Below are 72,089 nucleotides of genomic sequence, written 5' to 3' on the forward strand. Positions count from 1 at the left end.
CATTTGGTAAATTAAACTAAGGCATGTTCATTAAATTAAACTATTTGTGTGGCAAAGATGAATGATAATGCGGGGGGCCGAAATGTCGACTTATTTACTTCAGAACCTGATCTTTTTTTTTTTAAGTAACCCTTTTCTCCACCCATTTAAGCAACCCTTTTCGCTAAATGCAAAAACTGCCAGATTTTTCTTGCACTTTTTCTCCAGTTTTTGTTTTGCTATTTCCTAACCATTTTTATATTTTCAGAAACTATTGCACACAGTTTTGTCCGATGTACGCGTACGTGGTATCCCCAGTTTTCTCTATTGTTATATATATATGCTTAATCTTCAGCAATATGTGAATATGGTTGGTGTGCTTAATGTCACAACCTTAAAATTAAAGGTTTTCTCAATTTAAACCAAATATACCCAATTTTGTCGCAATTCGAATGATTAGACTGCATTTAAGCTATATATTTGCCCACTAGTTTAATCGACATTAACAGCAGTTTTGATTTAGACTAAATTGATTTATGACGTAACTTTATGGCGTCAACATATTTGTTTCCCTATAGAATAATCATGGATCCGCTCCTGGTTGACATTAATTCTATGTTGGTTCAGGTATATCCTAATTCAAATTTGTTTCCTCAGTTGTTGTAGTAATTAATTTTCGGCGATAGTTGTTAGAAATATTTTAAAACCAGCTCAAATTTACATACCAGCTATGGTTGATGCTGTACCAACAGTAAATGTGGTCGTTTCGGCTGTTGTAAAACCACTACCCTCCATTACGCTTCTTCAGATTGTTATTGGCCAAGTGTTCGTAGATGCCGGTGCCTGATGAGAGTACCTATCTTTGTTGTTATACGGAAAATTTGAATCCGACTAACTTCGATAAACAATGTTACCAACGTAGTGTTTTTTTATCCATGTCTTTAGAAAGAAATAGAAGTAGGGCTGACAATCTAACTTTTTATTAATTAAATTTAGTATCTAAAAAAACATAACGTTGTAGTAAAATATATAATTTATCAAAAGCAATTATTTTTTTAGTTCGTGCGCATTAATATTGTTTAGAGTTACAACCAAAGCGGTTGTCATTTTACAAGGTCTGACATTCTATAATTAACCTATGCATAGCCGACTTATCCGTATTTCTTTTCACGACTAGTTACTCTGGTAGAACACCTATTATTTTTTATCAACTGAATAACGAAAATTGATTAGTAGGCTATGTTATTTTAACCTCCGGCATTATCAACCAAGCTTGACTAAAATTTATTGGACTAATTTTACGAATCGAGCCAACAGGGATCGTGGCCATTTAAGAAATGCTTGCGGAAAAGTCCGCACAGTCTTTTTAGAATGTATTTATGTGGCATACCAACGTTTTTCGAGTAGTTTAGCTGTTTCATTAATGCTCGTCTTTATTGCATTGTGGGGGAATATTCTGTACTGCACATGCTACAAACGGATGTTGAACTACTCGTGTTGCTATATGTTTCAACTGATTGAATGCTGTGTTTGAATGCATAACAGAGGGAGACCACCTATACTATTTAAAAAAATAAACTCGCCTTATGCAAACGGTAACCACATTTTCGGCCTAAAATCAAACGCATCCTAACAGTCACTCGATTAAATATGTTTGAGGTTATTTAAATATGACGTCACAAAATACGTTAAAGTGTGATGACAGAAAACATATACTGGAAAGAGGCCCTTTTTACCAGTCAAATTCTCGCGCGAATTTGCAATTAAAAATATTAAAAATGTTTACAACCAATTAAGAAGTCAAATAAATCATTCGCGCGAAAAAAATTGACTTTATTAATTTTATTTTTTTGACAGAATGCTAAAACTGCCTTTATTTCGGTTATCTTCCTAAACACCACAAAAAAGAATACGCCCTTCTACTCGCTAGACCAGAGAGTTTTAAACTGTGTGTCGCGACGCCCTTCTGTTGCCTAATAGTTTTAATCTTTCAAGGGGGTCGTACAAAGTTCTTGTTGTAAATTTATTATCCTTTTGGTGGCAAATTGTTTCCAGAAAATCATAGTCCGTATTAGTAGCGTGTAAACAAAATAAATGCCTAACAATTTACCAAACCCAAAAGCCAAAATATGAAACCCGTACTAAACGTCACAAGTATAGGTCAGATACCATTATGCTCTTATTTATTATTATTTGGAATTGTCAATTCAAAAAAAACTAAACTGATTAGACTATGAGGGGGAATTACCATAAATGCGCAAAAGAAGCAAAAATTTTGTTAATCGCATATAAACTCACACTATCAGCCATTTTGTGATATCATAACTAGAGGAAAATTTTAAACACCCTCGTAAAAAACGAAAGTCGTGTTTATGGCTACACCTGTAATATGTTATTTGAATTTCGTGCGCTGATTTTTGTATGTGCAGTGACATTTTGTGTTTTTTGATCACATAGAAGTGAAGAAAAGTCATTCAAATTCTTAAGTCTGGGTGCGCCGCCAAATCAAAAACTTTTACAAGGAAGTCGCGAAAAGGTTTTACTGAACTGGACTACTATAAAAACATAGGTAAGACGCATAAAGTAACCATACCTGCAACGGATTTATCTAGTACTACAAGTAATAGAACTAATTTTAATTCCCATCGCCAGGGACGTAATACCTCCTATCTAGCATACAAATATTAAATTAGCTACTGTACTGGGCTAGCAATCAATATAGACTACCGCTGGACTATTTTTCACGCAAAAAGTGGCCTTAAAATTACCGTCACAATAAAAAAACGCACATCATGTAGAAATGTATCACTCTTCATCAAGTGGCCACAACAGGCCGACCACAACCGCGGCTAATATCGTGTAATTTATTGAAAATAACTAAAAAACAAGACATTTTATTTTACTTAACGGGACGTCGGGAAAAATCCCCCAAAATTAGGTCTGTCTCGCCTAAAACGGGACGTATGGTAAGCATACCTAGACGCTTATCAAAGCGTAAGAACAAAATGCATCAACACACACTATGAGAATCAAACAAACGTATGCTAGATAGCTCTCTTTGAAAAACCTGACCACAACTGAAAAGTGTCCAGAATATTGTCTAAAAGTACAAAGGATTACTTTACTGCAGTTCAGATTGTCTCATTGTTTGCCCACAACTATACTAATAAACTGTTAGCATATGCAGCTATACTTAACTAGTCTGTGTACCGCTCACGGAAATAAAATTAAATATTAACCGATGTGAACTAATGCAACTTTATGTTGCAACACTTTATTGAGTGAAGATATACTTCGAAAGGTCGCGGAAAAACATTTTAAAATTACAATTAAGAAATATTTTAACATCGGTGCTACAGTTCTTATATCGCTACTATAGTCCGATAAATACAGCGCGTCTATACTGCAACAGGCCGATACCCCATATTCCTGTCGAATTGGATTACTTTTTTTTCGTTTAAAACCGTAAGGTATTGGTATAAACCTGACATGGCAGTTTTATAAAAGCAAAATTGCGGTATCCAGTAGGCCTAATGGGCGTTTTTTTCTCGATTTTTCGTGGTTTATTTCGATACTGATAGCCAAGGTTTTGGACAATGTACAGTCGCAATAGGATGTAGAGTGGCGACGCCGATGTCCTTTACTGAACGTGTTTAATTACATATGCAGAGGCAGTAAAGTGTTGACGCAAAGCGAATGAAAAGTGTAATAAAAACTCGGGAACGCAATAACATTTAAAGTTAATCTAGCTCAGTGTTTGTTAACTGTTTCAAAGTCCGGGCGCACCTGGCGAGCGAAGCGATCGCGATTTGTTTGGTATACCGGTATTACTTAAATTTTTTGCAAATTTATTACATTTCCGAAAATAGAAAATGTTAAAAAATAGATATCCAATATGTTTTAACACTTTTTCCCGTTTTACGCTACGCAATTGGCAGCCTTCCACGGCGCAACGGTAAAGAATCGCTGATCTAGTTGATAAGGCAGCATCAAAACGTAAACAAACCGGACGTATAATGAATATTCATATTTTCGCAATAACGTTGTTAAAATAGTCAAAACGTATGTGAAATAGACTCCTGTCTAATTTGTCAAAGAGGGCCGTAGGGTTGCCAACCCCTGTTTTGGCACATCTCTCTTTGTTAGCGAATGTTTACTGCTTTTTTTAAATATGAACATAACAGCGATTTGCGCGAATATTTTTGTATTTAGAATGTTGTATTCTGAGTAACACCATTCGCATCAAGATTAACACACTATATGGATTCCTTGGCTTCAATTTTTTACTTGTTTAAAGCATCTTGCTACAACGGAAAAAGTTAAAAATTACTAGATCCGCCCTTGTGATTAAGTGTAAAATCGAACTGATATTCATGATTTAAGTGAAAAAACGTACTGATATTCAAGTTGTGGCTCTTTATTGTTAACCATAAGTAGGAAATGCAGCTCTTGTCCGATAGGTTGGCCATCATTACTAATTTACCGTTAGCATTCAGGTTACCACTATTTTGTGGGTCTGTAAACTATTATAGTTTTTATTTTTTTACTAATTCTCTCTTTTTATTTTTTTACTAATTCTCTGTGATGTGACTGTTATCTGTGGAAGATTAGAAAATAAAACTTCGTTGGACCAGATGATTTACACCCGTCTGGTGGTGCCCAAGAGTTGTGTTTTTGAGGTTGGACGGAAAATGTCCACCCTGAAACGTAGGACTAACTCTATACAACGACTATTGATTACACTTGTTTCACACAAGTTTATAGTTACAAACTGACGCCCTCTAAAGGCGTTAAAATTCGGTATAATGTATTAATCAATAAATTGGCAGATAAACACAAATGTTATTTCTTTTAGTACAATCTTTTTTAAATCAACATTTATTGGCGCGTTGTCTTGTTTTTTTCATTCACAACTTGCTGAATAAAATACAGAAAAACAGTTTTGTGCGAATCTACCTAGAGTCTCCTAGACCCTAATGCACAATTACGTTAAAAATATTGCTCGTACAAACTGAAAAAAATCAAATATTCGCCAATGAAAGTAATTTTTCTGTGTAGTAAGAAACACTTCCAGAAAATGAAACACTTTCCACTGTAATTCCATATAGTTACGAGTGCATCGGAAATTAATGATGCCTGCATTAAGAAAAGACGGAAATTTAGTTAACTTTTTTATTACACAAGTTAATTTAAAGCGATCGTGTATTAGGCATGACATGACTAAAACGTAAGTACAATGGAAAGGGCGTATTGTAAATCAAAGTAAACCACAGTGAAACATAACTCTAACGAACGTCATGAGAATTAAACAGGGCTTCATATGGCAAACAATGTTCGTTGTGAGTCTGACTGTCTATGTTTGCTCCTTTCAGCTATATTGTATTTGTTTTTGAGGCGTTGGTTTCTGTCTGAGCAAATAAGCTTTCAACAAAGGTAATAAGAAAGTTGTGTATTCTTCATCTTCGTCAAAAATCGAAACATTATAATACTGTTACAAACGAAACTTGTTATATTCATGTTTACCCTCGCTTAAAACTAATTAGTGGATGTAATTTCCAAAGAAGCATTAACTATACTTAGTTTTATTTCCGGCAGAAAAACAGGAAATTTTCTTATCCCCCCCAAACGCAGAGCAATTCATTCTTCGAATATAGTTTTAACCAAGGTGTCATTTTAATAATTCTAAGAGGAAGCCTGTTTATTTTGTTTATGATCATTGCTCTAACTAACAAACTAATAACCATGTTTTATGGTGTATCGTTAAATATTCACACAAAAAACTTTGTTAGAATTAAAAAAAAAGTAATTTGAATCATTTTTACAAATTACATATTGCCTATGTTTGTCCATTTTGTAGACTGAAAAGAAGGAACGAAAAGGTTGTGTATGTTTCTAGGTGTTTCAAGCAAGAACATAAGCCGCAAGATAGTAAATAAATATATTATATCGAGATGTTATCTCGACGTTTATGTAGGTCTGCGCTTTCCTATCTTTCAGCGACATCACATAAAAAATTCCTTTGCTTGGATGTCGCATTTTATATTTCATGTCGTACACTGCTTTGCGACGATGAACTATAACGACAATAAAATTTTTTTGTTACCAGTTTTGCAATACTGAACTACAGATACAGAAGATTGTTTGTTTCAATATCTTTATTATTTGTGCAAAAATGTACAGTATAAACCACTTAAAAATTATAATTTAAAGCCTTTAGGCTGCCAAATGATAGGTAATTTATGAAGTTACAAATACATCTATTTTATGTGCATCGTTTTTTAACCAAATGTAAAATAATATTAGGCTTCACATCCACAGCTATTCTGCTGTCTTGTGTAAATATTATAGACATACTATCAGCTATGATAGGAAGCCGGAACAATTCGCAACGGCATTCAGGTTCAAGAATTTCTTCGCCAACGGTGTTCCGGTGAACTAATTTTCTAATTACTTTGAACACTTATAAATTTTTGTTTTTTACCAGAAATTTCGCCTGGATATCTCCTTAAATGTATTTAAACTTGGTTTTCAGTTGCATATATGTGCATTACATCAAAGTATAACCCCACGTTTTTTTGTTTTAAACGCCCCGTTATGATGTAACTTTGTGACGTTATCTCTGGAAAGTTATATTCCTATCGGTTATAAAAAAAAAGTATCGTCTCGGTAAAAAAATATTATACTTTCACCCCTGGAAACTAAGTGTCAAGCATTATTGCACGAGCCTTCTTAAAGTTGTTGTTTACCTGCTAACTTTGTTGAGTTGATGTGATTCCTCTATGCGGCCTCTTGGTTGAATTACTGGACTTTCGTAGGCAACTTCCTGTGTTAGCATAATATTTTGTAAACTTTTTTTTTTTCGTTGCAGCACACAACAAAGCTAGCGTTATTTCTTACCCGATAATAGGCTGACATTGATTTTTGTTTTGCCAACGGGTAACCGGGTTCCTACAAATATAAAGGCTTGTATTAAGTTAAAGAAATCGTGCAGTGATACATGTTAACGAAATAATTTAAACCAGTGATTTTCAACCCGTGTGATCAAATAAGCTGGTGCGCCCACTTATGCGTTACAGTTACAGTAATAGAGTCTCTCAGTGGTTCATTGCAGCTTGATCTATCTATTTTATATTGGTCAAGGCTTATAGGTACACGGTTTTAATACACAAAACTGTTTATTCCAATTTCACAAATAAAACTAAAGGATGCGATCTTACTCTACTTGTTTCGTGCGGATGGAAATTTACTGAAATAAAAAAGTGCGGATGGAGATTTTAAAGGTTCAAAAGCACTGATTTAAGCGAAAAACTTTTCGAAATTGTTTGTTTTGTAATATATAGTAATAAATCGTGCAAAATATCAACTATATTTCAAACCCACCGTAGTAAACTTTCCTCTGTGCGTACGACGCCTTCTTATTAAACAGAAAAGCCCAACTAACAAAGCGAAGAACACCAGCCCCGATAAAACCACGATGAAAACAAACAGCCAAGCTGTGATATAAAATAAATAAGAAGCTTTATGACGTCATTAAGTCCGTTGAATGACAGCTTTTTAAGCTTTGCATTACATTTTCATGCGTGTTTCATTCGGGCACGCTACGATTCGCCCATACTATAAAAGTGTCATGGCACCAGTTGGTATCCCCAGATGAATATACCATACGTGGTACCTCTCTTTATTTACCGAAGTCATAGCGATCCCATAAAATCCCTTCTTTATTAATTTAATGAAATATATTCTTTAGTTTAATAGTATGTCTTACGATTGCCACAATTCTTTCCGTCAAACCCGACCATGCAGGAACATTGCCCGACGTAATTGCTGGCGTTTGCGTTGCACGATCCAAACGGCGGGTTACAATCGGCGTTAGAAGAACACACAAGAGGTACTGTAAAAAAAATTATGTAATACGACAGTTCACCAGGTTGGCTTAATTATTGATCGTTTATCACTTATCCTAGTTTATTAGAAAAACAAAGAGTTATGCGTACTGGTGCACATTCGGTCGTTGTCTTGTAGCTCCTCGTAACCCATGTTGCATGTACATTCCAATGCGCCGTTGCGTGCCAAACATTCTGTTGAGGTAGGGTCGCAAAATCCAAACATTTGCTCGCACACTACGTCGTTTGCACCTAATAAAGGTAACCTACATAACTTGTAGAATTCGAGAATTTCTAATAAAGTGATCTACTTACTTCCGGCACTTTCAACTGATGAATCGTAGTCAACTGTGACTCCATTAACGATACACACTTGTCCTGGTAAGCACTAAAGGTGGAACTAGTTTAAGCACACCGTTTAATAAGTATACAACAAGCTGTCGAAACGCAATGTTACCCCGGGATTTTCTTTGTTAAGATAGTCTGCGAACCACTCCCCAAGGTAAGTTTCATTGACGTCAACGCCTGTGTTGTAACGTAACGTGTAATCCCAAATGTTAGGGACGGAATCTTCTATAACGTCAACCTGAAGGAACCCACTAGAACCGGAATATGCCCCTCTGAGCTAGGTAATTAGAGTGGTGCAATGTAAATGCGAAAAAGAGAAAAGTAATAAAACTAATTGAATTTAAAACGAACCAAAATTTGAACTTCTTCAGTGGTGTCACGTTTTTTTCTTCTTGGTTGTGACGTGAAAAGTTTTCCGCCAAACGTTTTTCCTGGACGCCAAAAGGGCAATTTGGTTTAAATGTGATCAAGCAATTTTTAATGATAAAAATATATTTTATTTAAAACCGTTTTTTATATATTAATTCACCATGGCGATATCATCCAAAAATTAATTCTATTTTCAACAAGAGAATTGAAAACGGTTACCTGTTTGGCAAATTCCAGAAATATCTTTGTAAAAGTTCGGCAAACAAACACATTCGTATTGGGAATCAGCCAAACTTTTGCACCAAGTATCTGGAGAATTATTGCAAATATTAGGAGTAACTTCGCAAATATTGCTCATGCCGACTGTCGCAGATAAACTTGTGGTTCCCCCGTCGGAGGATGACGGCACAGTAGTGCTTTCGCCGGTGGTCGTTTCTGCTGTAGTGCTTTCGGCCGTGGTAGTTTCTGCTGTGGTGATTTCGGCCGTGGTCGTTTCTTCTGTTGTGCTTTCGCCAGTGGTAGATTCTGCTGTAGTACTTTCGCCAGTGGTCGTTTCTGCTGTAGTGATTTCGGCCGTGGTTGGTTGTGCTGTAGTGCTTCCACCAGTGGTCGATTTTGCTGTAGTGCTTTCGACCATGGTAGATACTGCTGTAGTGCTTTCGCCAGTGGACGTTTCTGCTGTAGTGCTTTCGGCCGTGGTCGATTCTACTGTAGTGCTTTCGCCAGTGGTCATTTCTGCCGCGGTGCTTTTGCCAGTGGTCGTTTGTGTTGTAGTGCTTTCGGCCATGGTCGATTCTGCTGTAGTGCTTTCGGCCATGGTCGATTCTGCTGTAGTGCTTTCGCCAGTGGTCGATTTTGCTGTAGTGCTTTCGGCCGTGGTAGATACTGCTGTAGTGCTTTCTCCAGTGGTCGTTTCTGCTGTAGTGCTTTTGGCGGTGGTCGATTCTGCTGTGGTGATTTCGGCCGTGGTCGATTCTGCTGTGGTTCTTTCGCCAATGGTCGTTTCTGCTGTGGTGCTTTCGCCAGTGGTCGTTTCTGCTGTGGTGATTTCGGCCGTGGTCGATTCTGCTGTGGTGCTTACGCCAGTGGTCGTTTGTGCTGGAGTGCTTTCGCCAGTGGTCGTTTCTGCTGTGGTGCTTACGCCAGTGGTCGTTTCTGCTGTGGTGCTTTCGACCATGGTAGATACTGCTGTAGTGCTTTCGCCAGTGGTCGATTCTGCTGTGGTGCTTACGCCAGTGGTCGTTTGTGCTGGAGTGCTTTCGCCAGTGGTCGTTTCTGCTGTGGTGCTTACGCCAGTGGTCGTTTCTGCTGTGGTGATTTCGGCCGAGGTCGATTCTGCTGTGGTGCTTACGCCAGTGGTCGTTTGTGCTGGAGTGCTTTCGCCAGTGGTCGTTTCTGCTGTGGTGCTTACGCCAGTGGTCGTTTCTGCTGTGGTGCTTTCGACCATGGTAGATACTGCTGTAGTGCTTTCGCCAGTGGTCGATTCTGCTGTGGTGCTTACGCCAGTGGTCGTTTGTGCTGGAGTGCTTTCGCCAGTGGTCGTTTCTGCTGTGGTGCTTACGCCAGTGGTCGTTTCTGCTGTGGTGATTTCGGCCGTGGTCGATTCTGCTGTGGTGCTTACGCCAGTGGTCGTTTGTGCTGGAGTGCTTTCGCCAGTGGTCGTTTCTGCTGTGGTGCTTACGCCAGTGGTCGTTTCTGCTGTGGTGATTTCGGCCGAGGTCGATTCTGCTGTGGTGCTTACGTCAGTGGTCGTTTGTGCTGTAGTGCTTTCGACCATGGTAGATACTGCTGTAGTGCTTTCGCCAGTGGTCGATTCTGCTGTGGTGCTTACGCCAGTGGTCGTTTCTGCTGTGGTGCTTTCGCCAGTTGTCGTTTCTGCTGTAGTGCTTTCGCCAGTGGTCGTTTCTGCTGTGGTGCTTTCGCCAGTGGTCGTTTCTGCTGGAGTGCTTTCGCCAGTGGTCGATTCTGCTGTGGTGCTTACGCCAGTGGTCGTTTCTGCTGTGGTGCTTTCGCCAGTTGTCGTTTCTGCTGGAGTGCTTTCGCCAGTGGTCGTTTCTGCTGGGGTGATTTCGGTCGTGGTAGATTCTGCTGTGGTGCTTACGCCAGTGGTCGTTTCTGCTGTATTGCTTTCGCCAGTGGTCGATTTTGCTGGAGTGCTTTCGCCAGTGGTCGTTTCTGCTGTGGTGATTTCGGCCGTGGTAGATTCTGCTGTAGTGCTTTCGCCAGTGGTCGTTTCTGCTGTGGTGATTTCGGCCGAGGTCGATTCTGCTGTGGTGCTTACGTCAGTGGTCGTTTGTGCTGTAGTGCTTTCGCCAGTGGTCGTTTCTGCTGGAGTGCTTTCGCCAGTGGTCGTTTCTGCTGTGGTGCTTTCGCCAGTGGTCGTTTCTGCTGGAGTGCTTTCGCCAGTGGTCGATTCTGCTGTGGTGCTTACGCCAGTGGTCGTTTCTGCTGTGGTGCTTTCGCCAGTTGTCGTTTCTGCTGGAGTGCTTTCGCCAGTGGTCGTTTCTGCTGGGGTGATTTCGGTCGTGGTAGATTCTGCTGTGGTGCTTACGCCAGTGGTCGTTTCTGCTGTATTGCTTTCGCCAGTGGTCGATTTTGCTGGAGTGCTTTCGCCAGTGGTCGTTTCTGCTGTGGTGATTTCGGCCGAGGTCGATTCTGCTGTGGTGCTTACGTCAGTGGTCGTTTGTGCTGGAGTGCTTTCGCCAGTGGTCGTTTCTGCTGTGGTGATTTCGGCCGTGGTCGATTCTGCTGTGGTGCTTACGTCAGTGGTCGTTTGTGCTGTAGTGCTTACGCCAGTGGTCGTTTCTGCTGTGGTGCTTTCGCCAGTGGTCGTTTCTCCTGTAGTGCTTTCGCCAGTGGTCGTTTCTGCTGTGGTGCTTACGTCAGTGGTCGTTTGTGCTGTAGTGCTTTCGCCAGTGGTCGTTTCTGCTGTAGTGCTTTCGGCCGTGGTCGTTTCTGCTGTAGTGCTTTCGCCAGTGGTCGTTTCTGCTGTGGTGCTTTCGCCAGTGCTCGTTTGTGCTGTAGTGCTTTCGCCAGTGGTTGTTTCTGCTGTGGTGATTTCGGCCGTGTTGAATTCTGCTGTGGTGCTTTCGCCAGTGGTCGTTTCTGCTGTGGTGATTTCGGCCGTGGTTGTTTCTGCTGTAATGCTTTCGGCCGTGGTCGATTCTGCTGTACTTTCACCAGTGGTCGTTTCTGTTGTAGTGCTTTCGCCAGTGGTCGTTTCTGCAGTGGTGCTTTCGGCCTTGGTAGATTCTGCAGTGGTGGTTTCGCCAGTGGTCGTTTCTAAAGTGGTGGTTTCGCCAGTGATCGTTTCTGCAGTTGTGCTTTCGGCCTTGGTAGATTCTGCAGTGGTGCTTTCGCCAGTAGTCGTTTCTGCAGTGGTGCTTTCGCCAGTGGTCGTTTCTGCAGTGGTGCTTTCGGCCGTGGTAGATTCTGCTTTAGTGCTTTCGGCCGTGGTAGATTCTGCTGTAGAACTTTCGGCCGTGGTAGATTCTGCTGTAGTGCTTTCGGCCTTGGTAGAGTCCGTGGTCGTCTCTGCTGTAGTGATTTCGGCTGTGGTAGATTCTGCTGTAGTTTTTTCGCCAGTGGTCGTTTCTGCTGTGGTGATTTCGGCCGTGGTAGATTCTGCTGTAGTGCTTTCGGCCGTGGTCGATTCTGCTGTAGTGCTTTCGGCCGTGGGAGATTCTGCAGTGTTGCTTTCGCCAGTGGTCGTTTCTGCAGTGGTGCTTTCGCCAGTGGTCGTTTCTGAAGTGGTGCTTTCGGCCGTGGTAGAATCTGCTGTGGTGGTTTCGGCCGTGGTAGATTCTGCTGTAGTGCTTTCCGCCGTGGTCGTCTCTGCTGTGGTGATTTGGGCCGTGGTAGATTCTGCTGTAGTGCTTTCGGCCGTGGTCGATTCTGCTGTAGTGCTTTCCGCCGTGGTAGATTCTACTGTAGTGCTTTCCGCCGTGGTCGTCTCTGCTGTGGTGATTTGGGCCGTGGTAGATTCTGCTGTAGTGCTTTCGGCCGTGGTCGATTCTGCTGTAGTGCTTTCGGCCGTGGGAGATTCTGCAGTGGTGCTTTCGCCAGTGGTCGTTTCTGCAGTGGTGCTTTCGCCAGTGGTCGTTTCTGCAGTGGTGCTTTCGGCCGTGGTAGATTCTGCTGTGGTGGTTTCGGCCGTGGTAGATTCTGCTGTAGTGGTTTCGGCCGTGATAGATTCTGCTGTAGTGCTTTCCGCCGTGGTAGATTCTACTGTAATGCTTTCCGCCGTGGTAGATTCTGCTGTAGTGCTTTCGGCCGTGGTAGAGTCCGTGGTCGTCTCAGCTATGGTGATTTGGGCCGTGATAGATTCTGCTGTAGTGCTTTCAGCCGTGGTAGATTCTGCTGTAGTGTTTTCAGCCGTGGTAGATTCTGCTGTAGTGCTTTCGCTAGTGGTCATTTCTGCTGTTGTGATTTCGGCCGTGGTCGATTCTGGTGTAGTGCTTTCGGCCGTGGTAGATTCTGCTGTAGTGCTTTCGCCAGTGGTCGTTTCTGCTGTGGTGCTTTCGGCCGTGTTCGATTCTGGTGTAGTGCTTTCGGCCGTGGTAGATTCTGCTGTAGTGCTTTCGCCAGTGGTCGTTTCTGCTGTAGTGCTTTCGCCAGTGGTCGATTCTGGTGTAGTGCTTTCGGCCGTGGTAGATTCTGCTGTAGTGCTTTCGCCAGTGGTCGTTTCTGCTGTAGTGCTTTCGCCAGTGGTCGTTTCTGCAGTGGTGCTTTCGGCCGTGGTAGTTTCTGCTGTAGTGCTTTCGCCAGTGGTCGTTTCTGCTGTAGTGCTTTCGGCCGTGGTAGATTCTGCTGTAGTTCTTTCGCCAGTGTTCGTTTCTGCTGTGGTGCTTTCGGCCGTGGTAGATTTTGCAGTCGAGGTTTCGCCAGTGGTCGTTTCTGCTGTAGTGCTTTCGGCCGTGTTAGATTCTGCTGTAGTTCTTTCGCCAGTGTTCGTTTCTGCTGTAGTGCTTTCGGCCGTGGTAGATTTTGCAGTGGAGGTTTCGCCAGTGGTCGTTTCTGCTGTAGTGCTTTCGGCCGTGGTAGATTCTGCTGTAGTTCTTTCGCCAGTGTTCGTTTCTGCTGTGTAGCTTTCGGCCGTGGTGGATTCTGCTGTAGTGCTTTGGGCCGTGGTAGATTCTGCTGTGGTGCTTTCGGCCGTGGTAGAGTCCGTGGTCGTCTCTGCTGTAGTGATTTGGGCCGTGGTAATTTCAACTGTAGTTCTTTCGGCCGTGGTAGATTCTGCTGTAGTGCTTTCGGCCGTGGTAGATTCTGCAGTGGTGCTTTCGCCAATGGTCGTTTCTGCTGTAGTGCTTTCGGCCGTGGTAGATTCTGCTGAAGTGCTTTCGGCCGTGGTAGATTCTGCTGTAGTGCTTTCGGCCGTGGTAGATTCTGCTCTAGTGCTTTCGCCCGTGGTCGTTTCTGCTGTGGTGATTTCAGCCGAGGTAGACTCTGCTGTGAACCTTTTGCCAGTAGACGTTTCTGCAGTGGTGATTTCTGCTGTAGTGCTTTCGGCCGTGGAAGATTCTGCTGTAGTGCTTTCGGCCATGGTAGATTCTGCTGTAGTGCTTTCGGCCGTGGTCGATTCTGCTGTAGTGCTTTCGCCGGTAGTCGTTTCTGCTATGGTGATTTCGGCCGTGGTATACTCTGCTGTAGTGCTTTTGCCAGTGGTCGTTTCTGCTGTAGTGCTTTCGCCAGTGGTCGTTTCTGCAATGGTGCTTTCGGACTTGGTAGATTCTGCAGTGGTGCTTTCGGCCGTGGTCGATTCTGCTGTAGTGCTTTCGGTCGTGGCAGATCCTGCTGTAGTGCTTTCTGCCGTGGTCGATTCTGCTGTACGGCTTTCGGCCGTGGTCGATTCTGCTGTAGTGCTTTCGCCAGTGGTCGTTTCTCCTGTAGTGCTTTTGCCAGTGGTCGTTTCTGCGGTGGTGATTTCTGCTGTTGTGCTTTCGGCCGTGGTCGATTCTGCTGTAGTGCTTTCGGCCGTGGTGGATTCTGCTGTAGTGCTTTCCCCAGGGGTCGTTTCTGCTGTGGTGATTTCGGCCGTGGTCGATTCTGCTGTTGTTCTTTCGCCAGTGATCGTTTCTGCTGTGGTGATTTGAGCCGTGGTAGACTCTGCTGTAGTGCTTTTGCCAGTGGTCGTTTCTGCGGTGGTGATTTTTGCTGTAGTGCTTTCGGCCGTGGCAGATTCTGCTATGGTGCTTTCGGCCGTGGTCGATTCTGCTGTAGTGCTTTTGGCCGTGGTAGATTCTGCTTTGGTGCTTTCGTCCGTGGTCGTTTCTGCTGTAGTTTCGACCGTGGTGATTTCACCGGTGGTCGCCTCTGCTGTAGTGCTTTCGCCAGTGGCCGTTTCTGCTGTTGTGCTTTCGGCCGTGGTAGATTCTGCTGTAGAGCTTTCGGCCGTGGTCGATTCTGCTGTAGTGCTTTCTCCAGTGGTCGTTTCTGGTGTGGTGATTTCAGTCGTGGTAGACTCTGCTGTAGTGCTTTTGCCAGTGGTCGTTTCTGCCGTGGTGATTTCTGCTGTAGTGCTTTGGTCAGTGGTAGATTCTGCTGTGGTGATTTCTGCTGTAGTTCTTTCGCCATTGGTCGTTTCTGCTGTGGTGAATTTTGCTGTAGTGCTTTTGCTAGTGCTCGCTTCTGCCGTGGTGACTTCTGCTGTAGTGCTTTCGCCGGTGGTAGATTCTGCTGTAGTGCTTTCGTCAGTGATCATTTCTGCTGTGGTGATTTCTGCTGTAGTAATTTCGTCCGTGGTACTTTCTGCAGTGGAGATTTCTGCCGTGGTCGCATCTGCTGTTGTGCTTTGTGCCGTGGTCGCCTTTGCTGTTGTACTTTCTGTCGTGGAAGCCTCTGATGTTGTACTTTCTGCCGTGGTCAGTGGAGCAGTAGTGATTTCTGCCGTGGTCATATCTGCCGTTGAACTTTCTGCCGTGGACAATGTAGCAGTAGTGTTTTCTGCCGTGGCCAATTGTACGTCGTTCGCCGCAAACCCCAGTATTAAATTTACCAGAAATATTACCTTCATTTTTAATTTCATTTTACTAATATACTTTGTTTCTTAAATAAGAAAAAACTTGTTTTTTCTGTGTTACTTCAATGATATTTGTTTTTATTACTTTTTTAATGCACTGTTTGCAGACGGTAGTAAGATTTCGCTGAATCGTGGTAAATTCATTTACCGTAAACACTGTTATAATGTTTTTTTAATTAGTTTGATAAAAAATGTTTTTTATGTGTCCAGATTTAAGGCATTTGTACTAGACTTTATTTATTTAATCCTACCAAATTCATTTTTTTATGGCTTGCGCCTTGCAAATTTGTGAACTGATTTTATTGTGTTGCAAATTCATTTTTTGTATTTTATGCCCAGCTAAGCTTTTAAAATAAAATAAAATTACCTTTATACTTATAAACGTTGATTGTTTAGTCGAATAGCAAACTTATTAACATTTAGCATACAATCAACTTTAATGCCATATTTCTCAAGAGTTGGACTGCACGCAGCGGTTAACAAGTTTCTTGTTTGTAATTAGACCAACTTGCCGGTTCATGTTTAATTTAAGACTTTTTTCTATTTAAATAGTACAGAATTAAACACCAAAAGAGGAATTGAGCAATAATAAAAAATTGTTGGTTTCCTGATAATATCGGATTTTTTACAAGTTTACCATAAAGGCTTCAATTAGTCCCCTTTATTTAGCTTTCATTTGAGTTAATAAACTTTATTTCCATTTTAAACAAATATGTCGCATACCACGTTTGGATATTTAAAATACTGTCTTAAATGGGTGGATTTACTATATTTTAAAATTATTTTTTCATTCGCAAAATGTATCCAAAAATTGGTCGGCGCTCGGCGTAAATTGAAGTCGTCACATTCGCGGCATTTTCCTAAATCGTGTCATTTTGGGCGTAACATTAAAATCTATATGAGCGCTTAAGCTACTACACTACTTGTGTATATACGTCCGTGCGGATGTCTTCACTCTAAACTAAGCATATTACAAATATAATTGATTGTGAAACTGTTTTGGTTTCTTGGGTACGTTAGTGCGGCCAGCTTCCCACTCAAATTATCTTATAAGGGCTTGAGTAAAACTTGATTTTGTAAACAAAGTATAGGAGTTTTAGTAAACAAAGAATAAGATACCGATTACCACGAATCCTGTAATAAAACCACTAAAATGATTTTGATTAAATATTGTAATTTCAAGGTATTATTGTTCTAGCTACAGTTTGAATTATCAACGCAAAAGTGTGCACAAAGCTCAAAAATCGTTTTAAATTAAGAAAACGTTAAGAATACCGCCTTACGGGTACGACAAAGCAAAGAAGCGGCGGATACATACTTAAGTGCTGGACAGATGCGAATTCAGGTTAGACGTGGCCATCCCCCTAAACTTTGATGCAAAAAAGTTTAGCGCTCTGCCCTAATCTCAGTTATATTCATAATGTGTCTAAGCTCATTTTTATAAAACCGGTTTAGCCCAAAACGTCGCACTGATCGCACCCTTGAAAATGAAAGTTCTGGCTATAAACGGAATAAAGGCGTTTTTTTTTGCTTTACGCGAATCTAAACTGTACGGTGTTTTTAATAATACCTATTTATAACTTTACGTTTTGAAACTTTGTGATCCCGAATCAGCGCCTGGTGCTGTACTGTTTCACAATTTGTTAAGTTAAATGATGTCATGCGTCTTACAACTTTTTCTCTTACAAGGCCTTCCTAAAAATTGTGTTTGGACGGAGCCATCAACGTGCCAAGCAAAATATTTACCCCTTTGCCTTTCTAAATTTATTCACCCCTTCAATCTGCGACCTGAAAGATAATTAATGTAATTAAGACTTCCTTTTGCTTCAAATCATAATATTTCTACTGAATTACTGAGTAAGTTATTATTAATTCAGCGCTGTTTGCCGATACACTACACATGCCTGAAATAAAACATGAGCTGCCAGCTTCCACTCTTTATACGTTATTGTTTTAGTTAATATTTGCCCAATGTGTTGCCTTGGTGCGCGACGCGTATTGTGTTTTTAACGTCCACATGCCGCAGAACATGTGGCGCGATCCACATTTACTATCTTCGGCACTCACTTTCTGTTGCATACCTCAAGGTTTAACAACATATTATATATAGGTGTACATACTCATTAAATATCATTTCTTTTGTGGTAAAAAATTGCGGCATTATTTGTTAAAAATATTTTGTCATTGACGCAGTGCCTCACTTTTCTGAAACACCTTAGCGTTTTAAGACTGTTTTAGAATTTTAAAAGACGGTAACATTTATATTTCTCTATGTTGAATTTCATCTGCGCGCGAAATCGTTCACAGTGAGATGATTATGACGTAATGTGACACATATTGACAAGATGAGCAGTGTAACATGATGGAGCATTTGTCAATAAGAAAAGACAAAATTGCTACAAAGAATAAAAAAAGAATAATAATAATAAAATTAATAATATCAAAAGAGTAAGAAAAACAAAAAATACTTGAAAACAAATTAAAAATAAATGCTATATGCTGACTAGATACGCGTGCGCAACAACACGATCAAGTGATAAAATAAAGATTTTAACAAGAGGTGTATTTACACTGCCTTTTTAATTGGTTACAACACATCACAGAAATAAACCACCACGTAAGGGAAAGGAGTTTCGGCGCATGTCGGTGACAGGCTCACTTAGTAAACATGCCGAGGTGAGCAGAATGGTAAAAGCATGAGAGTTGAATTGTGCATGGTCAAACATGCTGGCGGATTGTTATCGACCTGCGATCAGACGATAAAGTACGTTTTACTTATCGAATAAGGCACCTTTTTCAGTCGACGGTTCTAGCCGACGGAATATCTATTCTCTAAGACGAGGTTCGTTTTGTGGAACAGATCACCAACAATATCACATGTCAACACGAACGTAAACGCTTGCAAAAAACACCCTGTTTCAACCATAGATAACTTTGTCCTCGAGGTCAGAACAAGGAATGGCATGAATTAGTAATCGTGCTTTTTATAGTTAACCGTTCTCCTTGTCGTGAGCGTTGCTGCAATAAACGTCCGAAAAGGCGACCAACTGTCGGGTAAATTGACTTGTATAAAAAAATGGTGATTGACCTTTGTTCATGGGGAGCAGTTTTCCGCACAGGGCGTTGTTCTTGCGTATGTTGAACGGGTTCGGTGATGTTACGTCACAATTTCGTAAGCTTAAGTTTGTTCAGTGCGTAACTGTGCCCGGCACGACCACCGCCGATTAAACATACGCCGGGCCTCAACGCTCACCAACCCTGGGCGAAGTAAGGGTTCACCGTTTCGTCGGACAGGAATTCGGGTACACGCCCACTCTCTTCCACACGTCGGAGAATGACACAGGTTCTCCCTTCAAAGTCACGTCCTTGAGACAGCCGTTGAAGTTTTTGGTCGTTCGAAGCCCGCTTGACGGTGAACGGGCAGCATCACCGGTTGCTGCAATATGAAAACAGTCTTTAATGGTTCAATAATATTTATGATGTTTGTATACTGCCTTGCAAATATTGGCATTCCACATAGCCAATTTAACCAAGTTAAATTAAACATTTCTGAATAGGCCAAGCTGGTTACAAATCGAGTAATAAGTCAGCTTATTAATACAAATTAGTCCAAAAGCTTACATTGAAAACTATACAAACACAAGTCCGTAGTTAAGACAAAATAGGACTAATTACAGATACTTTACTAATTACAGATAAAAAAACGACTCCTTTTCCCGTCACTTCTATTGTAAAGTATAGAATAGACTTTGGTTTGCAAAAGAGGGTATTAGAGGAGACTTTCGTTTCCAAAAAAAGTCTGTAAGGAATAATTTCGTGTTTACACAGTTACTGTATTATTGCCACTATTGCTCACCAGGAAGCCCGCCAATGTAGAGCGGGTCGCGCGTATCGGCCGATGCCAAGGTGCCGGCAAAGGGAGTAACCCTGTGTCCCAAGTTGCCGTCCACTCTCAACGTGAGGTTGCACTTTCTTTTCTCGGCGAACACCGTGTGCCACTTGCCGTTGCACAGATTGAACTTGTTCCGAATTCGTCGGCTCGTCGGCGGCGTGTAGACCGACTCAAACATGCCCTCACCGTTGTTGGCGCTTAAATAAACCTACACATATAGGCTCGGCTTAATCGTCGACGTTATTAGAGCGCTGTGTAGTCAACGCGTAATATTTGTATCCCCGTGATTACTCGACACGTTACGATCTGCTTGAAAAATATACGACAGGCTCGTGCCTACAATTGGACTGAGTTAAACAAAGGTTTCCCAATTTATTTTACCAGCACTTTACCCCCACGACAGACTATAAAAACAAAATGTGCCTGTATATGTTGAAATTGGTAGTTTTGTAAAATTGTTGCACGAACATGCGAGGTTAGAAAGTACCGAAACAAAATTACCAAGCACTGCAGAAATAATTGATTTAAAGTCCTGAGAGCCTTATAGTGGCTTTGCACTCAATGTTCTATTGAAAGGCACTTTCTTAGAAACTTTCTTATCATCTACATTTTGGCGACCACAAAAATAATTAATTTGAGATCTTACCGATCCGTTTACCATGACCAGTGCAAAACCGTCAGACTGGTCGCTAAAAATGCTCAATAAAATTCCGTTTGATGCCCATGTGCGGAATTTTAATTCGATCACCATGTTCGTTCCAACACGATAGCTGTCATCTGTAGAATAAATAATTGATTTTAGTAAATTAAATGTCACAACTTAAGGAAAGCGTAAATACACCTACAAGAAATTAGTTAGTCAATGCGAGACATATTTGATTAAGTTCATGTTTGTAAAAATCATGTGTCATGAAAATCGAATGGTCGAAAACCATAAATTTAGCCGCACCATAAATAGCGTAACTGCTGCCAGAGAATGACGCTCCAACTTCAACGAACTTATTGCATCTGGTAACTTGGTACGCGTATGCGGGCATCGCCAGGTTTAGTTTAGTTTTCTTGTTTATCTTCAAATCTCTCATACAGGCGTCCATGCTAAAGTCGAGCTAAAAGGATGGTTATTCGGTTGTTATGCAAATCAATCGTTATCAGTAAAAAAGTGTGTAGGTAAAATGGCTCTTAATACACTATTAGATGCTGGTTGACATCGCGTATATTTCTTAGGCTACTTTGCACGAATGCATACTCAAAAGTGTATTAAAATATTTTTGTTGGTAAGACCGATCACGGTCATCAACTCAAATTAGATAATTGTCAGGTATATCCTCAATACCTTTCCCGAGCGACCGTTTTTATATACGGCAGGCAACCCTCCGACGTACAGAACGTTATTGATGTCCATTTGATTTGCTCCCGGTGGTGATTGAAATCTTATTTTCTTTCCGTCCACATACAACCAACCTTTACGACGGGATCGCTTTATACGAATCTTTGAAAAGAAAAGACAGTTACTTAAAGAAGACTGAAAACAAGAGCAAATGACGGTGTAAAATTCCCTACCTTATGCCACTTTCCGTCGTTTATTCTCTTTTTACTGACGCCTTCGCCAACTCCGTTTCCATTGTTAAATTGAAAAACGGGCTTTCCGTCTTTAACGAGCAGTGAGAAATAGTCTTTTTGTGATGAGTGACCAGCGTGCATCAACAAACCGCTGGTACCAAGGGTCTTTACTTTAAAGTCAAATCGGAACCTATAATATGGACATTTTAGAACAATGGTTCTTAAACTTTGGTAATCTGTCGAACCCCTATGCTATTCTACAGGCGTTCGTTGAACCCCAAATTTTCGCTCAGTATTCGTTTCTTCCTCCTAGCAGCTGAAACTGGGCATATTCAAAATATAAACTTGCATTTATATAGGTTAAATTGGCCAAATTTTCAATTAACAACGTTACATGACACCTTGGCACATAAAAAAAGATTCGAATTTAGCTTGAAATAACAGCATTTATGTTTCAGAGGACGTTCTCGCCGAACCCTAGAAAAAGCTGCGTCGAACCCTAAGGGTTCGATCGAACCCTGGTTTTAAGAACCATTGTTTTAGAATGTCAATCTCATTCCGTGTAATACTAAAATTGCATTTCACTCTATGCTGTGCAGGAACCGATATTTGAATACTTACTTTTTCGCAATCTTTTTTTTTAGAATGAATTGAACGTGGCTGTGTTTGTCCAGGCCAAAATGTGCTGATTGGTTTTTAAAGAGAGGCATACGTCCACTAGCGCCACATAGTGGATCTTTAATCTGAGCAAAAAAACACTGTGAGAATGGAAAAAATAATTTTGAGTTGGAAATGCAAAGTTTTTTAACGATTTTCGTGTCGCCTTTTGTATTGTTAATTTAAAAAATTTGATAATACTATCAGAAACAAATTATATTTTTATACAGTCATATAAAATAGGATTGGCTAAACTAAAAATCAGTTGATAACCATTTAAACCCAGTTTGATTGCCATAGTTAGTTTTTAATAGTTTCTTCTTTTTAATTTGCATAATAGGAAATAGTTTTACAAAAGATTCTTTCACTTTAAATGAAACAAAAACTTCTAATTTATTGCTATTCGGGATACTCACTTCGGTCATCAAAGTGGGGATTACTTTCGGAAAATCGTGCGGCAAAAGTGTGGATAGTTGTGCCGGGCGCGGCCTCGCTGTCTCTATTGTCGGTCCAATCGCAGTTAGTGGTGTGGATAGAACAGGGGCCGCGAAGTGAACGAAAGCGCATGTTCCGATGTACGAGTTCTTCGCCTCCACAGCACCATTAAAATTCACCATGCTGGACATAATAATGTCATTTAATAAATGAAACACCAAACAGATCGGTTACGGTTGGTCCGCTTGCAATACATCACGACTTAACATTGTTTCGATTTTTATATCGGTGTTTTATTTTGTTGGACGACAAGCAGCATAACCTATTTGCATTAAATAACCAGATGTGTTTAAAAGATAAAATTTTTGAAATTGGTACACTCGCAAAAATAGAGAAAGTTTGTACGTATCTACACGTTTTACAATGATTTATTTTTACGTATAGTGAACATACTTGACACCAGCAAGAACTTCGGTCACGCAGCCGTTCAACGATTTTACTGTTGGAACGAAGTGCTTGTCATGCAGCCCTGTCGGAATACCACCCACGTAAACTTCTTTCAACATAATTGTATTTGTAAAATTGACGGGAAATGGAATAGAAACCACGTCTCGAGTGTCGTCCATTTTTAGAGTTAACCTAAACAAATCAAGGGTATTTTAAAATGTTGACCTTTTAGCATTTGTGAGGAACACAGGTCGCAGTTTCTTTATTCTATTATAAAAAAAGTTGACACAGTTTATTTGTTCTATTTTTAATAAGTTACTTTAAATACTTACGAGGAAGCGTTTCGACGCAAGGTAAAAGTCTGTGGGCTGCCATTATTGTAAAAGGCGTTTTTGCTGGAAATGTTTAAAGTTCCGACACCGCGCAAATTGATGTCGCAATGCAGTTTTCCCGCCAATAGATAGAGAGCAATAAATTCCTGAAACAAATATGTTGTTTTTATGGGCGAATATAACAAATCGAGGAATAACGACTTTTTAGGCAACAAGTTTTACGTTAAATAAAGCTGATATATCTAACAAAATAGGTCGCCCCATAACTAAAATGTAAATCATTGAAAAGGAGCACTTACAAGTAGGCAATAAAGGAGGGAGCAGTTATATATATATACGTTAAGCAAACAGCTGAGATATAGGAGTTTTATATGTTGGAGACATGTTAAATAAAACCATGGTGCTTTCAAAACTAAATCATCAAAACATTGATTAAAACCAATCTTTGAAATTCTATTTTTACATCTTACTTTTTTGGCTTGTCGCCTTCTACGTCGTTTCTTACTGGCTGTATTTTTGCTTTCTGTTGATCCGACCAACAATATAGCATCAGGTTCCAATGTGCTGAAGCTCATGGAAACGGAGCCATCCTGTGGCAAGTGGAGACCAGGCACTTTAACGTAGCCATCCTTTGCGATTCCGATATTCCTCGTAATCTGTTGCATTTAAAGTGAATATATCATGTTTCCTTTCTGATATTAAAAATGCACGATTGGAAACTAAATCTCAAATAAGTTTCCTAGGCTATATGTATTTTAGACATTGTAATGACGTTCTTCTGATAGAATAGAAAGTCATTGATGTTAAAAAAAATTATTTATAATGCACAAACCTCGAAGCCAGCAAACATATTTGATGAGCTAAAACATATGCAAGGTACAGGGGAAATGAATATTGCTAAAAATATCCTTGTGATTGTCATTAGCTTAATTTTTTAAATACATTAGGCAATATACTTTTAAAATGTTCATATTATTCTTGGATTTATTTATATAGAAGGCGTGTCTAAATTTGGTTTCTTTACAACATAAAAAAGTTACCTTGTGAGGACAGGTCGCGCTGACTCCTGAATCTCGTACAACTTCGCCTGTACGTGATCGTTTTAACGAAATAATAGTGTTTGACACCATCAGTTGCTTGATACACCCCACGAAGGAAATGGATGTAACTCCTTCCCTATAATCACATCAGGTTAAACGATGGATCATAATATGTAAGTTAGAATACGTGATATTAGTCTGGGCATTGGGTTAAAGCTTTAGATGGATAAGCATGGGTGTGAATGGTGTAAATCCTTTAACACATTTAGCGTGTAAAAAAACCTAGTTAGATGTCAAACTCTAATACGTGCAGGATATCATATTGCAGTCTATGCATCATTGCACTCGGTGTAAATTTTAAAAGTTAGTGTTACGTTTCAAAACTCTACCACAAAGTAATTTCAAAAGTCAAACCAACATATTCATGCCAGAAAGCAATCCGTAGCTAAAACGTTTACCTTAAAGTGAAGCCGAACAGAAGTCTGAGAGATAAGTGGACGAGTTAAATTTACAGATTGACCTACTGATAACCTAATTTTTACACAAATATTTAGTATAATATTAGTTTATTTGTTAGTATTAACTGGAGATTATTCTTAATCTTACAAATTAGTTTTTGGTTGTTTGAAAGTGAAACTTACTTAAGTGTTCTTTCGGCAGGCACTCCACCAACGCAAAAGTAATCGCCATCCGAGACGTTAAGCAGTCCGTCCGAGTTTGAAATTGTTACCCACTCGTCTTCGCCTTGACCGTCACGCTTTGTTGTCAGTCGAGCTAAAAAAAATTCATTTTTCTATAGACTGGGTCCCTTTTCTTAAAAAAAATCATAAAAAGCTGACACACTAGCCGTTCAAAAAGGCTTACCTCTTTGGCCAATGCGGACCACACTGACAAACACCCATTCGCCTATATTGTAGCGCTTTGTAGTAGAAACGTTGTAAATACCAGATCCAAGATCAATTTTGAGGACAAGGTGTCCGTCACTTAGTTCCAAGGCGATTACATCTGGCTATTAACAAATTATTTAAATGGTAAAATGTTGCATTTAATCATATCGTTTTGTGTTTCACAGATATTTTACCAAAGTTTTAGATGCCGCGTAGACGATTAAGCCTTCAGAACTGAATGTTTTGAAAAACAGAGTGAATTCACTTTTTTGTAGGGTTTGGCGTTTCGGAATAGGAAGTAGGGTGTAGCTGTGACCAGTGTAACTGAACATGTTCGAGTGTTCTTCGTTTAACTCAATAATCGGACTGTAAAAGTAAAAAATATGTTTTATAAATTGTGTCAGTAGCTATATCTTGCCGACTAACCGGCTTTCAAATTTTTTATTAAAATGGTTTAAACGGAATTTACTCCGACTGTGCATTGGTTATAAAACATTCAAACACATTAATCAGGGTTTTTTGTACCATACCTTTCTTGGCATCCAGTACAATCGTCACCATTTTGAATGGTCTTAAAGTTCCACAAACCAACCGACTTTCCTTGAAGTGTGGCTTCGCCCATACACCCCGTAAACGAACGGGTCACAACACTGCTGTGCAACTGCAAAAAAATACGCGATTAGATCTTGCTGAAATCATAAGATATTGTGATTATTTGCTAAACCTACTTTTGTTGAGTTATTAATACCACCAACAAAGAGCAAATCTTCTCTGTCAATATCCAACATGGCGTAGGTACCACAAGAAACATTGTAAGCACTACGGATTGTGCCTTTCTTGTTTGAGCTTCTGTAAACCGTTAAGTTCGTGCCTTGATCTCGTCTGCAAACATGTAAGAACACTTGTTGTTTAGCCAAATGATAAAATCAATTTATTTTATCGTTGTTAATGAACCAAGAAAGGCGATATTGTCTTACCGAACTATTTCTATCCGATACCAGTCGTAATTTCCTGGTGTCAGCGTATTTGGTTGGCTGTTAACGACCACAGGATTTTCAACGAACCCGGCTCCTCCGCCCAAATCCCACGTGACTGACACTCGGCGGTTGATCATTTGGACAATGATGTAGTCTTTCTGTTGGACAAAAATATAGATAACTGCTACAGTATTTCCTACATTCGCGGAGTTTGGTACCGAAATTATTTTGTCCAATAAAGTGTGGTTGGGTAATTCGTTGACATTTAAAGTGCTTTTAGGTATAAGGAAATTGACATATTGGTATCCGGATGAACAAAAAATAGTCTTTACCATTGGTTTAGCAAGGTACAAGAGGGTGTTGTTTGGTGCGTTTGTGTTCACGTTAAGAACGATTTCCGTCGTCTTGCTGGGAGAAATCAGTGGTTTGTATGCCATCGAACATCTACCAGATGATCCAACTGAAGCATGTCGGATCTGATACAGCGTAGGAAATTAAGAATTTCAACTTTAGTTTACCAATTTCAAACTCATGCAACTTAAACTCACTGAGGCTGCTTTCATTTTAGTGTCCTCGATCAGTTTTCGAATGTAAGAGATGTTGGCCTTCATTCGTTCGCTCAGCACTTCGACTCTCTGAGAAATTTCATTGGCTTGACGTGATGTTGTGCGCGCCAGGCTTAGCCTTTCCGACAGCCTTGCCACTGCAAAGACGAACACAGGGGTTATTCAAAAACCTACGTTGTACGAACTATGTGCAATATCACGTAAGCAGCTCTAAAAGAGTGTAATACTTACACTTCTGGCGTGCTGAAGTGCAGAGAAGCAGTAAAAAAGGCAAGTGGAAGGTGAATAGTGCAGAAAGTGAGAGTGAGAAGGAAATAGCGAAAAAAGCGTATCAGTGAGAAGCTCTTTAATATATTTCAATATAATGGTATTTATGGCATATTAAAACTTACTGTTGTCGCTAATGCTCTTTCTTGTTTCTCCCCGATGCGAAACATCAATTTCGGTTTGACCCAACTTTTCGACCTTATCTTGTTCATATTTCAAATCTACCTCCAAAAGATCCAATGTCCGTTTGGCATTATTCACTGCATTAATGACGACATCTGCAGTCAGCGGTTTTCCTGATTAATTCAAAAAGGTAAAAAGCTTTTATAAAAATTCGATCGAACATTAAAAGTTAACTTGTGGTTTTCAGGTTAATAAATCTACAAAGCGATGTGCCTTAAAGTTACGTACGCTTTCTCGGGTTGGCCAAGCGCTTTTGAATGTCGTCGTACTGTGTAGTGAAGTTTCTGGTGCTTCGATGCGCAGAACGAAGTGCGTCGTCGAGATTTCGAAGCTGACTTCGATCACCTGTTATTATAATACGATAAGGTCAGAAACCCAAGTTGATAAGAGATCAAACAAAACAAAACGCACCTCCGACGGTTATTTGCAGTCCAGAGACAACTTCCTTGTTGTCTTTGATCCTTCGCAAGGAGTCGGCCGCTTGTTCACCGAAGTCAGTGGTGATAGCTTCGAATGCTAGCATCGACTCACGCAGCGCCTCTTCTGCTATGCGATTCGCCCGCTTAACAGTCTTGGCGATGTTGGTCCACCGCGTTGCGGCTTCGGTTTGGTTGTACGTGAAGTCGCTGATGTTTTTCTTGACCCTAAAACGGATATACGTGAGGTTGCAGGTTACCGATTTTTTTTTGTTTTTGCTTATTATTATAAGATGAAATCAACGTAACTAGCCTAAGTGACATATAGCCATAAAATGTATCATGTATTATACTTAAGTTTTCATAAAAAAATAACCTATTGGAGGTTTAAATTACCGCATAAATCCATTCACTTCTTTTTGTAGTTCTCGTGCCCTCGTTTTTGCCAGTTCGACTTTAGCAAAGGTTACTTCAATGCCCGGCATCAGCTTGTTGCTGGCTGCCGTCAGTTTTTGAAACACACCCTCCAGATTACTAGACGCCGATGGAAGATTCTGCACAAAGTGGAACAGTAGCCGTAAATTTTTTTTAACCAAATTGCCCATAAGCAGTAGAACTGAAATACGCACATCGAAAGTAGCTGTACCGTTCTCCAAGAGTAGGCTGGCATCGTAGACAGCACTCTCTGCTTGCTTTATTTTAACGTCGGTGATTATTACTTCGTTGTTCGCGTGCTGAATATCGCTCTGAGGTTTAAGATAGGTATAAATTCTGGTACACCTTTAACAGCACAGCGATTCAAAAAGCATTTTATACTTACAGCGGTTTGACGCATGGTTTGTCTTCTGAGGTTGTTGGACATCTTTGTTATAGCTATGTCTGTCGTTGTATTTTTTAGAATGGTTTTGGTATTACTTAACGCATCACGTAAATTAGTTACATTGGCGACAAGTTTAGCATGATCATCAAGAAGATCGTTGTACCTGCGGTTCGCAGGTTGGATCAAACCTTTTGTTGTTCGATTCCAAAGGCTTTCGGCCAATCTACACAAAAAATACAGTGGTCACGACCACTAACATGCGTAACACTTACTTCAGTACGATATACCAGTAAAATAATGTTGGGCAACGAAAATTCGTGGTTTACATGTATATTTTGACGAACACATCTCATGAATCTATCATATCTTCTCATTTAGAACTTTGACCTGTCGGGTCAGTTTTATTTCCTTGTAACAATAGAGACTCTATCAAATTTTTAAAATATATAGCTTTTATCACTTCAGATCTATGGATCCCGAGGAGTCATTGTATCGTACTTTGAGAATAGATAAACCAAAATACCTTGAGCTACTAAAACTTACCGTAACTCAACGTCTGCTATAGATTGATATTGGCTAAAGTTGGCCTGGCGCATTCCCACTACCCAGCCATTAAATTTTTCCAGCATGCTGGTAACCTCCTGAGTTGAACTATTTTGCAGCTGATGCAGGGACCGTAAACTACTTCGGGAAAATCCTGAGCATAAAAGTCGGCGTAAACTCATATGCTTATTGAAATCATTAAAGTTTTCGACAAGCAATACTACCTTCCACAACGAACGAAAGTGACTGGACAGTAGCTTTCGTCTTGTCAATATTAACCGCACTATCCCTGACGTCATTTGAAGTGATTCTTCCACTATGTGTACAAACATCAGCCTAATAAACACAAAGTGTGAAAGCTTTGGCGTACGGTTTTGCATTTGAAAGTGCTTGCTTGCATACCTCGGGTTGAAGAGAAGACACATTTTGATCCAATACAATGACCGTGGGGGCCAACGACAAAATTTTTGCGTAGTTCTTCATTAGACGAGAAGTTTCCTTGTCTAGATTTTTCTGAAAAACAGTGGACGTTTTGAAAGCCATCGACAATTAACACAGGCTCAAAATAGCATGCTCAAAACCGAAAATAAAATCATAAGCAAGCAGGTGTCCGAACATTGACCATGAGCAACAACGCCGCAAAACCGCTTTTTTACAAGACAGGGAAAGTCAAACATTAGTTAGCCAATCAGATTCGGGGGTTATTGCTAAACACAGCAGCACGCTATAGCACATGTTCCGTCAAGTAGCATCCAAAATGGGCTGTGTTAATCAAATGAGTTTTGGGCAACAGCAAATGGAGAAGCACGAAAGGATATCTGGGGAAAATGATACCTTTGCTGCTAATATCCGAAGAGTGAAGTAATTTAACTTTTTGTGTAGAAGAAGTTGAATGTACGGCTGCGTTAAGAGAAAAAGGAAAGTATATAGCAAAAGTGAAAATATTCTAGCGATGAAAAGAGTCAGGTATGCTTAGTTGTACATTTTTGTAGTAACACAAAACCTGTACTTACATTTTCTATTGAAAATACTATAAATTAATATTTATGTTTTGTTGCATGCTATGAAAAATATGACAGAATATAACATGAAAGCTATATTTGCATGTTTGAATTATTTATAAATTCAATTTAACCATACCGTGATTTAAAAACATGGAATGTGTGTGCGTTTAAAATAATATGTGATAAACACCTTATTGGAAGCAGAACTATTTCCCACAATCAATTGAAGCACATTCTGTAAATATGTAAACATTTACTATCAGAAACACGTTTTGCCTGATTGCGATACAATCATCTTATATTTGACTGTTTTAACTTTGTCGAAATAAAAGATGTAGTGCAGATTAGCATTGACAACACTTACCATCAGCTGCATAGTTAGGTTTTGTGCCGCAATTAGGCGGTTCCAGGGAGCTGGGAACATGGTGTGAATTTCCACGTTCGTCACACGCCCTGTCAATCCTTCAATCTCAAGCAAAAGTTCTCCAGAACACTCGTCCGAACATTCTACGAAACCAAAGAATTCAAATTGTAATTTGACCAGAGTTTACAATGTGTTATGCTCTAAGTAAATTACGAACTTGCCAGCTCTGTTCGCAGTGGGTAGAGAAACTTCGGTCAAACGGCAAAACAGCACAAATTTGTAAGACGGTGTTAGGCGAAACTTTTCGTCTATTAGGCTTTACACAGTACACACCTTCACACCCGAACTGCGATATGACGTGGCGAGGCATGCACTGGTCACAGATTCGGCCGGAAATTCCATCATCGCAAAGACATTGGCCGGTCGTCTTGTTGCAAGCGCCATCCAATGAGCCAGCAACGTTGCATCCGCACTTTGCACAAAAACCACCAGGAGTAGACGGATCGCCGAAGTAACCGTCTGCGCAACTAGAAAACCACATACAAATGTTTAAAATAACAATATACGATATATAAATTGGACTAACTGCTTAAAATCTCAAAGAAAAAAGAGTTAAATTAGTTTACCAAAATCTCAGCCGTTCAAACAACGTTCGTGAGATGGTCAAACTCGTTACTTGAAAGCCTTTTAGGTAGACTGATATCGGTTTTAGCGAGGTTCACACTTTATTATAATTTACAAGTGGAATTTACTTGCTGAAAACAGACTTACCGATCACAGTGCTTTCCAGTATATCCCATTTTGCACTGGTCGCATGTGTAACTCGATATACCATCAGCGCCATCGGCGTGACAAGTCGGGCTAAAGTTGTTCATTGGATTATCGATTGGACAAGCGCATTTGTGACACGCGTTGTTTGTCAAGTAGTAGCCGGGCAGACAGGCCTCGCAATTCTTTCCGGTAAACTTTTCATCACAATTCTGAAAATTACACTTAACTGTTAGATAACGATAAATTGCAAATAAAATATAACAGTCAAAAATTTAAGCGACAAATGAATCAAAAGTAACAAAAATCGCTAGAAGTTCATAGCCTGAAGTATAGAACTCACTGAGTCATATTGTTATGTGAACCTTTGTTGTTTAGCAGTACGATTTAAAACAAGTCCTGCTTGAAAAACATTTTATTTCTTACCAGGCATCTGCCGGTCCATATATCGCACGTATCGCTGCGGTTGTTGCAGTTACAAGGTTCGCATTTACCATAGCGGGGTCCCTGCTGCACTCGCATATATCCTCCGTCGCAGTTCTGTAATAAATATGTGTTACTCTTCTGTCACACACTGCAGGGACATAACACAATTGCCACAATGAAACTAACCTGGCAAGACAGGCCCTTGTATCCGGGTGGACAAAAACACTGTTCAATGGAATTAGCGCGAGGTAAATTGGTGGCCGCATCACCTCTTCCCACCACGCCGTATTCAGCCAAATCGAGAAACACATCGCTCAACCTAAAACAAGGATATGATCTTATCAAGAACGAACACGTTTAGACAAAGGCCTGAAAAACAGACCTTGACTGTCCCATGAGACGACCGTAGGAGGCTTTAATCAGAAAAAACTCGATGTTATTGAGTAAAGATGCAAACTCCGATCTGGTCACGTTCGCATTGGAATCAAGGTGTGTCCATCCATTCTAAACACATATTTAAACCCAAAGCGTAAGGAAGGTGGCTGAACAAATACATAGAATTATTAAACTAAAAATATGAAATGGTATTACCTCTTGCATTGGGACAACGTACGATCGACTTTGTCCTGTTTGCGGTTCGTCAGAAGTGTACTGAATAGCTATCTTAGTTGCGTTGCCACCGCGTAGCACTACACTGGGTGTCGGGGCATCACTGTACTGGGCAGGTATCGTCGAAACGTAGTAAATGGTGTAACGAAGCTTTCCTCCGTAAGACAGCGTCTAAACAGGATATCATTTAATCTGGTTCTCCACTATATCCCCAATTAGTTTCCCGTTGTATTTTGAAATCATATTCTGTATTGACATTAGCTACATTATTATGTTCGGGTGCATCCATTGGTAAACTACAATAAATATTATTTTAAAAACATAAAGATTTTGAGTATAAAATACGACGGTTGTTTACCTTATCTCCATTAAACTGGGGTGGCAATCGCCAGTAGTATGGCTCGCTGTGCAGACTTCTAGCAACTTGGTTACCATTTAGCTCTACTACACTTCGGCGGGACTCAAGTCCACGCGATCTCTTTGCCACGGTGGTCAGATTCAAGACTTCAACTGGAGCCGAGTTTAAAGATATCTGAGTTAAGACAAGACGCATTACTATATGTAGGTGAGAAAGTGGAACGTTTGCCCAATTATTTTTTTCCTGACACATAACATGTATCATGCAAAGCATCTCTATCACCACAAGCAGGAAAATATCCATTTATTGTCACTTTCACGTTGGCTAAACTGCTATTGTTCTTTAAACTAATTAACAGAAAGCCGTGACTTAACAGTGTACGGCCAGTGAAAATCGCAGAAAAATATTTGCGGGGTGTGTTCAAGATAACGTATTGAAAAGCAGTGCACAAGCTTATAACAGAGTGAAGTATAACAATAATTAAAGGGTTGCATTTTAGAATATAGGAGAAAAACGGTATTTGCCGTTCGCGAAGGAACCAGGTTGTTTCGATTGCAAAAGTCGTACCTTAGAAGTGCAAAGCTTCTATATTGTTAGTGTGGTAAGTATAAAATATTGCCTGCCATATACTATTTTAGGCTAAAGTCATTGCCATTCCGGGTGTTAGCGCTCGGCGTATAGGCCTATGCTTTTTTATACAGAACCTATCACACCGTAACCTCACCACAATCTCAAACGGGTCTTGTAAGACGATCTGTCGGCAAGCATAAAGGCAAAGTTTTTAGTCACGTTCTTATATAGTAAATGTATTTTAAACGACTGTAAAAAAGTATTGCCCACTTTGATTTCAGTTTAATTAATGAACAAGAAACTCTCTGATTTAGAGGTTAAACTTATCTGATCACAAAATGTGTCACGAACAATTTCTTTGTTTTATGGGCTATTTTGACACGATTTTATTGAATTTATACATTTTTTTTCAAATAAGCATGTCAAATATCAACGTGTGAACAAGTCTGTCTGTGTTTTACATACCGGCTGACCCCAGAAATACTGCGCTGCCACCGTACATGAGTCAGTTACGCCTGAACAGAAGCAAGATGAGCAGCCGTCAGAATTCTGGGTTGACAAACCAAAATATCCGGGTGCGCATTGGTCACAACGCTGTCCTATTACGTTTTTCTGATAACAAATTAGTATCGTTATTTGCTGGTTATTATGGTGTTATCAGCTGTAAACTCGTCTATTTTGTGGCCTACCTTGCAATGGCAATTTCCATTTCTTTTGCACTGACAAGTGTCCCCGGAACAATTGGTGCTTACCGTCCCAGCCTTGTTACAGCGACATGGCTGACAGTCCGGAAAGCCGTAAAAGCCGGGCCTGTTAAATTTTTAATTTGGATACTTATTATAATCCGTATTTATCTGCATTCTTCTGTTAGGTCTGTACTTACAAGCAACTTTCGCATTGTCTCCCGGCGTACTTCGCTTCACATTTGCATTGCCCGGTCACAGTATCGCAGCTCGCAGATTGCGATCCTTGTCGACTGCAGTTGCACAACTGTAAGATAAACATTCCAGTAAAGTATTTCGCTACATATAGATTTAAAATATAATTCACCGACCTTGCATCCATCAACGGCGTCCCAGTCGTAGGCATAATCGACGCATTGCATGCAATCACTACCACGTGTGTTCGGCGGACAGACACATTCCCCCGTTAAAACGTCGCAGTTGTCGTTTGTGTGTTCGCAGTTACATTCTAAACAACGGATAAACGAACATAAATACACTTTAAGCAAACCCGCATAATGTCAACGACGAAGACATTACCTACATGCTAGATTACCTATGCATCCAAGCTGACTGAAACCGAAGTAGCCTCGTGTACATGAGGTGCACCGTTGGCCTTCGACGCCCTTTCTACAGGCACAAGATCCGTCCGGATTGCATTGCTGGGACAGGCTGCCGGTGGCGTCGCATTGGCACGGCACGCACATGCGAGCTTCGACACTGAGGTAATGCGCGGTCTTAAAATAAAAGCGCAAACATTAGCACGCGTTGTATCACCGACAATTGTAACTTTCGCTGTGCCGTAACAATTACCTGACACGCGTCACACTTCCTCCCGTAAACACCGTTGAGACAGGGGCACTGACCCGTGACCAGATGACACTGTCTACTTTGAGATCCGACTGGATTGCACTGACATGGTCCGCAGTTTTTGCGTTCAATTGCGTCTCCGTAGTAAGCTGCAAAAACAAGAATGGAACATTTGTTTTAAGGTTGAGAAGCTGATTAAACATTTAGGGCTAATTGAAGGTTGTTATAAGGTGTTGAAGATACTTCAATCATGCTAAAATACAATGCGCTCCGAACAAATCATTTTAATATTTAACCGTTTTACCTGGTTCGCAAATCTCACAATGGTCGCCGGCGGTATGTCCTCTGCAGAATGAACACATCCCGGTTAGTTTATCACAAGTGTTTGAGTTTCCGTTGCAATTACAGGGGCGACAAGAACCGCCAGGCGACGTTGGGCTGCCAAAGTATCCAGTTGCGCAACTGCAAAAAAGTTCAACAACGTTTAGTCGTGGCGCTGACTTGAATGGCAATTATTAGGTTGCTGCTCTCACGATTCACAGCGCTTCCCCGTGTAACCTTCAGGGCATTGCAAGCAGATCATTTCAGCAGTTAGGCGATCCAATCGACATGTTGGACTAAAGTTGTTGCTCGGCGTGAAAAGGGGACAGGAGCATCTGCATACATCACAACCAGTCTGTTAAAATGCCTAATTTGCAATCGAGTTTTGGTAAGCTGTTAATTTTACCTTTGGCAATCACCGATGTTACCTTCGGTCGCATCACCGTAAAACCCAGGCTTGCATCGCTCGCAGTGCATTCCCATGGTGTTGTCACGGCAGGTCTATTGAAATACAAAGACTCGGTGACCATTGACCGAGTTTAACACGCACGGCAGACCTTATCACAGTTTTTTTATATAGTTTTATTAAATACGTACCTGACAAGCACCGTTTAATTTATCACACGAAGGAGAGTGTCCGTTGCACTGACAAGGAAGGCACATTGCACCGTGTCTGGGAAAAAGAGTTATGTTTTGTTAAATTCATCAAAACATTGACACTGTACTGATTTCGCAAGCTAATGAGGCCTGTCATTTTACCTGTAATAGCTATCCGCACAGGTCTCGCACGATAATCCTACAAAACCTTCAGGACAGCGACACTTTTCCACAGAACGTGCTTGTCCACCTTCGCCAGTTTTGGTTGCAGATTGCATGTATACATCACGGATCCTGCAGGTTTAAGAATATACGTTTCATTTTTATTTCTAAATCTATGGTAAAACCACTTTTCTTTATTAATTTAATCAGCATCACAATAACTTACCCTTGCAGTCCAACTTAATAAGTATAATAAAAACAATGTGATGTTCACCTGTAGATTGCACCAGAGTTTCCACTGTAAACAGCTCTAATGAGCAATCGAGTCACGTCCTCCAAGGTCTTCATCAGGTCTTCCTTAGTTGCCCTTTGAAATGTGTTGGCGACCACCCAACCTGTCGAGGCTCCGTTTGTGGTAGCTTCCAGCTTCAGAGAGATTTCTGTTTCCTCTTGCGGGAACACCACACTTCCCATGTAGTTGTACAGGAGAGTTCGTCCGTTGCCCTATGTTTATAAAATTAAATTATTCATCAACGATATCGGGGAAGTTCTATTAACAATTTTTTTTTTACATTTTGTACATCCAAGAAACAAAACATCTACTAATCTTTGTCTATAAAGGTGTATTGTGATCCCGAATAAGGATTGCAAAAATATCGGTTCGGAGCCGATACCTGATTCCAAGTAGTAGTATCGGTACTCGTCCTATACTAGGGTAGTGTCTATGCCGATCCTATACCAAATCATTATGAGTATTTCTGCCATGATTTGCGATTAAACGCAGCATATAACAAAAACAGTAGGATTACGACTAAAAGTAACTAAAATTTCTCAACTCTGAAGCAAATATTGGCTTTATAACGTAAAATTAACAACGTTTAAATTTCACCTATTTTGGGTGTTCAAGAATAGCAATGACGTCATGTGTTATCGCATCGCAATACCTTATGTATAAAATATCGGGTATCGGTATCAGAATAAAATATCCAGTATCGGACATCCCTAATACCGAAAATCAAGTTCGCCGTAATCATTTCTTGCAAGATGTCCTATCCAACGCATACTTAAACTTACTTCTAAAATTACGTCAGCGTCTTGAATAGGCAGGGCTTGCGTCCCTTGAAGGATGTCGTAGGATACGATATATCGCAGGGTCCCACCGTATGACGTCGTGTGCTTTCCTGAAATAATTAAGCGGCAGCATAAATTATCGTGCCAGGCAACAATGACGCTACCACATGCTAAAGGTGGCGACGTGCTCAGGTGGGCTGATACCTGCTCATCGAAATATTAATTACAGACCTCACCTAAATACTGATCGGGTGCTGCCCAGTAATACATAGCTGTTCCCAAAGCCCTCGCCGTGCTGCCATTCTCCACATACGGTTCGCGAAGCTCGTGATCGAAGTCCGGTATCACTTTCCTGTTACCTCTCTTATCTCTTACCTCCCAGTTGTGGTTAGTGTGGATCGTCGACCTGTAAGTCGATATCATTTGAAAACACAAATGTCAATGCAAATTCAATCAGCGCCGCTCAGAAATACAGTACACACCATTTCAGATCGGCTGACATGCATTGACGAGAGACGCCGCTGCAGTAGCAGACTTCGCAGCCTTTTGCGTTCTGTCGCTGCAGGTTGAAAAATCCCTGAGTGCATGTGCCACAAGAGTCGCCCTCGACATTTTCCTGTGGAACAAAAGCGAACCCGGTAACTCTCCTGTTTGGAACTGCTGTTGACAATGATTTGTTGAATTGCTTATACTATTATGTTTGCGGTTTGTTATCTACCGTTGTAAGTGTACACCGACGCTTTCTATGTTTGTTTTAATGATCAAGTCGATAAAACACACGAGTATTTCTGTGCTTTAAATTTTGAAAAAGTCGCTTCTACAGTTAGGTGGGCTGGCCTTTAGTCCAACCTGTCGCTTCTTGATAGGTACTATTTTTTATTCTCGTCTGTATGTATATTCTGTTATATAAGTGCTTTTAAAAAATATTTAAAAACAAATATTGAAACCCTCGATCTAAGCTTTATACAACTGTTGAAAAGGTTTTGTTTTTATTACCTTACAAACGCATCCACCCTCACAAGGATTGTTGTTTTCACTTCCGGCGACATTGCATGAACATGGATCACATCTTGGGTAATTCCGAAATCCGAAAGCACATCTACAACAACCAAGCACGTATAGATCTTTAATTTTTAATTATTATAAACTGTACTAAACCAAAACGTGTCGTTTCACGCCGTTTTATATAGCATTAAATTAACTGTTCAACAGTGCCATGAATCTCACATGTGTAAAATATATTACCGTTTATTATACGTGAACAAACCAGTACTTCTATAGTACCATATGTCTAAAAACGCTTGTTTGACTTAACCGTCGTAAAACATTGCGTATCGAGTGGTAAAAAGAGTCTACCTGTCACATCGACGCCCCATAAACCCTTCCTTGCAGTAGCACGATCCCGGATAAAGGTCGTTTTCGACGTCGACGAACGTGATATCTTTGACGCACATGAAGGACCCGGCGCTCTCAGCAACACGAGTGCCTCCATATGGGTCGCAATCGCACCTCACACACGGGTTTTTGTCTTCTGGTTCGGCATCGAATGGCCGGTAGTATCCGTCGACGCACCTTCATCACAACACACATTCTTCAAACTAGGTTAAAAGCGAATACTAGTTATAGCGTTTATGAACCATTTTTGTCTCCAAGAATTACGTGTCATTAAAGTTTGTAGGTGTATAATAAAAATGATTGGACTATTCAATTCACTGATTGACAAATGTTAATGTAATTCACCGTTGACTGACCGTAACTTAATATGTATTTTCAATGTTTCTTTGTACTGCACTATATAACAACAGCTTACGTTTGACAATTTACTCCATATGTATGATCTCTACATTCAACACAAACACCTCCTCCGATGTATTCACCCTCTAGGTTGATGCTCTCCTTACGATCGGCAATCGCCTGGTCGTAGTAGCACTCTTCCGCGTGACCATGGCAATTACAGGCTGCAAAAATAATTTAATATCTTAAGTCATTTCAAATACACGGCAGTGATAATAACTTGATAGAAAACAAAGTTACATAGCTGTTATTTATGGCAATTTACCTTTACACTGGAATCCGTTGTTTCCCGGCATCCACTTGAGCTGTTGATAGCCAGACCTACACTGTTGGCAGTTTGGCCCCATCGTGTTATGTTCGCATGCGCATTGGAAATGCTACAATTATAAGGAACTATTAAGATGTGAAATTATATTAAAACTAGTGCCTCTTATTTTTTTTGTCGAGCAAATATACATAAAATCCACTAAAGAAACGTCCATGGTTTGTAGGTCGTAGCCTATTTTCGTTGATAATTACAAGTACCACTAGCGCTCCCAATCAGTGTTACATGAAGACCCTATAGGATTGATGAGCACATGTGATTTCAATACATGTTACACTGCTTAGTATATATACGACATAACATGCTATTTAAATATAATCACCCCGGATTCAACATCGGTGGGGCAATTTCTTGCGTGTCCATAACAAATGCACATTCCTCCAATGCTGATATCTTTGATGGAGTAAAAGTACTGTAATAAAAACGTATTTGTTGTAATCTAAAGGTTTACTGCACAGTAAAGTTGTCCAATGCTTGGTATTTTATTCCGATGCCGATACCCGAAATCTTGAGCAAAAAATATCTGATACCAAATGACGTCATTGTTATGCTTAAACAAACAAAAATGATAATTGTAAGGGTCCTAGGCCTAAATTTCCTTGGCGTTAGAAAACATATTTACCGTCGTTTTAATATAATATTTTCTCAGAAATTCATCTTTGAAGATAGCAAACTCTGTGTTGAATTACAAACCATGGATAAAATCCTTGAAATAATTTGTTATCGAATCGAAACCGATAAAGATCTAAAATTATCGGACATCCCTGCCGCACAGCACAGACTTTAGGAATTTGTTTGTTTAAACGATATTAATGCGACTGACGTGGCATTACATAAAAGTCAATTTAACACCATGTGTTTTATTTATTTATTAGAGGTCCTTAAGATTAAGTTAGATTTCAACTGCAAAACGCAGAATCATTTACATTCAGACCATTCTTTATGTGGTCAGGTTAAGTGAATAATTGTGGCCAGACGACGTGTTTTGGTTGCGCCTGCCAATGCAAACGACACAAGGCATGAATTATAGAGGCGGGACAAGGGTCCATTTCCTATAGCTTTTGACTGCACAACACGAACTTTAACAACGGCACTCGTTTGAACGGTGTAAGGTTAATGATATCTTGAATGCGCACTTAACTAGGTGTTGCGCTGTTCTTAGTTCCATCACTTACTATTATACCGGAATCGGAGGCAATCGTGACCCAGGAGCAAAAGGCGAGCTGTTATGCTCGTCCGCACACAAACAAGTTTCGATGTTAATCGCGCGTAATGCGGAAAATCCGATCGCGAGCGTCAATATCCGATAAGACGTTTCTGTGGTCGGTGTATTCACCTGTTACGACGCTGCATGATCAAATGCCAGTCATCCATGTAAGAGTAAATGTGCGCGCACCGGCAATTACACGTGACGCATTGTCAAATAAATTAGATATAGTACACAAACACGCTGACGATAGGTGTCGCTTATCAACAAAGCTGTCCTTCGGACGCCGCCCGCCGGATACTTTCGCTTATATGGGCTACGTGATCTATGTACCTTAAATAGTCGTTGGCTTCGCGTTAAGGCGTTGTATTGTAAGTTTGGGATAGTCTGGTCTGTAGTGGCTTTATCCGATTATGACGCCGTCACAGCTAACCGCGAAATGCGGCACTTGTACCCCCGAAGGTTAAGTTGAAGAGGTTTAGGACACGATCGATAGAGATTGCACTCCCAATTACAATAAATTTGGGCTGTTTAACACAACTGGTTTCTCACAACGCAACGTGACGAAAGGAAAGTACGTTACTTAGGCAATTTTCCATTTTACAGAATATACCGGGAATGCTAATCGGTTCTCGACAGCCGACAATTATCGCGAAGTTTTAGCCAAAACATTTCCAAGGTCCGTGGGATTTTAAGCGATCACTCCCTTCGGTGAGTGCTTCAGCAGGCCGCGGTCGTAGCACGGTCTGCCACGGATAGAGCAACCGCCGAGCAACGCCTGCGTAATCACTTGGACAGCGTAAGATGCCACATCCACGTTTGCAAGTGGCGGCATCAACAAAAATCACGTTCGGCGAGCGCACAAGCCGCGGCGCGGGCGCGTACTTTTTAATTATTCACTTTTATGGCCCATTTAAAGGCTCGCAAACGCCGGACCACAAAACATTGAATGGAAAGTGCGGACGGGAAATCGGATCATTAAGCGTCGAACGATCGTTAACCCAGTGTTTAAACACTGTGCCGCCGGGTCCATTATGAAAGGTCGCCGCTTTTTGTCATGCTTGTGCCTGGATACCAAAAATCTTCTGTGTGGCGCAATCCAATACTCAGGTTTGGGAAATTCGTTTTGTTAAACAATTAATGAAATTGACCAGAAATTCCGATGTCGACGCAGACATAAAAATATTTGCAAACCTGCTGAAATTGTGCATTACTCCTGACGCCACAAGGACACAGATCCTGGGCGACTATGCGCATTTGCCGATGGGTTAGGTGACCTCGACGCCGAATAATGGCACTGCGGAGAAACAAGCGCTCGTTTTCCGCTGAATTTCTTGCTTTTCTTGCATGCGACAAGCGAAACAAACTGTCTGTCAATTTCTGTACATGTTCGGCTGTCAGGCTCACGGTCTCGTTCCACTTGTTTCGAATTTTCGATCGTCCTGTTAACGTTCTCTCGCTTCGAGCGCTGTGGTTGTTAAGTAGTGCAATGATGAACACGACGCAAAGTCGACTACTGCATAATGTCCACATCTTACATTACAGTTACATTAGCTGCCCGAAAATATCTTCAAATTTATTTTCTGTGTATTTTCACGGTGACGAATGTCGACAATATACTTCCACTTTATCAGAACAACAGAAGTACATCAATAGCAAACAAATAAACAAACGCATTTACTTATATATTATCCCTTTATACTTAAGAATACCCTGTTTAAGGACCAAGTACACTTTAATAAACAACACAAACAACACAACTTTTCGTTAACATTTCCTGTTTAGAACACTCCTTAACATGGCAAAACATTTGACCAAACGTATTACGTATGTTTGTATATATATACTACACATATATATACAGAACAAACCATAAATATTTCTAATTTTGCTAAGCTGCCTGTTTATCATTTGAACATCGCACATTGCGTCTCGCGTCTTAACTTCTTTCAAATGATAAGGTGTGATCCTTTCAATCCACTAAGTCACATTGCCTGCTACACCAGCCCTACCTTATCTGGTAATATAATTTCGTCGAGACTAAATATGCCATTCGAACCCATATAGTTCTTTTCGAAATAACGGTAACAGCAACGCGGTGGTGACGATTCTTCTCTTAAGTGGAAAACGCCAATTTTCGCTCGCCCCATTTAGTTTTATCGAAAAAGGGCGAAGGAAAATTGCGACTGCTGCCGCAAGAAGCCTGACTGTCGCAATGTTCGCCACGTTCTGTTATTATGCAATCCTTGAAAAGCAAACAAAATCCGATTTCCATTGTCATCGCTTATAACAATAACAAGACGATATAAGAAGAGCGGGCCGATCAGCGTGACCTTTCAAATCAGGATACATCGCAGTTTGCCATCAGGTTCGCAAGGAATTACTGGGCGTCGTCAAAATAGTCATATTAAATTAATGAATTCAGTAAAGGGTTTAAGGAAGATTAGAAAAGCGACCTACTTTTTCAACATTACCCCTTCGTCAATTACATACTTTACATTGGCCGATCCCGTTCATATTTAAAACTTATAAAATTGATCAGATTCTATAAATATACAACGCTTTGATCTCTTGCAAAAATACGTATCTTAGAGCAGTAGACACTTTGAAATTCTAGACCTGAAAAATCAAAACAAAATTCTAGAGGAAAAAGTCGCACTATCCTCTGACTCACTCGCCGCTTAAACTGGTGAAAAGAACGCGAAAAATCAGTGACAAACAGCAAGTTAGCCTCATTCAGGAGACAGCTGAAGCAAAGCGCGCGATTTACCCAACTCAAATAACCAACAGGGACACGGGGCACGGGCCCATAAAACCCAATCTTTAACGTAAACAAAGCCGCGTGCTCTCCTTAAATGAAATGCGCGTTTGAAAGGCGGCCAGACAAATTGTAACAAGTCACTTTCTACTCGCCGACCGAAACCCGCAGTTTTTCTCGTTGAATGGCGGACGATAAAAATAGTTAACACAAAACGGCGACCCCATTCTGCACACTGCTTTTTCCCTTTAGTTCGATGTCGATAAAATATTGCTCGAGACGCGCAGGCAAATATACTCGTACCGAAAACGACTTCAAAGCAACACAATAAAATATTTTAATACGGCTGTTTACTGTCAATATGTAATTAAACATGGATTTACATATAAGCACATGGTGTAAGTAACACTAAATATTAATCTCGTATTTATAAAATAAATTGTATAAATAAAAGCGCAATATAAGTCATATTAATGACAAATATACGATTTATAACAGTTTTAAAAATGGACATTATAACATTTAATATTTCCAGCAGCAGTAAATTTAAGTTTATTTGTTTTGTAGGGGGATTTATTAGTAAGCATAATGATCTAGTTTTTGAAAATTCACATTTAATGTCACTCTTGTTAATACGGTTTTCTTTCCTCCAATTAAAATAGAAAACCTTCAGTTGAGAAGAAAAAAATGTCTTTAGGGATACACATTACTTTATCATCATAAAACATAAAAGTTCTCGTACCCTTCTCGTGACGGAAGGATCCTGCTGGCTTGGTGCAAAGCCGGAGAGAGGCATAAGGTCGCCGTACAGTGTCCGAATCTTTTGTAGTCGCAAGCGAATATATCGAGCCGACGTAAATTCAACCAACTCTTCTGATGGACTTTCGGCGGTCGGTCGGCCGTTTATTAACGAGACGTGGATCTGCGAAAGACGTGGACTTATAAAACATTTGATAATCGCACGCGAAACTTGCCACCACATGAACCAGAAAGGTCATATCGGCCAACTTGGGATGTTCGGTTCTTAACCTTTTATTCCGATACCGATACCCGATATTTAGGACAAAAGTATCGCGATCCAAACCGATATCAAAAGACGCCATTACTGTAATGAAATTGTTTCCAGTATATTAGTCCAAAGTTTACTTTAGCGGTAAGAATGTCACTTAACTACAGTTGTTAACTTGTTATGTTATGATAAATTTTACTTTTAAGGAAGAATCACCGTGTAAGATCGTTTAACAAGGCTGAACTTTGTCTATTAATTTGGTATCGGTTTGGAACCGATGCCACTCTAATAACGGACAAGTCTTCATAATACAATTGGCATCGAGTATCGGCTTGAATTCGATATTATTAGCAATCAAACTTTTTTAAAACATTCAAAACTAAAAGTCAATCGATCATGCACTGTGGTGGATAGAACAATTTGCACTACAGTGCAGCAGTTTGACAAATATAGTAGTCCAATATTTATGCTGTAAAAACCGTTACACGTCTTCTAACAAAAATAAGTATACCATCATGTAATGTAAAATTTGCTACTGTCATATAATCCTTTGTAAGTGAAATAACTTTTCTACTCTGTGGGTGTACAGCTTACTTATTGCGTCGTTTAGGAACAGAAAATACCTCGCCATTTTGTAGTGGTATAAGCTCGGAGAAATGCGAAGTGCAGAGTACGTCACTGTCCGATCTGTACTTTGGAGCACCGCGACCAGTAGCCCGAATTCCGTACAAACGAGCGCATTCCCTGAAAATACATGTTATCTAAAAATTTTGCAAATGCTTTTTATTACGTACTCGTCAATGTGATTTCATTACGCTTTCAGGGGTGCATCACCGTTGCGCCTACGGATTTTTGACGAGATATATTAATTGTTTAAAAATCAATGTTTTACCTTAGATTCTTGAGTGTGTTCATTACTTCTAAGAGAACAACGTAGAACGGTACATATCATAGGCGAGCTCTAACATCCGAGATTTGTTGCGCAATGTGTGATCGAATACGTGCCCAAGATATTTTACCAGAAACCGAATCATACAGTGACCCACCTATCAGAGATGGCGAAGTACTGCCAAGGAAACCAGTTGACCCCGTCGATGGACTTCTCCAGAATCCAGTTTCCCGGTCGCGGCGCATTCGCCGCCTTTACGATGACGTAAGCCACCTGGAAAACCTTTGAAGTGGCAGAACAACAGCGTAAAGGTAGTGCGCATTGTACTTGGACTAGGCAAAAGAGGGCCAGTGGGCCGCATGCGCCGCCACGCACGCCTTGTCTTGGTAAAAGGGAAAGGCCTCGGCCGGCGTCCAGGTATTAGCGCCGCACAATCGATCTCAAAATGTCATCAGACAGTCACAGCTGCTGTCGCGAACGACGGTCACGTGAGCAAGCAGCTCCGCCAGGCGGCCTGCGCGGCGCCCTTCAAAGGGAAGGGGATCGCAAGATTAACGTCGATTTCGTCGCAGATCGTATCGGCCGCTGCAAAACGGATACTCCTCAGTCGCGCTTTGCCCTTGCGTCACGATAACTCGATAGTTGATGACGGCCGATTGCTTGTGCTTGGCGGTGTTTTCAAACGGGGTGGGGTATTTTTCCAAATTGCGACACGACGATTCGTGTTTTGACAGACTCATTAAATTACGTTTGGCCGTTAATATTATTAAAATATCCAGTTTCCCTTAAAAAAATAACTATTCGTATTTGTTACGAGATAGGAAGATTCTTCATGGTACTGCGCGTGGATTGTTAAACTTTTCATTAAGACTTAACTTCGACATATATTTCAAACCAATTTCAAACCTAAAACGCCTTACTGAGATAGGCTGAAGTATATCGAAGTGCGAAAATTTTTGCCTAAAATGCGACTTAAGCCAAGTCAAAATTGGATACACATTTTTGCGTAAATCTGGTTATCCGCAGCCGGGTTTCGTGAGTGGATATGACACCGCTTTTGGGATATAGCGTTTGCTGCGGCTTGGGTGAAACCGCAGGCTGCGTAAGGTTTCTCTCTGCGGGAAATCTACTTTGCTGCTCGACACGACGACTCTGTACCACGTGGCATTGTTTTGCCCGGTGACGGAGATTGCGTGCCAAGATTAGGCCGCTTCCAATTATTTCCAACGCCGACCATGCACCTTGTTACGATTTCGGTGGCCAGCTCACTAAACGCTTCCCATTCGCACGCCGAAATTCGCCTAAGCGAAACGTCAAAATATCATCGTCATTATTTCGAGGATTTCTGACTGCACTTGTCGGTTTGCCTTCGGCGGCAAGTCGACGCGCATTTTGCCCGCCAAGTTACACTAATTGCATTCGTTAAACAACCTCGCGTGCGGCAAGGTATATACCCGTCCGTGGAAGACTGCTTGAATGTAAGTTTTCGCGCAAATGTGGTGTTGACCGGGGTTTGACATGGCAATCATAAGAACCTTTCCAAGTGTAGAAGGTCAAAGAGTTTGACTTGCATATAGCTGACGTGGTTTCTAATTGAAAATCGAGTTTGTTCAGACATGGGCAGCCTCAGCTTTGCGTTGTGATGAGTAAAAGGTGTAACCCGATATTCTCTAATTGTGCTCTTCTAATATGACGACAAAGGTTAGGTAACCGGATGTCTTTAATAGGGTTGCGATGTGTTGCTTAATGCTCGCCTAAAAATTACAGGAACGTTGTTTAGGCACCGCTTTATAAGGAATTGATAAAATCTACTCATATCGAAATATTGTTATTATAATTCCGATTAACCTACAATCACAGGAGAATTACAAAGCAGGTTTAAAAGCATTTCTGCTCATTTGAAATCATTACGGTGCGCCACGAACTTGAGAGGAATCCGTTGAGTGGTTCAATCGCCAATTTCGTTTCATGGCTGTATGTCGAAACAATTTACGAATAATTTTAGTCAACCTCAATTGAAATTGCTGGGGAGGAATTGAGGTTACGCCCATCGAGCAATTTCAGAAAGCAATGCGTCTAATTCAATGATACGTTACTAAATATTTCTTTGAAGCTTATATCCATCACATTTTCTATCTTAATACTTTGAGATTGTGTTTTGAAATTAAGTAAATTGCAGCGCCTGAAAATGCTTTTGATGAAAGGTTTTACTTTAACGCTTTTTGTGACAAATCCAGTCCGGGCTGTTATCATATTATACAGCGTTAAAAAAATTGAGCAATTTTCCACTTTCGTCTAAACGAAATACGCTTTCTAAAATGATGTTCACAATTTTACTAATTTTTATTATAACAAAGACGATGCGAACTCGATCCAAATTCCCTGTTATTGGGTTTTCGCCAGTACGTCATTCACTACAAACTGGTGATGCATGGCGGACTCTTTTTGATGAAGTCGCGCGACCCCAAAACACTCGCGCTCTGTCTGCGAGGTAGCGGGTTGTTCGTTGCTAATAACTTTCTCTGTGCTCTCGTGCACATTACGTCATTTTCGGAGCGACGACCCACGCCTAGATTTTCCGTGTCAAGTTCGCGTTTTCCGCCAAGCATCAGTGAGGTGAACAAATCTATTTACGAGTTTTTATCTATATTATGGTCTTCGCTTGCCAACCGACCACAGCGAACTCGAAAAAGACAATTCAGTGTTCACTTTATGCTAATTTCAATAACAGCACGCCAAACCCTTCGAGGGGTGGTATTTTATCACTAGGTTTTGCTCCATGCAAACTCACCGAAACTTATGACCTATAACAGATCTACAAGTGACCGCTATACTGTTAGTTGCCATGAGTCAAGACTGTAAACCGTTAAGGCCTACGCCCTGGCCGTGATATTTACCTGAAAAAACGGTCGACTTCCCTATAACGGACAGTTCAAACGTTAGGGCCGGAGTACAAACATAGACACTTTCCCCCGATTGGATTACCCCTGTTCAAGTGCCCCACCTTCAAACAGCTCCACAGGCCCATTGTTAAATTCGCGACCCAGTTGCTTTTGAAAAGCTGGCATTTCCGACGTGATATTCAGTAGGTCTCTGGAGTCGCAAGGGCTTATTATGTACCAAACGTTTAGTTTTCCACGTTTAGGAGCTCTTGTGTCAACAAACCTACGGTATGATGATCGCATTCCTGAGTGACAGATTTGCGTTCTACAGAGAATTCACCTATAAAAACGATTGGTTAACTAACTTACTTGCTTGAGATCCAAGTTAATCGTGACATAATGATACTGATATCCCTGATCGATGGTAGGACTTTGCCACCAATGTCCTCCTTGCCCATCTATGGCGTATTGAATTGGGTGCCGTTTGAAAGGGTTGGAACTGTGGCTGTCGCATATCTGGTAACGTACGACATAAGTGTACTGAATAGATTATTTTAAAGCAATATTTTATGGAAACGTTGCACCTAAAATCGAATGTGGATAACCAACAATGAGAACGCTTTATTAAGTATTATTAACGTAAATAAATAACGTTTGTTGTTTTAATCGATTAAAATGTCAACTATTTCAAACCGTAATCTAAGGATAACCAAAACTGATTTTTTTTAACATTGAAATCAAGATTTATTGTTTAGCAGAATTCAAATATTAACAATAGAACGGAATAAATGACATGCAACTACCAGCATTACCGAGCACTGTTGGTTGCGGAACCTTCTCCTGTCCACGTGTTCCACCAGTCTGCAATACTTGACCGGACCATGGTTACCACATGTTGCATTAGCGGTGATGTGGGCTTGGCTGGCAAGATTTACAACGGATGGAAAGAGGCCTGCGATACACCAAACAAGAAGAATGGTTAGGATTGTAGGAACACGATGTTTTCTAAAACCAAGGCACAGTTGAACTCTAATCGCTTTTAGGGAAGTGACCGCAGTTTTAACATTGCATATTCGGTCGAAATTGATATAACATCGTCGTTTTTTTTATGTATGCAAACGGGATGTATAACACATTAAGCCTCTTTACATGAGCAAATTAAATGAGCAAAACAAACCGTTCAGAACTATAATGGATTTGCCCCCGACTTATCTCAAATTCCCGTAACGCTGGTTAGATTTGCTTTTTCTAATCGGGTCTTAAGCCACTACTCGCTGGTGGTTAGAAGTGCACGGTAATCGAGGTTTACAGCAAAGGGTGGAGTGTGTGTACTTGTTTACGATTACGAAGGCGAAACAAGGTCGGCAGGTCAAGTGCGTTGTGTTTATTTTTAGCCCATTAGTCCGACACGTTAAATGAATCGGGATGTGTAGTCAACGCGACAATCGACACTGACTTACGCTGATCATTATTTATGTTCGAAGGTGTTACAACAGGTTGGGCGAGCATCCCGTAATCGAGCATTTGCGGTGTGGTAAAGTGGGCGTATCGTCTCCTGTCCAGAGATGTGGCATATGTTCTGCTACCTTTAGTGGCTTCAACAAAGCAAGTTTGCCACAACGCCAGCAAGACGATTAGCACTAGTGTTTTGGTCAAGTAGGTGTGGGGGTAACAAGACTGTTGTATTTTTCGTTTCTTTAACGTTTCTTTCGGCTGCCTATCTTTAAAAGTGACGCACTTTAAAGATCGACAAAGGCCCGTATATTGAGATAGAAGATATGATTTGTACCAGGAACAGTGGAAACACTTCAGCCGAGATATGGTGGAAAACAATAAGTTGCAGTGATTTCGCCTTGCGGTTTTGCACGTTGAGCAATCGGTGATATCCTTCCTGCGCAAAACATTGCAAAGTGTCGTTGTATGCTGAAACTTGAAATTAACCCTTGACATCGCTCGATCTTTGAAAGTTCTTTCGTTCGATTGGTTTACAGCACATTCAGTGGTTCTCAAGAAGAAGCAAAACTCTGGCAAAGGCATGTTTGCCATATCAAACTGATTATGTGATTTTTGAAATGTACTTTTTCCAGTTTTGTTACTATTTGCCGCAGACTCTATTAATCCATTGTGGCCTTCAAGCGGCATGATGAAGTTTGTTTGGTGTCCTTCTACACATGCATTATCTTGTCACATTTGCAACACAGCATTTAAAGCCTTATCATTTGGTTTACGTTACCTTCAACAAAATTTGAAAAATAAGGGATGTTGTAGTGTATTTGATTTTGCATCACGACCAAACCCACTTGTTTTCTTTTTTAAACTATATACCGCATCATTCTTATACATGTAGCAATACGTTTTCACATGATGTAATATCACTTGGGGAGAAGGATACGCTTGCTATAACCCTAAAATCTACTTTAACTAGACCAATTTATGGGGTTTTGCACAACAAAGCAAACATGTCAACACCCGTCCGAAAACGGGATCGGGGTGAAAACAGGGTAGCTTGACAAGTTGTTTCATCCGTTTCGCTTCAAGAGATTAAAATATACAGCTAATTAAAACGCTTGTGTAATATCGAAACTCCAATAGAGTTACTTTAAACATAATCGAGCAACCAAGTATATAAAACTTACAGCGAATCTACAAGATCAACACTGCGAGCGTGGGTATAAAAGCTGGCTGCCAGACAACACGTCGCCGTCCCGGAAACAACCAACAATGGGTTCATTCCAAAAAAGAAAATGTTATTAGACATCACGGGTGTCTATCCACGTATCGGTAAAACGCTACTGGTAACAGTCTGCGGTGTAGGTGCCAATAGACTCCTATCGGTGGTTAATAATCCAGTTTGGCAGTAAAGCACTGACAAAGCGCGCTTAAATACGTCGCATAAAATGCCGTGAAATCCGAATGACTGAGGCTTGACCTCAAATATATTGCTCAACACTTTGCGACTCAAAATGGATTGACAGTTTATCTTGTCGGAATATATCCCGCGACAGCGTGACACGAATTAATGCGGCGCCGCCAGACAAAGCTCAAGCTGAAATTGATGATAAGCGGCCGACGTTGGCTGCAAAAGCCAATAAGCCACACGCTGTGCCAAGCAGTATTGTTAGTTACGTCGCTGCAACGCCAGGGAGAAGAGTTTAGATGTGCGTGAAATTTTACTTTCACGCATTCACCCTACATTCGCCAAAGAGCAAAAACCATTAGCATAGTTGTTGCCATTCTCGTATTTGTCTTCATTAGGCGAATAAAACACGTGGTGTAAACAAAGTTATCTGACAATTTTCACGGTTATTTATTTACTAATCCTAAATATTTGACACTGCTAAATACCGCTTTAGCGAAGCCTTGTCCTCTTTTCGTCTATCGCAACCGCATCTAATCATTAATACGATTTACTACATTTGACGAAAACATCGCACGTAAAACCGACAATTTAGCATCGAGAGAATCTTGTTCGGTTTGCAGAATACTAAGTGAGCCTGTCCCGCGCGCAGGTTGGCTAACTGTCTGACCTGTCGCGACATACGCCAAGAAAATGATCTCGGCAAAACTAAAATTTGTCAAAAATAGATTGCAATTTTCTGTCTGGTATTTAGACTAGTGGTGATAGAGGATTGCAATTAAATTGCCAAAACCGCATAATCACATAATTTACTATGTCTCAACATTCAGTTACCATCTGATTTTCATTTCTTTTTATACGTTTATCAAAAACTATCGAGTCGGTAACTCATTAAAATGTGTTTGCAGAACGAAGACGTACGCTGTCTAGAATAAGCTTGGTTTATTTACCAAATGCAAGCTCTGACTGGCAACATAACTTTCACAGTTACAATGGTTTACCTAAACTCGATCTCAGGTCTCAACTTGACGGATATATCGCTACGGCTGCAGATTAGGGCCTTGGAGTGGTGCCAGCGTTCCAATTAATTCCCAATCAGATTAAAATAGGATATCACAAGCTAAACGCTACGCTTGTCGCTGAAACAAGGCCACTCTGACACACATGGTCAGCTGCGGCGATTTTAAACCATAAGCACCCTTAACAGGATATACCCACTCGGTTCAAGGCCGCACTTCTTTGACAAAAACGTTGAAAACATTGCCTAAAACTAAGCTCAGCGCGCGATTATGAGTTTCTTACGGCCGTCTTTAATGTTCGACTTTGTGCTTAGAGCGGCGTAATGTATTTATCGCGAGCATCAACAATATAGGACTTCGCAGTCTATTTCGGCAACACGCGACAAATCTACGAAAAACTTCTGGTCGTACCTTTCTCTCGTCGGTTTATGGCGCAACGGCGACGTCGTCAAATCCAAATTAAAATCGGTCAAATTTTATTGTCGTACGTTCGTTCTGTAAAAACCACGACAACTGCGTGGACCTTAAAAATCAACACAACCTTTGCTGAGGAAGTAATGTATATTTAATATACGGTATAACGTTTGGTTTCTAAATTAGCCAGTTTTGTGTTGCTAGGTGTGCTGCACGCGCTATTATTGAACTGCACTCACAAAGCACAGCATCCAATTTGCTTTCACATCAATGAGCGGTAAGTTGAAAGCGGCGCACGCATTGTCGTCAGTTGGACTGAAACCTGCGTTTCTATTAATGTGTGGCTCTTTGGGGCTGATAACTGGGACGGGCGGGACCTTTAGCCGTGACCTCTCTGTTCCCATAGAGTTGTTTGAGGAGAGGCGGGTGTCTGATGCTGGTTATTCACTGTAGTAACCGGACACGATAAGTAGTCTAACTGAATTACGTCGGCGTCATTAGCACAGGCTGACGAAGCGGTCAACTTGCCTAAATAACACTATTTGGAAGCCCTTCTTGCTCGAAATACATTTTTGCCGCAAACTCAGTTAATCTACTAAATCTCTTGAGCATGCGAAGTATAATAAGTCTCTCGACGCTACACGGCACTTCAAACTACGCCGTTTCAGGGATGTTCGTAGCGCAATTCAAAATATTAAAGTATGCGTCAAGTGACCCTCGACCTAACTAAGTAACATTTTTCGACCAAATTGTAACGTGTCGGTATGGAAAATATAATCAACTCTTGACTCCTTTCTTTTCAAATGACCGTTTGTTTGTTTCGCCGACGATGAGTTGGGTTTGGGATTGCGAATTTTCAAAACGTTTACACCCAGGTTGTAAGCGATCACAATATCCGCACGGCTTATTACATACTTTTACAACATCAACCAACATCTTTCGTTCACTGTGCAAGCCCTTAAGATGGCTTAAGAGGGTACAATAGCTTTCGTGAAAACTCCGTGTTTTAGCGGATTTCCAGATCTACGAACAACCCTGGGACGAAAGCGGAAACAGCTGTAAGAAACTCACCTGACTGCGTATATTTGTCAGAATTGTGACCAGAACACGTGCTTTGGCCGTTGTTTCGTTAATCTTTGTCAACATAACGTTTTTAGTTTGTCGAATGGATTTTGTTACAATAATCTTATAAAGAAAATTATTATTATTCAATCTAAGCTTTTTTAGTTTTTTTGATTATTTTTCTGTTTAGTTTAACTTAAAGAAGTTATTTCAATCAAAATGTGTAGTATATCTATATGTTTTATCGGTTTACTCAAATATCTCTAAACCCCCAGGTGATTGTGTGGACTTGAATTGTTTGTGATCAGCAAGTACCAATATGCGATTTATTCTGATATAAAGAACAAGAACAAACAAAGGCAAGTGTTTAAACAATTAGGAATAACGTAATGCATTCACTATAAGTCTCAAGCCTTCAAAGGCTATTATATATTTTGTTATTTTATTTTGGTGAACCACGGTTTTGCTTGCCTAACAAATGCGTTGATTGTTTTTTGTTATTGTAATATGTTTTTGAATTGTTTGAAACATGAACCGTTTTGATTGCTTGTTTACATTTAATGAATTTATTTCACGTTGCGTAATCCTGAAGCGTTTGTCCTACACGTGCCGATTGCGCACAGCTTCAGCGTGCAATTAGTTTTGCCATTATTCTACGATATTACCATTACGTAAGGACCGTAAGGACTAAAGGAGCATAAACACAAGAAAGGACAAATTCCACACGCTTCAGGTTAACACCAATTTTATTTTCAGGTGAATGGCATTACGCGCATAACTTTGCCAATGTCGCTGCAACACAAAGGGTCGGTTCCGCAACGGCGCGCCTACCGCTCGCTAATAAACCGCTTACATTATTTATAACTTGTCTGGCTGTTTTTTATTCAGCACTGTCACGAAACAAGGATTAAACACTCGATTCGCCATTGGTCGCTTATTTAATACTCTAGCACAAAACTGTGTAGTGAGGTATTGAGCAACACAATCCTTGGCAGACTTTCGTACTATTTCATTTAGCCACATCGGCAATGAAATCTGCGTATTGGTTTTGCCACTTAACAATGCCAGTTTTACAGCGTTTTAAAAACCGTAATAGGTTTGCAGAAGCAACTTATTTCCGCGGCACATTTGCGAAAAATTGCCTGATTATCGCCCGTCGCTTTTCTTGTTGTGACATACCTTGCTGAATGAGCGAACATCCTCCTACGCCATTCAGTGGACTGTCTGGCAAGCGCCTGCTAATTGACGCTTATTATATTGGATTTAATGCTCGTAATCTTGTCTTAAACTGCCACCTACCGTGTCATTATTGGACAACGGAGCGCCACTGGTACTCGAGCATTGGCGCGTATTCTGTGTGATGGCACATTAATTTTATTTATTTTTACCTTGATGTCATTGGCTTTCAGGTAATGTTTTATTACCACGCCCGTCGCGCTTGCCGCGTTACCTATACGTAAGCAGAAATTCTTACTCGCATTCAAGACTATAAGGTAGGTTGACATGTGGTTATGAGCAAGCTTTTTAATCACGCGTGTCCATTGTGCGCCCTAAAATCTGCACCTCCGTATGTAAAAACACATAGGCATAACAACGTTTTAAAGTGAGGTAATCGTGTATCGCAAACTATCCACACAACAAGCGCGATTTTGTGCAGGAAGGAAGCAGCACCAGACGGCTATCCCAAACCCCTTTCTTTCCCTTGTACCTATATAACTTTTATTCAGTTTAGTTTAACGGCGCGCTTGGCCACCAGACCGGATTACGACAAGAAATCTCTTGTCTGAGTACACTTCCGTACTTCACCAACAAGCTTTAATTTCCCCTAAACCAACATAAGTTCAGAATGCTCAAGTGAACTATATTTGTATATTGTTAAAAACGAAACATGACCAGTTCAGAGGGCATTTTTTATTTTTAAGATGATGACACATGTACCATTAAGTTACAAGGTCTTCCTCCCGTCTGTCAGTTATCAACCAAGTCGAGTGATGCGCGTTTCTTTTGCCAATCTGCGTTTTTGCATGAACAGCGTGCGAAGCGTCCAGTGGCAAAGTCGGTAATTGGCCGTGTCGAGCGAAGTCGAAAAGATACGGCCGACGAGTTATAGGCCGACATGTATCAACATTTCGTGACGCACAAGACCGCTTGCGGGACAACGCGAAAAAAGAATCCTTGTGAATTCAGCCAGAATGCTAAGAGGTACAATGTGTTTTGACGCCAATAAGTTCACAAAGCCAAATTAAACGCGACTAAAACGACTTGACAAGGTAAAAATTTCCAAAGGCATACGATATTTTATGAAATCGGATTGAAAACCTAACTTATTTTTTTAACCTCAACATTTCGCCGATACATTTAATTTAATACCACGTAAACTACAGTAATTTGTTTATTGGTGTAAATCGACAAGGCATCACAACGTAAAATCCATTTGTTATATATTAAAATGTTATATAATAAAAATATATCATATTAATGATGAAATGGAAATGAAAAAAATTCGGATTTCCATATTTGCGCCATACCTGAACCAGACAACAATACGAACGTTCTCACGAGAGCAGAATCACGTGATCAACGCTGCACATCCGCTGAATGGCCCCGGCACGCCCTATGCTAATGGATCGCCTTGGAACGCGTCGGTCCTCGGTTGCTAATCGACAGTTGCAGTTTACTGAACTTTCAGGTGTTGCCCGGGCCATGGGAAACTATTTCCCGTCAGTTAGGCGCGCAAATAGTTTGCCCGCTGGAAACGACGCAACAGTCCGCCGAAAGGGTTGGCATTACGTCATAACTTTTTCGGCCACGATGGTGAGCTAGACGTTTTGCGGTACTATCATTCTGCGACTTAAGGCTCGACGGTTGATGGAGGTTTTCAACGTCCAAGGCCAATTGAGATAACATTGAATTGATATATCGTGCCAACAGTTATTTTGGCGTCGTTGTCATAAAGGTTTTATAGGACGGTTATCTTGGCAGTGGGCCGCGCCGCAGAGACTCAGCAGAAGTGTTATTTGGTAATGGGCAATCCATTACCATCCCGAGAGAAGTGGTGCGAAATGATCTCATTGCACACTAGCACGTGTGGTCTGTTTTGCCACCAAGGTCAGAATAATTTCCGGTCGTAATCGACGGCGAGGGCATTACATCAAACAAGTTCCCCAGTAAAATACCGGCACTATTAACTGTGGAATCCCCGGTGAGTTGGCAGCTTTCGCGCGATGCTAACTCCCCGCTCTAGCAGCATCTGCTGATGCCGGCAGAACAATCATGACATAATCTGGCAAAGGGGCGCCGCGACTGTCCTAATGTGTTGACTTAGCGCTTCCAAACTTTCGCGTTGACAGCACGCCACCATCCGACGACCCCTCGCGGTTTCCGTTCGTCGGCTGGCCACGTTTGGTGCAGGAAACGGTGGGTTGACATTGCGGGAGACGCCACGCTCGCGGCCACTTTAAAACGTCACACGACCTTAGTAAAGGGGGACTGGAAAGGTAAGACACACAGTTACTGATCACCGGCATCATCGAGGTAACTCAACTCGTCTGCCTTGTTCAATTGACTGACGTGAAACAACGCAGGAGGTGGTGGCATGGTAACGAGCTGCTTACGATCGAGAAGTCGGTTTAGCGAGTAGTCGCCCGGCCGATAAGTGTTATGCATGTGTCAATGTGGGCCAGCGCCTCGGGAATAGACTCAAGTCCGCCCTTTCACGCGCCTACTCATTAGGGGACGAGCAAATCAAAGCCGGGCGCAAGTTACGGAACTGCAGCGGGTTAAGGCAGGTCGCGGCGCGAAACCGCGTACGTGGATAATAATAGTAGGGAAGCAACGCGACGACGACCGGCCGTTTGTCCAAACACGAAGCGGATGAAAAACACTGCTTTCGTTCATGGTCACTCGACTGTTGCAACCTGTTGCCGTTCGTTCTTGGAAAAAGCACTTACTCGCCACCAACGAGAAGCGTTTGTGCGAAGCGACATCCTTGAACGCCCCAACGATAATCCTTAAGTCCCAAAACACACCCCTTGTTGTCGCTTCCTGTCGCAGTCAAGCGAAAAGCTGATCAGTGAAACTCGGCCCTTGTTCGGGTAATATAATTAGATTCTTGTCGACAGACAGGTACCACCCTCACATAAAAGCCACCCTTATGATATAATTTCCTTAAAAACGAGTCGTTTTGCATGTCATAGATTAATTCAATACTATACAAACATGAACTTTTTGTTAGGTGCAACAAGCAAGTTGTAAAAAATTCAGTTCCAGAAAAGTCTATTTAACAAAATTAATGATATTACAATAATCATCGGGAAACAAATATGTACATTGTAAACGTATAAATTGCGCTACTTATTGATTTTGGGGTATTGTTGATATTGTCTCGGGTAACATATAGTTATGGACATTATGTTAAGCCGATTGAGCGATAACAGATTTAGTTTAATGACGCTATTACATTCTTCGGCACGTATGTTTTTACAAATTTGTCGTCCAACGAATTCCATCGTAAAATTGAACGGGTTCGAGTGTGCGAGGCTTCTATTTTAAAACACAATTGGAATCCTATGGATTATCAAAACGATCAAATGGTTGTTAGACGCAACTTGACACAATGGTCGTATACAACGCTCCTTTGACCAACACCGATTGGTTCAAATGTTTAGCCACGAGTGTGTGCGTGTGTGTAAAGTTTAGATAGGAGCATTACAGGACATGGCCGTAGTCCGTCTCAACAATGGCTACAAACGACTGTTTGAAGTACGTTTGACAGCTCAAATGTTGCCAAACTTTGATTTCGCGAGTACGTATCTGTGTGAATCAGACGATTGAAACACTATCCCATGGTATTGCCTAAATCAACCAACACGACAATCTCGCACGAAATGCCTTCGACATGGAATGGGGCGAGTTTTCGAAAGTACTCTTTCGCAGTTCGCGTTTACTTTAGGTAAGCTCTTGAGGGACGTAATCCTGCCTGGACGCCGAAACGCGACAAAGGCTCTCGACTCTATTTGAACTTGTTTAGTGCATTCGTTTGATAGAGGGATTGTCGGAAGAATTTTATCCTACAAACACTGGCACATTTAACTCTGTACAACTGTGAGGTTCTGACGCGCAGGCATAACACGCAGCGAGGTTGGAAATATAAGTGATTGCAACGATGCAATTCAGCGCGTACTTAAAAACCCTGATACAACGCGCTTAAAGCAAAATACGTTGGCTACAGTAATATTGACTCGCACACCGGAGGTTTTTGATGGCGTGACTGTAACAAACAAAGTACGAGATCATTAGCGACGAACGACTTGGTCGCTGTTGATTTAACCCCATCACGTCGCTTTTCCCCGCACTATACCAGGACACATCGCTTTCTTAATCGACATCGCCAAACCGCCAAGCCAACGGCGAAGGAAATACGACAAATAACAATCGGGAAACCGTGGGCGGAGAAGTTCATGTAATGCAAGCTGCCGCCTTTCTGCTACGACATGTTGCTTGGGACGCCATCCGGGCATTGGGCGTGTTCTACCCCCTTGTGCTTTTACTGTTGAAGTTATTTGATGCGCATTTGTTTGCTTGCCGCCATAGTTGTTTTAGGTGTCGCAAAGCGGGAAGGAATTCCAGTCGCGAGAGCAATGGAGTTTTGCTACTGTGACCTGTGTTCGCCTTTATCGAAATATCCTTTATAAAAGTTCGGTAATTATGTAGTTTTTAACCTTCCCGGTGCGTACGGTTCACGCGAGTGATTTTCCAAGGTAAGCTAACGCGGGTAATCCGCTAAAACAACTCGTTGAAATTTCGGTTCAACGCCTTTGCATTTTCCCACACGCCCAATTGGCCATTTTTCGTACATTAAAGGAAAACAGTACAGGGCTTCTTTGGTTACAAATCGCCGCAGCGACAAAATGATTATCCGAAACACGATATCGGCAATTTAATGGGTGTAGCAAAACGCCAGAATTATTTTTGGTTTATATCAATCGAGAAACCAGGATCGAAGTAAGCCTGACCGTTAGATCTCGGCGCCCAATCCGCGCCATAAAGGCTATTTGGTATACTATTTCCATTTATATATAGCCGGGACGAAGTTGTACAGATGTTTTAGGCTGGTGACCAAGTCATTCGTCTATCGCTGTTCTTGACGTGCCGCGACGTCGAAATGTTTTTATCAGTGCGTACTTGACATCAAAAGGCAAATTAATAAAGACGATTGCTTCCCGCCGATATTCTAGACGTTAGGCATACCTTTGCGACACCGGGAAAAATAACTTCACACGCTGGTGAAAATAAAAAGTCTAACGGGGTGTTGTTATAGGCACAGGATTTAATCCGTAGTGCAGATGGCACATTTTTATTATTTTTGCCATTGTCGGCCTCGCCAGGCACATGCTTTACACAATCAGTTACCATGACCACTTCAAAGTACCCTGACTGTTCAACTCTCGTTTCACATCCTTTATAGTTGTAAATAGTCAGATTAACAGGACTTTTTTATTTTATAAAAGCTAAACGTGTTGTGGTGTACCTGTTATGTGGTAGAAAGGTACACATTTAATGTATTACCTTAACACTTGGATTAAATTTTACACAGGGTCATATTTCACAAAAGTTTGAATTTTAAAACATACCAAGTAGATAGTACGCTTAATCAATATTTAGCAACGTAACGAAAGACCCAACCCAAATGCTACAGTTCTATTACGCTCCGTATGTCAATTGAAAACATGTATTGTATAGGTGGGCGGTTCTGGTGGGCATACCGTCAAGCCCCTAAACGTCTAAATCCTGCTTTCACAACAAGCGCGAGCGTGTTGCCAGATCAAATGAGAGCAATTGACGATGGCATCGTAAAAACATCAAGGCGGGCCTGAACAAAGCCGAATGAAACGAGAGCGTGCGAGAAAGTTTCTATCGTAAACGTTTAGCCTTTGTGCTGTGCCCGATCAACAGACGCCTACAAACTCCGAAAAGGTGTTCCACTCACAGTTGTGGTTTGCGCGACTCTGGGGCTCCCGGTGAGGTAATGTGCCATTCTGACGTAATGCCAGGTAGTACCAACATTCTGTTTAAAACGATCAGTGCAAAAATCCCGGTACTTTGGAAATACAAGACTTACGGCGGCATTCTCTCTAATATATTGTGTGTGCGACCCCATAGAGCGGAGATTACAGATTCTTTTAGGACTCTAGTGGAAGCGGCGGTTGAGGATATCATATTACGTTATCACTAATTGCCACATATTTTGGACACCAATAAATCTAAGCACTCTATGTTCTGTGGGTTTATTTTTAATTTTAACATATTCGTTACACTAACAATTAAAAAATAACCCTATACAAACAATTAAAGCGTTTAACGTTGAGTGAATATTGTTTTTTTGCTCACCATAAGATCCTTGAAATTGTGGCGTGAGTTGAAAAGCGTCGACGCTGACAAGAGACGAGGTCGTCGAAATACAACATAGTGCGGAGGCACAAAACATCCAGCTGCTCACGGACAAAAACTTTCTTGATAATAATAATCCATATCGACCCCCTTTAGTCAGAAATACCATAACGTCGGCACTGTAACACACTGATGAAGTTGCCTTTATGGGTCTTTTGTACAGTGAGTATTTTCCAAAAGCAAAATGTCGGCTTCTATGATTTGTTGACGCGGCGCAAGCTACACCTTGCGTGGAGCTGTTTCCTTCGTGTTGTGACAAAGGTTTCTTCATGTCCGTTATAGAAAAATTCTTAGTTGCGCAAATCCTTGCATTGATTAGATATGCTCGCAACAACGATTATACTTGATTTGCTGAAAACACAAAAAAACAGTTTACTGTATGGAAAATGTTATTCTTTGCAGAACGTAAACGACAACTTAATATATTAAAGGCACCTGACATCATATTCTGTTGATTTGTTTATTTTAGGAAATAAAACCAACAAACCAAAAACTTAACTCCTAATTCACGCGCAAAACCAGAGGTTGTCGTAAAGCACTGCAAAGGACAACGCTTTTATTCCAAGACTTTATTGAGGAAAAAAGTAAGGCAGTATTATTCTATCAGTGAGCCCACTCGATGTTTGCCATCCAATGTGTGCTTTGTGACTAATAAGCGGACCCGCAAAGTTTATTCATTAACCAGTTCGCGTACCTTACTGCAATCGACAACGGGCTGCAAAAAAAAATCCATATGACCAAACGCAATGTGTCTACCACCTAAAAACCACTTTATATTGTCATTGCTGTCAAATAAGAGAATCGTCGTTACTGTCAACAAGGATGCAAGACGCCGTCTTGCACACTTTTGCCTCTCCGGGGTACTCGATTTGAAATACCGCCAATCACCAACGTAACGAAAGACCCAACACAAATCCTATTAATCGTCGTTAAGCGTCGCGCCCGGGGAATTGGTTGGCGAAAGTTGCGTCATGACGGCCGTCTCCCAACGAAATCCTCTCGCGCCCGTCACACATTTAAATATTATGTTGATACGTGCATAGTGCTTCATACTAACGTAGACTATGCAGCATTTGCAAATTTAAAATGGTGCGACAAGTAAGTGACACTTAAAACGCGAGGGGAATTATTTTGAAAGATTGCACCCGATAAACGGTAATGTGTGTTTAGGATCAACCTGTTGACAACTTAAGTATTTCTGATGCATTTCTGACGTGATAACAAAACAGACTGCGTGTAATGTAGACGTTACCACAAACGCATCTGAGTCGATCATGTATCGGCTTTTCAACAAGTTGATAATTTTTTTTGTTAATAACATGACTCGATACGAACAAAAAATCAAGAAAATTTCTAGTTCCACATTCTGTTTAACGCAATGGAGTATATTAAACCGTACGACGTTTCCTTAAAAAACAGTTAGCACTACAGAACAAAACATTAGTGTTTCTCATGGCTGGTTTTCTCTTCAAAACTAAAAGAAACATTTTCCTCGCCATTCTGAATTTCTTATCGCAAGAATGTGCGATTTAAAATGCTTATTTACAGTCATAACTTTAATCTCGCCACGTTTGTACGTTTGGCTGATTTAGTTGACAATTTCGTTAAGGAGATTGTCCGGACGTGAAATCATAGTCTTGAAAAAAGAAAAGCAAATGCAAACAGGTGGCCATAAAGTCAAGAATCCCGTATCGATTGAGCTCATATAGGATGTCTTTTCAGTTAGAAGCACTTCCTGTCTCACGCTGCAACAAGCTCATTGCCCTGTCTAGCATCGCTTTTACGTTTTTGATGACGTCTTTGAGAATGTGCGTTCTGAAAAACCAAGTGACCCTGCTGCGCTAATATTGCAATAAGGAGCGTGGAAAGCGCCAAGGAAGTGGGTCGAGAACATTTCAGCGGCAAATTGTAATCTGCGCTTGACTCGGCATATCAAAGTGCTGCCCGTAACGCGGTGCCTCAATTCAATTTCGCCCGCATTGGCTCAATAGCTTTGTATGCCGCTCACGCGCTATTGTTGGGGAGAGGTAAAACATCGGCATTTGTAAGATTATCGCATTTGGGTCCCCGCGTGGAATGGCCGCGCTCTCTATCACACTCGTCATTGCGCCAAGCAGTGGTGTCGCAGACCTCCCTTTCACAGCGGCTTGGCCCATTCTTGCCCACGCAAGGCGTTCGTTTTATCGATCAAATATTGACTCTTTGATCGCCTTTCGTTTGAAAGTACATCAACTCTACTCCACCTGACGTCGTTGTGATCGTTAACGTCTGCGCGCTTTGCGGATTGTCACAGCGCCGCGTGTGGCCCATTTTCTGCACCTGTAACACGACGAGTTGATGACCATGTAAACTGGCTTTACACCACTGCTTAATAACATATAAGTATATATTGAAAACAAATGCTACTGAAGAAAGGAAACATGCGACAGCTTTGTAATGATCGAAAGTTATTCCTAAATTATTTCAAAGTAATTGTGTGTTAAGTTTCGCCGAAGCAAGTGGATCTGGCAAAGTTCTAACCAAACAAGTTCCAATAAAAGGTATGTCATATTGGGTACGCAGTCCATCGACTGCGGTAGACAGCCCGGAAACCTATTAGGCGCGTTTGTAAATATGTAGCAAAGGTAGGTTTGCATTGTGTAAAAAGGTCCACAATGTATTTTTATTGCTTGACAAGCTTTTTGTGCCTAGCGCACAATTGGGATGGGCAATGGGAATCGTGGCTGACCGGTCCTTCATATTTTTTGGGTAACTTGGGTAACCCCTAAATCTTCACCGCTCCCAGATCTCGTGCAATTTTACGGACTTTTCATTTTTGCGCTAGGGCTTCCATTTCGGACAAGTATAGGCGCGCATTCCAACGAATGGAAAGAAGCATTGGTTTGGACAAGTTTGTGGCGAACTACTACATTTGTTCAAAATTAGCCTTTGTAAACAAGGCTTCTGATGCCTAAATGACCCAAATAAAAAATATAGACGGAAGTCAATTGACTTAGATTTGGTATGTAGTTTGTTTCAAATCCGCTAAAAAAATGTACAATAGAAATTAGAGAAAATGATAGAAATGACTTCTCTCTCATAGATAGATATATCTTAAAATCTACGTATAAATCCAATCTTTAAACATTTGTTAAAATTTTTTTTTCCATATTTTTGTATTCTAACAAGTTTAGTGACGCTAGACTTTTTGCCTAAAATAGTAAGCCATTTTAGGTTTTGCGGGAACTCGCATACAAAATAAATATCCATCTTGTTTTATTACTTTTGTGTTACCTAGAACGGAAATTTAATTGGCGTTTAGCGTTCGGCATTAAGTCACAAAGGAAAATAAAAAGCGAAGCATTGCTTCAATCTCAGGGATGCTAAAATTGATAAGTCATGCCGTCGCTACGGTTAGCATGTTTAATGTTACAATTGATTAAAATCAAATAGGAATAAAAACATTACTTAATTGGCTATAATAGTAAGGCACAAAACGTCAATTTAAAAGGGAATATGAAGAGTAAATTCGTTTGCTGTTTTCTGTACAATTATTTTAGACTTTCCACTCGAGTGCGAAAAGTGACTCGAAATGGTTTTTGATTTTAATCATGAAACGAACGCACGCAATTAGAACAGTCCAGGTAATTCGTCGTTCTTAATATTAACACAATAACTGCAAAATAAATAAACTATTTCTTTTAAATTAATATTATTAGGCAAACGATCTGAGTAGCCTCGTGCAATATCGCTGTTCTATCTCATGTTCTATACGCAACTTATCTATCAAAACAAAACCAACAGAGGCTATATAGGACTTGCGATCTAAACACGGAAGTAAAGTTGATAATATTTTTTTGTTATTTGCCCTGTTTTTAATATATTCGTTACCACCCGCCTAACAGCAATATTGTGCTTTATTAACAGGGAGTTTGAGTTATAAAATGGACAATAGGTAGGCCAAAATTTATAACTTATTATTAAACGAATATTTATTGTTTGCATTTTTTAAGACATTTAAATTATAGCGGTTTACGGTGTTTGCTTTAACCATACACAAAAATTGAAACACGATAAATTGATTTATATAGTGTCACGCTTTCGAATAAAGAAATGTCTCGCAGCCAATAAAGTTGTAAGAATTATTCTTGCTTTCGGATTAGTTGACACCATTCGGTAAAAAACGGGTATCAAGCAAAAAATAATTTTCTAAAATTAACAAAAAACTGTTGTTTATCTGGTAATGTCGAGATTTAATTGTTTAGGTAGTTGAAATAATGTGTGTACCCTTCCTTACCCAAGCCTGACTATATAGGACGATCGAATCACTGCAATCCTTCCAACTACTGTAGGCGCATATAATAAAGTGCTGAAATGTAAAATAATGATTCAAAGATGTCAACGGAAAACGTAAATAAATAAAGAATAACTCACATTGTGAGATTTAGTGAATGGATGAGATTAAGTTAGTGAGTGAGAATTAGTAAAAATAAGATGAAAATATCACATAAACATACGCAAAAACAAGTTTTATCTAACATTTTCTCACAAGTTTGGCTACAGGGAAGATGAGGGTCCTCATCACTTAAGTGATTTCCTCTACTGTATTTTTTGGGAGATGCCATTAGACGGAGTGATTGTCCCAGAGGCTTGGTATCTCAAATGCTAATAACATGTTTGGTGAGATCAGTTCGTCCTATATTTCTGGAAAGAGGGATGAGAAAGATCTGCCGTACTGCTGCTACAAGTCACGTATATCCGCTTGATTTTGACTGAAGGAAAAATCGGTTCCAAAATCATTTTCGCCCGTTTAAGCTTTCTTGTCAAAAACGGTCGGGAAAGCATGGCAGGCCATACACACACTCTTCCAGATAGGACAAGAAAGATCTCCGCATCGCTGATTATTTAAATAAAATGAGTGTTTAATGTTTCAACTCTGACACAAGCCACTTTAAGTATATGTCATTTCTCCGAAGTAAGGACAGGGGAAAGTATGGCAAGTGGAGTAACTAATGGCAGCTCCATATCAGCGAATCAAATTAGCGATTTGGGACCGAAAGTCTCTTTTTCGTTAAAAGAGCCGATCATATCGCCGCACCATTAACTCGAAATTCCGTGACGGTGGAATTTAAACATTTTTATCAAACAGTGCTTCCTGGCTCACAATCGTGATGGGCAAATCGAGTAGAGCAGTGTTTCCAAGACTTTTTTGTTCTTCCGCCCCTTTGGCTCGACAGATTCTTTAAACGCCCCCATGCCCCCCATGTTACAACAAACCCGGGGATGGATTTAGGATGCTTGACTGGGGGGCGGTATATCAGTAACAGTTTTAAAATATGACAATGGAAAATCACGTAGTAACTTAAATCGAGTTGAAATAAAGTAACTTAAATCGAGTTGAAATACTTTCAGCGAATTTGCGTCGAGTGGGTAACATATTTCGCGCGTATAAATAAAATAAAAGCTAGTTTAAATAGACAAGCATTTTAACTTTGAGGCGAAAACTCCATGAAACATATTTAAAAATGCAAGCGAACTGAAGCATATCCCGCCAAAAAGTCAAACAAGATTAGCAGAAGGCGAAAGTCCATTCGGATATAGTCTAAAATGCCAAAAATAGATGTTTTTAATCAGAGGTCGGCAACCTTTTTCTAGTCGCGGGTCAAAACCAAACTCAGAAAGGTCTGCGGGCCGTACAAAATTTTAATAATGGTGTTATTAACATGTTAATAATTGTGTTATTAACATATTAGAACTGTTAGTCAGGCGGGGCTCGGGTCGTTTTTGCACTTAAAAAAGGTGTTTAATTACATTTAAGTGAAGACACAACTGGCGAGCGAAGTGAGCGCAATTCATTTTGGTATAGGGAAATTTCTTTTAAATTTCTTGCAATTTTTTATTACATTGCCAAAAATAAAAAAATGAATAAAATGTTAAAAAATATTCTATGTCCGATATTTTAGAATACGTTTTCGGTTTTTCCGCGACGCACTCGCAGCCTTTTACGGCGCAACGGGAAAAAAGCTCTGATCTAGTTTAGAAGACAGCATCAAAACGTAAATAAACCGGACGAAGAAGATCACTTGCGTAAAGCGCGAAATTTTTTTGCATTTACGTACTTAAAATAGTCAAAAAGTATGTGAAATAGACTCGTGTCTAATTTGTCAAAAAGGGGGCGGGCCGAATGAAATACATCGGCGGGCCGGATATACAGTTTGACATTATTTGCAAACATTTGCCTAAATACAAGGGGTTATCTCAGTATTTTAATGACTACTTTGTCACTATTTAATGTAATTTTAACGTAAAAAGAGCTGTAATAGCATTGCCCTCATTCTGTGTTACAGATCAATGAGATCAATGCAACCAATCTAGAAGTAAGCTATTACGTTGGGGCTTGTGCGTAAGTGTACAACTGAAGTCGATTTTAAGAAAAAGTAACAAAAATACATATTCGCAGCTATTTCGTTAAAAAAATCGCGGCTATTTCGTTTAAAATGAAAACTCAAGTATAGAGGGGCACGTGATGCTTTGAGCACAAATAAAATATATGTGCATTTCTTGATATGTTGAAATTAATCAAGTGGCCGTGGGCAGTAACCAACAGCCCAAGGTTAAAATACGTGAAAATTTTGGACTCAACAAGTTGAATGCTTATTTTGCTTTTTGAGGCTTTAAGTTGCCGATGTGTTTATCACAATGAACACAATTTTGAGTGCCACAGTGTGGAGGGCGAAAATTAAAGAGTGCCACAGTGTGGAGGGCGAATTTTATCTGCAAAGACGCTCACAAGCACGTGGAACTTACGCGAAAGGCAAAATAGATTCGCACGAATGGAAAACAATTTCCATTTTAGGTTTTTGAAACAGGCTAAAATGGGGTTGAGCGGGGACATAGATCCGTCTCCCTGGTATGTATTTTAAAGAAAAATAAGCCGAGGGCCGGATTGAAATGCTTCGCAGGCCTTGTTTCGCCCAGGACTGCTCTTGACAGTTAATAAAGTACGTTAAGGGGTAAATGACGCATTTGGTCTCATTCGAGCTGGCTACCCCGACATACAAGTTCAAACAGTACATTTAAAAAAATATTTGTAGGCTAACAGGAGTTTTGTAAACACAAACAAACAAAAAACTTTAGCTGTAGCGTGTTTTACAAAGTATAGTTCGTGATACGATAAAATGGTATTAAGGCTCCTTATGTGGGTTTGGCGCCCCCTAACTAAAGAAAATACACACAACGTCGCCTGTAACTGCTGAACGCCCACACGAGGGAGTAGTGCCCACGTTAGGAAACACTGGAGTACAGTAACATCATTCTAAACATCTTGGATCTCTTCAAAACTTTTAATTTGTTTACAAAACAACCCTGTAACTCTCCTGTTTGAAACTTCTGCTGACAATGATTTGTTGAATTGCTTATACTGTTATGTGTACAAAGACATTACCGACGTTTCTATGTTTGTTTTTATGATAAAGTCGATAAGACACTCTGAGTATATCTGTGCTTAAAATTCGGAAAATCTTGCAATTCATAAAGTTAAGTGGGCTGGCCTATAGCCCAACCTGTCGCTTCTTGATAGGTGCTATTTTTTTATTTCTCGTCCGCCTTTCCATTTTGTTGCGTAAGTGTAATAAAAAAGTAAATTTTCTTTTAAAGTTGGAAAATCATCACAAAATCTAGGTCAAACTTTTTTCGACCTACAAAATTAAAATTTCGACAAATTTTGACCTAAAAAATTAAAATTTCGACAATTTTTGACAAATTTTGATATAAAAATATACTTTTTTAACAAAATGTTGACCTAGAAGAAATACATTGATTTAATCAACATCTTGTTGTTTGAAGTACCGCATTAGTGTCTTGGCGTCGTCAACCACACGTTTTTGATGTTTTACTGACTACCGGTCGAACACGGATCATTTTTTTTACGGATTTAGGCAAAACTTAGTTGATATTTTTGTCATTTAATAAATACAAACAAATATTAAAATGTCAAAAAAAAACAAGACGCTGGTTACTTTAGAAAAAAAGTTGAGCAGACAGTTGAATTACAACGTAAAAATACTTGCAGAAAATTAAGAAATACCTATACTATTATCTAAATAGGAAATGGGTTAATTCAGGGGTGGGCAACCTTTTTAACACAAGGGGTCAGTTAGGAAATGTAATGCCTAACGGAGGGCCGCACATCAAAAAAACACTAATTCATATTTTCAGCTTTTACTAGAAAAACTCATAAACGACCAGGCTGCAACTAAGGCAGTTTTGTCAGTGCTGTCTACTTGTGGATTCGGAAATAACTTTTCCTACAATTCCAATGAAGCCTTTCTCGTACGGATCGGCTCAGTACAATTTAATTAACAGCCTTAATTCAAAACCAGCTGTTAAACATAACATCTCAGTCAATTTGCGTGGCAAAAGTCTGTTAGACCTTGAACGTACCCGACAAGTGTAATTGTTGCAAAACAATTCTTTATCTTAACAACGTGACGCAAGTAACTTTATGAATGAAGATTGTTTTGTAATAGATGCTTCCCATTCGAGTTCAACTTCATTGGTGTAGCGGTGCAGCCTATGGGTTACATCGCACTTCAAACAGGAAACTGGTAGAGCAAAAGTCCCAACATGGTGCACACTCATAGCTTTATTTAGGGAAAAATAGCTTGAAGAAGGTGAAGGGCCACACAAAACATGAAAAAGGCCGCATGCGGCCCGCGGGCCGCACGTTGGCCACCCCTGATAATCACAATCGAAAAAGCACACCAATTACTGTTTTAACACATTTGCCCGAAACAGAGATACAGAACTATATAAAGCAAAAACGAAGCTTGTGCTAAACCTAATCCGATGAACCCGGCCTGGGTTATTAATTATGCCAGTTCGTGTCTATCGTATATTGCTATAATTAACAAAAAATGTCGTATTTAATTCAAAACTATTGTTTTTTTTTTAATTTGAATTGAAAGACAATTGCAAAAAGCTAACTATAGTTTTTTAAATAATCTGAGGATTTATGTGCAGAAATACCAACGCCCTACAATACCAACAGCGAGAACCTCCTTATAGAAATGATCGCTGACAATGACCCAATAATACGAGGAAAGGCGGTTCATAATATAAAAAATATGTGGTCAAAATCAATTTGGACATGGCAGTTATAAACTATTGTAACGCGGCCTGCAATGGAAATGTCTATACTATAGGTTCCTAGCTGCGTCACACGCTTCCTCTGCTTTTTAAGGTGTAAGACCGATCGTGGTCAAAGTATCCACAAAAAATGTATAACCTCTAACATCCGTTCATTCGTCATGAAGGAGAAAATGCACCATGCATAACGAATCATTTTTTACATGCTCCTCCCATGTGGCTGGGGCAAGGAGGATTAAATGTCCATTGAATTTCCTTCTGTTTAAGGTATTGTTTAAGGTATATATGAAAATATTTAATTTCAACCCAAGTCATTTGTCCAAGAACTTAAGTCAAGTCCAGTCATTTGTTTAAAATATTTAAGTGAAGTCAAGTCATTTAAAAACAGCGACTTAAGTGCACTTCCAAATAGGCGTGCAGATTAATTTGAATCATACGTATATATTGTTGTCAAATATATTGGCATATTGTTGTCAAATATATTTTCCTAACTAGCTTTTATAGGCAAACTATACGACCCGTCAGTCGGGTGCGGCCCGCCAAGAAAAAAAGATGTTATTCGCCTGCAGCTCATTAAAAACATTTTTAGGCACAGTTAACTGTTTAAAGTTTTTTTCTTGATATAATAATATTTTTCTGTGAATGAAATACACTTGTTTAGGTATCCTCACCTATTCGTTCTCTTTTTAGCTTCTCATCACACCATATAGGTTTGCATTTCAATCGTTTTATGCTTCTTATGCGATCAGATGTAAACAGTGGTTGCCCACACAGCGTTTTACAGTGTTTGCTTAAATCAGTTTTCAGTTGTAAGGTGGAAAAACAATATTTTAACGAGGATATGTTCACTGTTCAGCTACGCCAATTAAATTAAGTTGTTGAATTAAAATAGCCAACATTTTTTTGATTTTTAACAGATTAATTAATCGCACCTCAATGTAATAATGTATTTAAAAATTTAAAAACTAAATAATATAGTAAAATTGGTAGTCGCAAATACATTAAATATCGTGGCTTGGCTTGAATTTAACCCAAACAAAAAAATTTAAATTTAAAATTTAATTTAACATTATAGTTTCAAAATTTCGAGATGCTATGCCCCGACTGGACCCTAGGGACCTTCGATTGAGGGTCATAAAACATAAAGTTTTGTGACGGCATCGTTTTAGCTCTCTGTGGCTATCGACTCCCATCTAGCGGTAGAAAAACTTTCATACAGAATTCGGTTATAGTGGCTTGCTTTGTTCAGCTGGCGAAGCGACGAAGCGACTAGACGCCTGTTGCGCTTTATGGTCCCGTGGTGCGACCTTCATTGTGCGCGGTGGCTCGTCTTAACAATTAATTGGCAAAAGTATAGTATAACATAGGCGTTAAACTATCTTAAGAGAATGAATATATTTGTTTTTTAAACATGTCACTGTGTCGCCAGATTGGACCATAACGAACCAAACTCGAAAGTATTCACGGAGGTAAAGTTTTTTCATATTTTTAATGCTAAATAATCCTAAAATTAAATTTGCATGTAGTCTTTGCCAAACTTACGTAAATGAAAATGAATTTCTTGACAAACTACCCCTTTCGCATCTAAGCCACCAAATGAGGCGGGATATTGTTATGCCCATATCTGTTTTTGCTTGCAGAAACAAGTTAAGGACACACTATGGAGCATGCAGCATATACACTAAGCCAAGAACCAAAGTGAAATTAATATTATTAAAAAGTAACCCTAGTAAATAACCACTATTTATAACAACCAATTAACACTTTAAATACAATGGATATGAACTAAAATATAATAAAATAAAAAACACTAGGCCCTGAAAATATGTCATCCGGCTAACTTTACTTTTTGGGGAAAAACAGTATTTCGCAGTAGACCAGTGCTCCGTGTGCTCTCTGCCGCGACGTTCCTCAAGGTGTGTTATTACGTTTCTTTAAGTACCATTTCATATCAGTCGAATTAACGTACAAAATATATGTCACATCAAAGCAGGTATTTTTATCTTATGCCATAATCCAAGTGTCATTTTATAACTTTTTTGAAACCTATGTTACCTTCTTATGTTCCTGAAAATGAGATATCAAACTATTTTTTTAACTGACTCAACTACAAGAAACTACCAGGAATATAAACATCGAACATATAACAATTGTCTTCAAACTTTCAACCTCAAAAAGGGAGATTACCCATACGCCCAGAACCCATTAATACATTGGAAAGATATTTGGCTTTATTGCAATTTTTGAGGAAAATTTTTGACTGAGTTTGGAAATTAACTAAAGACTTTAAAAAAAATAAAAATAAAAATACCCAATCCCTTTAGTAGTTTTTCTCTAAGTATAGATCTCACAAAATCCTAAAGTTCAAATTATATAAAATCTTGCATATTTTCTGCCATTTGATATACCGGTATCATTATTTTCAACAGTATAATAAAAATATTTAAAATACTGATGTTACAGGGAAAATAAAATCCTGCAGTAAGATGGACTTCCTTTACTTTGTTAAGATTTTTTGTATTTTATGTGTTTATGTTAACTTATAACAAATGTTTGCAATAACTGTTATTTTGTTTTTGTTTTGTTTTTAAAGTTGTTTATTTTATTAAAAAATGAAAACTGCGAACACAAAAACACTTAACAAAGATAGTTATTTAGAATTGTAAACTGTGTGCGTAGAAAAAAAAACTTCAAAATTTGCTACAATTCATTTTATTAGGGGGGGGGGGGGCATAAGATGAAATAAATTGCGCCACCTTGCGGCGGAAAATGCGCCATCTGGCGGTAGACTGTGTAGACCTCTCTGTTAGCACCTGTTGTGTCTTCTAAACTCGGAATATCAACTAAATGCTGGTTAGTCTAAGGCCCTGTGAAGGCCTTACTGTTGTTGTAAG

At 40.3% G+C, this 72,089-nt stretch overlaps 2 protein-coding genes across 2 annotated transcripts; both read right to left on the bottom strand.

Annotated features, from left to right (window-relative positions):
* Positions 1–7,947: 7,947 nt before the first annotated feature.
* LOC146148129 (uncharacterized) lies at positions 7,948–15,477 on the bottom strand. The gene is made up of 3 exons (XM_083388011.1): positions 8,799–15,477; positions 8,178–8,240; positions 7,948–8,114 (listed from the first exon to the last, which is right to left on the bottom strand). Exons 1-3 carry the CDS (start codon positions 15,475–15,477, stop codon positions 7,948–7,950), a joined length of 6,909 nt encoding a protein of 2,302 aa, XP_083244137.1.
* A 2,458-nt stretch (positions 15,478–17,935) lies between these two features.
* LOC146148130 (laminin subunit alpha-2-like) lies at positions 17,936–48,834 on the bottom strand. Its single transcript, XM_083388012.1, has 65 exons — positions 48,729–48,834; positions 48,081–48,220; positions 47,638–47,784; positions 44,544–44,668; positions 44,121–44,241; positions 43,231–43,410; positions 38,846–38,935; positions 38,464–38,575; positions 38,215–38,362; positions 37,761–37,976; positions 37,401–37,503; positions 36,887–37,020; positions 36,641–36,810; positions 36,408–36,514; positions 35,608–35,837; positions 35,334–35,465; positions 35,172–35,247; positions 34,981–35,075; positions 34,787–34,909; positions 34,558–34,715; positions 34,257–34,402; positions 34,000–34,180; positions 33,776–33,912; positions 33,605–33,711; positions 33,411–33,531; positions 33,187–33,333; positions 32,876–32,905; positions 32,152–32,325; positions 31,776–31,964; positions 31,567–31,688; positions 31,371–31,503; positions 31,185–31,298; positions 30,762–30,970; positions 30,324–30,517; positions 29,991–30,133; positions 29,025–29,135; positions 28,847–28,958; positions 28,623–28,776; positions 28,080–28,302; positions 27,889–28,005; positions 27,656–27,813; positions 27,255–27,487; positions 27,072–27,188; positions 26,786–26,956; positions 26,376–26,530; positions 26,160–26,303; positions 25,828–25,985; positions 25,579–25,732; positions 25,381–25,511; positions 25,045–25,216; positions 24,828–24,972; positions 24,605–24,737; positions 24,422–24,445; positions 23,964–24,099; positions 23,394–23,579; positions 22,924–23,069; positions 22,598–22,783; positions 22,126–22,327; positions 21,674–21,795; positions 21,053–21,242; positions 20,826–20,981; positions 20,442–20,598; positions 20,139–20,269; positions 19,457–19,700; positions 17,936–19,036 (listed from the first exon to the last, which is right to left on the bottom strand). The coding sequence occupies exons 1-65, from the start codon at positions 48,790–48,792 to the stop codon at positions 18,876–18,878; spliced, it is 9,447 nt and encodes a 3,148-aa protein (XP_083244138.1). The 5' UTR covers positions 48,793–48,834; the 3' UTR covers positions 17,936–18,875.
* Between the last annotated feature and the right edge of the window lie 23,255 nt (positions 48,835–72,089).

The sequence above is a fragment of the Ascidiella aspersa genome, chromosome 4, assembly GCF_963924565.1.
Source record: "Ascidiella aspersa chromosome 4, kaAscAspe10.2, whole genome shotgun sequence".
Classification (NCBI taxonomy): Eukaryota; Metazoa; Chordata; class Ascidiacea; order Phlebobranchia; family Ascidiidae; genus Ascidiella; species Ascidiella aspersa.

Coding starts and splice junctions, on each gene's coding strand:
- LOC146148129 (XM_083388011.1), bottom strand. CDS start 15,477: ATGACCACGGCAGAAATCACTACTGCTCCACTGACCACGGCAGAAAGT. Junction 8,241..8,798: donor TTCTGGAATTTGCCAAACAG/GTAACCGTTTTC, acceptor AGTGCTTACCAG/GACAAGTGTGTATCGTTAAT. Junction 8,115..8,177: donor ATCAGTTGAAAGTGCCGGAA/GTAAGTAGATCA, acceptor TACCTTTATTAG/GTGCAAACGACGTAGTGTGC.
- LOC146148130 (XM_083388012.1), bottom strand. CDS start 48,792: ATGCTCGATTACGGGATGCTCGCCCAACCTGTTGTAACACCTTCGAAC. Junction 36,515..36,640: donor AGCACCCGATCAGTATTTAG/GTGAGGTCTGTA, acceptor TAATTATTTCAG/GAAAGCACACGACGTCATAC. Junction 20,270..20,441: donor CAGCAGTTACGCTATTTATG/GTGCGGCTAAAT, acceptor TTTATTCTACAG/ATGACAGCTATCGTGTTGGA.